This window comes from Populus nigra, chromosome 19 (assembly GCF_951802175.1).
Source record: "Populus nigra chromosome 19, ddPopNigr1.1, whole genome shotgun sequence".
Taxonomy (NCBI): domain Eukaryota; kingdom Viridiplantae; phylum Streptophyta; class Magnoliopsida; order Malpighiales; family Salicaceae; genus Populus; species Populus nigra.
The window spans coordinates 4,740,450-4,812,066 of record NC_084870.1 but is presented as its reverse complement, the minus strand read 5'-3'; the positions used below and the strand labels follow the sequence as shown (position 1 = coordinate 4,812,066).

The 71,617-nt window shown below is 32.3% G+C and overlaps 6 protein-coding genes and 1 pseudogene across 15 annotated transcripts; 4 read left to right on the top strand and 3 right to left on the bottom strand.

Annotated features, from left to right (window-relative positions):
- The first annotated feature begins 12,135 nt into the window (after window positions 1-12,135).
- LOC133680506 (uncharacterized) lies at window positions 12,136-13,891 on the top strand. Its single transcript, XM_062103493.1, has 4 exons — window positions 12,136-12,441; window positions 12,589-12,711; window positions 12,822-12,983; window positions 13,109-13,891. Exons 1-4 carry the CDS (start codon window positions 12,299-12,301, stop codon window positions 13,671-13,673), a joined length of 993 nt encoding a protein of 330 aa, XP_061959477.1. The 5' UTR covers window positions 12,136-12,298; the 3' UTR covers window positions 13,674-13,891.
- Window positions 13,892-14,025: 134 nt separating this feature from the next.
- On the bottom strand, window positions 14,026-19,611 carry LOC133680504 (U-box domain-containing protein 33-like). The gene is made up of 7 exons (XM_062103492.1): window positions 19,114-19,611; window positions 18,786-18,904; window positions 18,353-18,462; window positions 17,323-17,878; window positions 15,826-16,377; window positions 14,704-15,426; window positions 14,026-14,421 (listed from the first exon to the last, which is right to left on the bottom strand). The coding sequence occupies exons 1-7, from the start codon at window positions 19,382-19,384 to the stop codon at window positions 14,239-14,241; spliced, it is 2,514 nt and encodes an 837-aa protein (XP_061959476.1). The 5' UTR covers window positions 19,385-19,611; the 3' UTR covers window positions 14,026-14,238.
- Window positions 19,612-30,383: 10,772 nt separating this feature from the next.
- LOC133679728 (cyclin-dependent protein kinase inhibitor SMR3-like) lies at window positions 30,384-31,691 on the top strand. Its single transcript, XM_062102411.1, has one exon. It carries the CDS (start codon window positions 30,873-30,875, stop codon window positions 31,380-31,382), a length of 510 nt encoding a protein of 169 aa, XP_061958395.1. The 5' UTR covers window positions 30,384-30,872; the 3' UTR covers window positions 31,383-31,691.
- Window positions 31,692-44,129: 12,438 nt separating this feature from the next.
- On the top strand, window positions 44,130-46,182 carry LOC133679723 (uncharacterized protein At3g17950-like). 4 transcript variants are annotated; one of them, XM_062102405.1, is made up of 3 exons: window positions 44,130-44,266; window positions 44,521-44,661; window positions 45,553-46,182. In XM_062102405.1, exons 1-3 carry the CDS (start codon window positions 44,255-44,257, stop codon window positions 46,027-46,029), a joined length of 630 nt encoding a protein of 209 aa, XP_061958389.1. In that variant the 5' UTR covers window positions 44,130-44,254; the 3' UTR covers window positions 46,030-46,182. The 4 variants fall into 4 exon arrangements, 2 of the variants coding, with proteins under 2 accessions (XP_061958389.1, XP_061958390.1); XR_009836198.1 differs by lacking the exon at window positions 44,130-44,266 and adding an exon at window positions 44,274-44,391; XR_009836197.1 differs by lacking the exon at window positions 44,130-44,266 and adding an exon at window positions 44,281-44,433.
- Window positions 46,183-53,726: 7,544 nt separating this feature from the next.
- On the bottom strand, window positions 53,727-57,254 carry LOC133680393 (putative E3 ubiquitin-protein ligase XBAT31). 2 transcript variants are annotated; one of them, XM_062103312.1, is made up of 8 exons: window positions 56,847-57,249; window positions 56,619-56,678; window positions 56,432-56,503; window positions 56,196-56,317; window positions 55,934-56,074; window positions 55,742-55,849; window positions 55,168-55,462; window positions 53,727-54,494 (listed from the first exon to the last, which is right to left on the bottom strand). In XM_062103312.1, exons 1-8 carry the CDS (start codon window positions 57,021-57,023, stop codon window positions 54,105-54,107), a joined length of 1,365 nt encoding a protein of 454 aa, XP_061959296.1. In that variant the 5' UTR covers window positions 57,024-57,249; the 3' UTR covers window positions 53,727-54,104. The 2 variants fall into 2 exon arrangements, with proteins under 2 accessions (XP_061959296.1, XP_061959297.1); XM_062103313.1 differs by lacking the exon at window positions 53,727-54,494 and adding an exon at window positions 54,836-55,104 and having other exon boundaries at window positions 56,847-57,254.
- An 8,019-nt stretch (window positions 57,255-65,273) lies between these two features.
- LOC133679366 (17.8 kDa class I heat shock protein-like) lies at window positions 65,274-66,007 on the top strand (annotated as a pseudogene).
- LOC133679365 (uncharacterized) lies at window positions 65,967-70,326 on the bottom strand. 6 transcript variants are annotated; one of them, XM_062101939.1, is made up of 11 exons: window positions 70,055-70,326; window positions 69,835-69,969; window positions 68,789-68,855; window positions 68,565-68,661; window positions 67,697-67,793; window positions 67,466-67,549; window positions 67,230-67,270; window positions 67,044-67,109; window positions 66,867-66,926; window positions 66,468-66,519; window positions 65,967-66,385 (listed from the first exon to the last, which is right to left on the bottom strand). In XM_062101939.1, the coding sequence occupies exons 1-11, from the start codon at window positions 70,221-70,223 to the stop codon at window positions 66,297-66,299; spliced, it is 957 nt and encodes a 318-aa protein (XP_061957923.1). In that variant the 5' UTR covers window positions 70,224-70,326; the 3' UTR covers window positions 65,967-66,296. The 6 variants fall into 6 exon arrangements, with proteins under 6 accessions (XP_061957923.1, XP_061957924.1, XP_061957926.1 ...); XM_062101940.1 differs by having other exon boundaries at window positions 67,466-67,544; window positions 67,701-67,793; window positions 70,055-70,318; XM_062101942.1 differs by having other exon boundaries at window positions 69,835-69,957; window positions 70,055-70,318.
- Between the last annotated feature and the right edge of the window lie 1,291 nt (window positions 70,327-71,617).

The following is a 71,617-nucleotide window of genomic DNA, read 5'->3' as shown; positions in this document are numbered from 1 at the left end:
TTTGCGGTGCAATTCATGTTCTTAAAACCAAATATCAAAATAATATTTTTTATTTAAAAACACGGGTTGCACAAGTTGCAGTACAGCTCGCGCCTGCATTCTCAATCAGTTCCTATATATCAAACAAACCAAGAACGAAAATGTGGGTAATTTTGAAAAAGAAAGAAAGATATGGTTTCTAGTTTCAGCAATGAGCAGAACACGACTGTTATTTTAATCAGTATGCATCTGGGCCTGCAAAACACTTTACCTCACTCATGTCCAAGAATCAAAACACCTTATTTGTGATTTCTTCAGCCTTCTATTCTTCTGATTATTAAGCAATAAAAGTGGCGGTAATTAACACAGTAGAACTATTTTCCTTATTTTTCAATTTTAATGGTGAGAATTCCGATCTATTGCAAAGGTAAAAAACATTAGTGACTAGCCCTACTCGCAGTTGCGTTGTCTGACTGTTGATAGAGTAAAAATCTACATGGCTGTAAGAGTTTTTTTATTCATTTATGGCTATAATTTTAAAACCATCCTCCATACGAGTTTAAGTTGGATGTCCTCAGCCCAAAACTCTACCTCCCCTTTAATCTGTAAGTGCAACTTTAGTTAAAAATCAGGAGAAACCTCTTGATTAGTCCCCCAACTATTCATTGATTCTTGTTGTAGCTCCCTAAGAAAAACTTCTTTCAGTTGAGTCCCTCTTTATTTAAAACTTCTCAATTAGCCCCCTCCCCCCATCCCTTGACGTCGCTTGGCAGTAAAGAAAACACTTGAGGCGAGCTACAATTGCGTTTAAAGTAATGTAGGAAGATTCTATGTTGCATCATCTTCAACTCTTATGAGATGTAGGATTTTGGACATAAGGTCTCATCCTTCAACATTAGCGGTCAATCTAATTATAAAGTTTTGTATTGCTTTTCAACCGAACTTGATTTTGATACTCTTCCATCACCGGTCAATCTACCTGTAAAGTTTGGATCCTACATCGATTATGGATCCAGAAGGAATTCACATGTAGATCCCACGAATGGATCCCTGCATGAATGATCACTACTAAGGGAATGACTGATATAACCTGGTCGGTGAATCACTATTAGAATTTTATATTTCACTGATGAAAAATTCTATTAATAGTTAGACAATGATTTTTACCGACAGGCTCATAAGTGGTTGCTATTCAACGAAAAAAACTTGTCTAAGTGATTCATGTTTTGTTGATCAATGCATTGGCAATGCAATTGTCGATAAATTTATAGATGAAAAAACATGCCAAATAAAAAAAAAATTACCTATTTTATTCTGTTTATATTATTATTGGTAAATATGATATTTCACCAACTAAAAAAACCATTTGTAATTCCATAAATGAATTTTTTTTTTATTATTACCAATGTTATAGTTCTACTGGGGATTAAATAATGCCAGTGACATTTCTTATAAATATGGTATTTCACAGATAAAAATGACTGTTTGTAATTCTATCAATGATTTTTTTTTTATTATTACCGACAATTTGATTCCGTCAGTGATTGAACAATGGCAGTGATTGTTCTGTAATTCTTTTTCAATTCTTTGAAATATACCGACGCACTTAATTTGTCGGTAAGACCATCGGTAATTTTAGTAAAATATTTATTTTTATAAAAAATATAATAAACCGAGTAAAAAGTAATTAAAATAAATTAAAATAAAATAAAAATCAAATATTTATTACAAATTTAAAATTTATCAGTTCAAATATAAGTTTTCTAGAAGAGAGGGGCTGAAGGAGGATGAGACTGGTCTTTGCCAGGATCGGGAGGCGATAAGGGGGAGCATATGAACCACCCATCTATGATTTCAACTCCATGTACAATCATTGGAGTTCAGTCGTCTCAGCAGCAAGATGAGTCGTCCAAATTTCAACTCACTGCTTTAAAATCGCATCGAACTCTAGAGTTTGAGTGCTCAGAACCGATTGTGAGCATCCAACAATTGAAAAACTTTGGGTTCGTCTGCAAGTCCTCGGTTGTAGTGTTTGAAATACTATAAACCCAATTTCTATCGAGTTTTGGATGGATTGTCCTCGTATCTCTTATGCAATCGGGTGTTCTATGTTTCTTGAAAAACAAATCAACAAATTCAACAAAAAATAACTTAAGAGAATAAATTGTTAAAATCTAACATACCACAAAGTATTGAGCTCGGCTATTCACGAGCTGCTGCACTTTTTTCTGAAAGTTATCTTTTTGCATGTGCGTTTCTATAAAAAGTTTCATCAATCTTAGTTGTTCAAGAATCGTAGCTTGCTAGAGAAAAATGTTTTTAGTTAAACATATTCATATAAAACAGAAAATTTTAAAAAATAGATATAATAAAAAAAAGAATCTTACTAACCGCTCCGCATACAAAATGAATGAAATGGATCCACTAGTATGCGTTGTAATGGAATAATGAATCTGTCTGTTCTGGTTCCCACACCAGATCGCGACCGTCACACGAAATGCTCGGAGTCATGTGCTGAATATATTCTACCTATATAGCCTCCAAGACATGTAAAGGTATGAAATCCTTCCAAACTGCCACATCCTTCCAGCTTGGAAACTCTCTTTCTTTACCATATTTTTTTAGCTTTTTTCTGCTCCTCGTACTAAAAATCACGCAACCTATATGGTAAATGATTTATTGGTTAACAAATGAAAAATAAAATTTTAACGTTCATATAAAAATATATTTCTTGACTTCAATCTTATCTAGTTACAACATAATTCTCCAAAACTCTCATGACAACAACGTTGTCAACTCTATCCAGTAAAGTTTTTCTTTACATTTCAAATTTGTAAAAGAATAACTTCATTAATATTAATAAATTAACCAAATTAACATAATAAAAAAAATGGTTTAAGTTAATACTAACCTTAAACTTTCTAAACTATACATTAATCATGGGTTTCCATTCAAGATTTTTGGAAACCTGAATTCATTGAAGCTGTAAAACTTTCATCGATGATTTCATCGCCGATGTTATCATTCGGGAAGCTTCAATATTTTTAAACCTGAAATTGCATTTGTTAATTGAAATTAAATTTTCAAAAATGATTAACTATTCTTTATTTTTTTAGTAGTGCATGAAAGGAAAACAAACTTGCATTGAGTGGTTGTGCTTCCATTGGGCAAGGTATGTCCTAGTAAATAGATCCCATTCTGAAGGGACCTTCCCTCAGCATGGCAACATAATACTCGACGAGCCTGCATCGAGAGTGGCAGCCTATGTCTCAGGTGTTTGTTTATGGTCGGTACCTAATGACTCATGGTCTTCAGAAGTGTTACTAAAAAGAACTAGAAACTATCTTGTTCGTACAACACGCTATTGACTTTGCTCTAGACATCTACATAAATTAAAGGATTTAAAAAGGCAATAAGATTTCTATTCTAACAAAAATTTATCAGTATCTCCTCTATATAAGAGACTAACTAAAATTTTATTACCTGTATGTACAATAAAAACAAAAAATATCACAAACCAGTTGATTTTGTTAATAATTAATATTTTATCTTTAATGTTGTTATCACATAATTCCCAATACAGTAAACTACAAACTATAATGAAAAAATAATAAATTTGTTTACTTATAAACATTACCCTATACCTAAACATTCTATTTTATATGAATCATAATCATGGTTAAACATAATTTCATCAACATACCAATCCAATTTAAGCATAGTAACATTACTTAAACACTAAAATTTACACAATTCCAAAAATTTCCATACTTTTCATCATTCCAAAATATACTAACAATAATTAAAAATTCTTAGCAACCCACATTACAATATTCATAAATAATTCCTAACATCCGAACATCATTGAAACGTAATAAATCAACCTAATTAAATCAAATATCTAAATCTCCTAAAATTCCTAACTATAGCCAACCACTACAAGCTTCAATTTTCACAAAATTATTTTTAAAAATTGACTTAAATTTTTTTTTCACAAAATCTTTGGCACGCCACTCATATTTGGTATCTTTTTTTTTTTTGTCTCTCTTCTTTCAATTCCATATTTACCTAAGAAATCAAAAAGGAATTTGGCCTTCAATTAAGATCAAATCACCAAAAATAAAATTTTAACGACTAAAATGAATTAGTTAAAAATGAACATTAAGTCCATAATATTTTGTGAGTGTGTGAACAGTGCCCATTTACAATAAAAAACCCATATCTTTTAGTGTTTTCTATAATTTTTAGTTTTTGATATGTTAGAATGTTGGCGCAACATATCAAAATTTTATACATATAATAAAATCACCTTCTTTTCTTGTCAATGGTCATTTATTACCTATTTGGAACCACAAAGACACCTGCCAAACACTCACCTCTTCATCAATAGGTAGTGAGGCACCACAACTAACAACACCAACATTTCTACCACTAATAATAATCTTTTCTCCATTCTCCATGTGATACTATAACTTTATTCATTATGAGTTACCTACAATACTACTTTCCACACTCTATGAGATAAATGAAATGATCAAAATCTATAAATGCCTCGAGTCACTAAATATTAAAACAATTCAAGTTTATTAAAAAGAAACCACAAACAACAATTCTAAGAATCATAAATAACCATTCAACAATTTAAAAAGTTCAAACAAAACACAAAATATTCAAAAATATACTCTCCCATATTCTTTCCTGTCTTGTATATTATTTTCCTCTTATATTTTACTAACTTTAGCATTGGAGGGTTCATGTTTTGATAAAAAACTTGTTTTGCAAAAAAACTTGGAAAACACCTCCAGTCAACCCACTAGACCAAAGACAATTCCAGTTACTCTGGATATTGGCTAAGTCAATAATCCATCAACTCGTCAATTAGTTCAAGCCTAATCATTATACTAATCGAAGATCATAGCCCGTGAAAAGTCCAATCCATAAGTTTTCACAACTTTATCACCATAATAAAGGTGCTCTTTGCGACCCTATATCTCCAAGAATGATAAATAAAAGTACATTGTGATCTTTAAATAAAACTTAGATACAACTGCACTTTCAACTTAACTCCATTATCAAATTATTAGAACAATTTTAATTAGATTTTTTTACTGCCTCATTTTAATATTGCAAAATTGTTTAAAAAGATGAAACTAGTTGTGTGCCCATGCTATGTCGCTAGGCATTTTTTTGTATTAAAAATGATGTTTAGGTAGTGCATATGTATTTTAATGTCATGTTTGTTTCCAGGAATTCACTTTCCTGGAAACTATTTTCCCCACTTTCCCATGTTTGGCAAATACATGGAAAGTTAGTCAAAGGAAATTAAATTCTGGTAGAAGGAAAATGTTAACTTTAATAGCAGGAAAGTGTTTTCCCCTTTTTATTCTTGGAAAACACTTTCCTTTCCTTTTTCACTTACGGACAATGAAACAAATCTCTCCTTCTTTCTTATTAAAATTTTACAACTGATCTCTTCAAAAAATTACTATGCGTTAGCTGTAAATCTTCCTTCTCATATCTCATTATTGGAACAAAGGATCATCTTATTTCAGGTAATTATTTTCCTCAAATATTTCTAGATTCTGTCTTTTTTTTCCTGTTCTTTATTTGGATTTTTAATTGTGATTGTGGTATAAATCTTGTAAGCTTGTTAATTCTTGGGAAAAAATCAGAACAATTCCATGCTCTATTTTGTATAGGATCTCAGATCTTGCTTGTTTAATGTGCGTGTTGATAATCTCAGATCTTGATAATCTTTTACTTTTCATCCCATCGCCACATTTCTACTCCACCACACTTTTTCAATCTTTCTATCAATAGAATTCAAGGCCATTTACTTAGGACATCATTCTTTCTGGGTATTGGTCTGAGAAGAGAGAGCGTGCCTTCTATCTCTGTTCCATGCCCCAAGACTGTTTTGGTTGCTGTTGGTGCAGGATAACACTCAAAATCCACTACCAAAACTTAGGATCTCTTTTGCTCGACCACCCAATTCCAATAAGAACCCGTCTCTCTATTTCAGATCCACAGTCTCTGCTCTTGAGGGCAGTTTATCTATGTTACTTATAACAGGATGGGCAAGGGGGAAAATGATAAAGATGGTGGCAAAAAATTGATCTATTTTCCAGAAAAGATATGGGGGTGCCTCATCATCTTCATAACTGATATTTCTCGCTTGACTTGCTCCATCATTCCTACCTTTATCACCTTCTCTTTGCCAACTACCTTCATGGCTACACTCTTGCCACTTTGCAAATTACGCCCTGGCTTAGTAACCGACCCAGTTCATATTTCCCATGAAGCAAGGTCGGGTGGCCATCACTTGTTTTTTCTGCCATCGAAAGAAAACTTCACTAGAAAACAAAAAAGTTTAGGAAATAAAATATACAGAGAGAGATTTAAGATTTTGGAAAGTGAAAACTACAAGATTTAAGAAGGAGAAAATCGCTTGAGAAAACACTATGGACCACCCATCCTCGACGTGTTTTTGGTGGCAGTTTCTGCCGTCGATGCACTTCTTGGCACTATAATTTAGAATTTGTTAACAAAACCCCTCTCATCTCTCTGCATTCCCTAACAACAGGGCTTGTGTTTATTGGAAGAGATTTTTTAAGCTAATGGAGTAACAGCAAACGGGACTTTTTTTTGCTTCTCTTCCTTTCTTCTTCTGAGTTCAACGTATCGAGGATGTCTTTATAGCAGTTTTTGTGATCCTAATTTAACAATGTGTCCTCACTTGGTGGTCTCTATCAAGAGTTCAATCTGACGGTTATAAACATGGTGAATGGGTGGCACCTATATTAATGCTTGTGCTGTTGTGATGCTTTATCAGGTGTTTCCTGTTTTTGTGTTTTATTTTCAATGACATCTGAACTACATAATTGAATTGAACATGACATCTAGAATTACAAGTATTTCTAGCTATCCAAATATATTGAATGTGTAAGTATTTGATATGCTTTTTGAATGTTTATTTCTCCATACTTTTTAGGTTTCATTATCAGAAAACTTCACTTTCTTATCATGGATAGTAAGATTAATCATGCAACATGTATGAGAGCAGCTGTAACTGTCATAGCTGCAGGAGTAGCTATTATTGAATAAGAAAGAAGTAGAATTTATATACCAAGAGAACCACGTATAAATGCAATTGCTTAACGAGAATTCTATATTGATAGCATTTTGAATCGAGGTGATAGACATCGCGTTGAACAAATTCGTATGAAACCAATTGTGTTATATAATTTGTGTAATGTTCTCACAAGTCGTAACCTATTATGATCAACGCAAAATGTGTCTATTAGGGAGCAAGTAATTATGTTCTTATAAATTATAGGTCGAAACCAAAGATTTCATTTTATTAGTGGTATATACTATAGGTCTATTGAAACTATCCATCGTTACTTTAGAATTATATTAAAAGCAGTTCTTAAGTTATACAAACACCTTATCAAAGACCTAGGGGATACAGTTCTCGCGGAGATAATGAATAATCGCAGATTCTATCCTTATTTTAAGGTATGAGAACAATATCAATATTTTTATTAATTAATTAATTACATCTAGAAGAAAAGGTTATAAATTATTTTTTTCATGTTTATATAGGATTGTGTGGGAGCAATTGATGGTACCCATGTTCCTGCAAATGTTCATGTTAAAATTCAAGGAAAGTTTCGAGGTCGGAAAGAGGGAACAACACAAAATGTTTTAGCAGCTATAACTTTTGATTTGAAGTTTATATATGTTTTAGCTGGATGGGAAGGAAGTGCACACGATTCTCGGGTTTTAGATGATGCACTATCAAGACCTAGTGGACTAAAAATTCTAGAAGGTATAAATTAAATATTTACAATATGCAATAAACATGTAAATTTTCTAATTAGATAAAGATAATAATAGGTTTTATTTCTTATTTGTAGGGAAATATTATCTTGGTGATGCTGGTTATGGTATTCGAAAAGGAATCATTACTCCTTTTCGTGGAGTTCGATACCACTTGAATGAGTTTACAGAACATTCACTGGAGTGAGGGTTTGGTATTTTGAAGAGTCATTTTAGATCAATTGATGGAAAACCTTTTTGGTCTTATGAAACACAAGTGAATGTTGTGCTTGCATGCTGTATTATTCATAACCACATAATGGGAGTTGATCCTCATGACTTTCTTATGGAAGAAATATGTTCAGAAAGTGAACCAATTAGAAGAACAATCAGCTTAAGCCAACGGGAGGAGAGGGAAGAGAATAGGGAGTGGATAACAAAAAGAGAAATGATTGCATCAACCATGTGGAATGATTATAACACTCAAAGAAACTAGTAATTGAGTGTTAATTATATGTGTTTGTTTTTATTGTGTCTTTCTTGAGTTTGTATTGTCTTTGTTATATATTTGGATTGTTTGTTGACTTTATTATAATTTATTATGTATTTCATGTGTTCTTCTTTAAATAGTAGTTGTATTTTTTTGTATAAAATTAGTTCAATCTAAATATTGTATAATTTTATTTTGTATAAATTTGTGAATTTTTTTGTAGAAATGAATACTGCAAAGAATGAAAAATGCAAAGGTAAGCACTTCACATGGTCTAAGCCTATGTCTCACATGCTACTTGAGATATTAGTCGAGGAGGCACTTAAAGGAAACAAGCCTTCTTCCACCTTCAAAACGGAATCTTTTGTAAAGGTAGCTACAGAAATTAGTCAAAAGTTTAACGTGCAATGCGAGCCGAAGCATGTGGACAATCATCTCAAAACTGTGAAAAAAGAATGGGGAATAATAAGCCAACTTAAAAATAAAAGTGGTTTTGGTTGGGATGATTGTTTGAAGATGATTACGGTTTTGAAAGATGTATATGATGAAGAAGTAAATGTATGATAAATAGTGTATTCTATGTAATTTTTACATTGACTTTTGTTTCCAAAACTTTATACAAGGAACTGAAAATTATATATTCTGTTTTTTTATGAACAGACACATCCGAATCATGACAAGTATCTCAACAAAAAACTTGATATGTATGAAGCAATGACAATTGTTGTTGGAAAAGATATGACAACCGGAAATTATGCCAAATCATATGTTGATATCAACCTGGAAGAGAACATTGAAGTGCAGTCTATTTCAAATGAAAATGAAGGAGAATATGAAAAAACTTCAAAAGGTAAAGAGACATCTTCCTTTAATACCCAAAAAAGGCAACATAAGAAGAGATATTGAACGTATGAAGATGATAGTGTTGAAAAGTTGTCTAAAAAGATTGGAGATGTAGCGTTTGCAATTTAAAGCCTAAGCAAAAATCAACTTGATGTTAATGAGCTATATACAGAAGTGATGAAAGTTGAAGGCTTCGAGGAGATCGCTCTTGGTGATGCTTTTGATCACTTGGTCCAAAATGAAATGTTGGCAAAAGCATTTATGGCAAAAAATGCTAATTTGAGGAAAATTTAGGTTCATAATTTTGCGAACCAACACTACTACATGCCTCATTGCTAGATGATTTCACTATGATAAGAAAGTTTATGTTTGTTATTTGACAAGTATGTTTACTTGTTTAATTCGGTCTAGCATGTTTATGTTTGTTAATTTGAACTAATATGTATGAGTATTACATTAAAACTTAATATTTATGCATGACTATGTTTGATGTAAGATATTTATATTTATTTCTTAATGCTTCTTTGATATATATTAAAGGGATATTACAAGGATAATTGTCTATACCCGTAAAAAAACAAAAAGCACTCTTTATCCAACAAATTTATCAAAATATTTTTGTATTTATTTATCTTTTAAAAAAATCTTCATACCAAAAAACCCAAATATCAAACTTTTACTTGGTTAAAAAAATCTTAATACCATAAACTAATTTGGCTTTTTTCATATGAAAAAAAAACATATTTTAAGCTTTTAAAATTGAAAAATAAAATTAATAGGTTTTATTTATGAAAAATTTCACAAGGTTATATCTCTATAATATTATATGACATATATAGTTATATTTTATAAAATAAGCTATATATGAATATAAGATATAATAAAACAATTCATCATTACACTTTTTAGATTTTATTCTTTTATTGTAAGTGATTAAATATTTATATTTAATATTTCTCATATATTAGATAAATTTGAAAAAAAAAATTAATTCATTAATAAATTATTTTCCAGTTCATTTTCCATAACATAACCAAACACTGGAAAATGTTTTACAGTTCATTTTTCATTACACTACCAAACATCGAAAAATACTTTTCTGGGATTCACTTTCCTGGAATTCACTTTCCAAAAAAAAACTACTTTCCTGCAAACAAACGGAGCCTAAAGAAAGAAAGAAAAAATTATGCCTCGAATCATAGATTAAACTGGGTCATATAAGTTAGTTTTATTTTAATCAGAAGATAAAAAAATAAATAATGACAACAAATGGATAAAAAAAGTGATAACAATAACTTGAGAAAGAAATATTTTTGTAAATGGGGATAAATGATGTTAGTTCTCAGCCCATTAAATATGAAAGGATAAAATTGAGTAATAGAAAGGATGAAAAAAACATGCTCGAGTTAATCCGAGTTAACAAGACAAACATGTATTCAGGGAATAAGAAACGAGTCAATCAAAATAATGAGGACCAGAAAACATAATATATAGCAAGTTAGGATGGAAAGATGAAATTAAAACAAATAAAACTTCTACAAAAAAAAAACAAAAAATAGAAATCAAAAGAAGAATGATTGAAATTGAAATATCAATAACAAAGAGAGTCAAACTATAATATTTAAGGGGGGGGGGGAGAAAAGAAGGCAAAAAAACCCGCCAGTGACAAATCAGACCATCACCATTGACATACATCGCTTCATCAAGAAGAGGACGTGGTGTCGCTCTCAATGATACGATAAAAGAACATTTGTGAATGTTGGGAGGAGATCACCACCCAAAAGGTGTGTGTGCCTTTGACATGCTAGTTGAAATTGAAATACCAATAACAACTCGATCTGAATTATAAAGAGTCATACCAAGATTAGATTTGGAAAGAAAGAATTGGCATGAAAAATCTATCAAGTTGTGATATTGGGTTGTTGTAGGTTGTCTTCCTAGCAAGAATGACTTGTATATAATCATCTAGTAGGTGATCCAATAGTAAGAGCTTGAGATCAAGGAGTTTGCTTTTCTTGTGGTCTCAAGTTCGAGCTCTGTGGTTGCTAATATGATGGCCACTGGAGGTTTATATGGTCATTAATTTCAGGACTTATGGAATTAGTCGAGGTACGCTCAAGCTGACCCAGACACCCCATTAATATAAAAACAAAAAACTTGTATATGGAATTTGTTAAGATCTACCCACCTTTGGTAGATTTTGGAGTGTAGTCGCTTCATTTTCTTCTTTGATTGGTTCACCACCATTGTTTTGTTTCTATAAGAGAAATACAAGATATGATTATTTATTTATTTATTTTATGTTAAGTTGTGGCGTTTGTAAAGCGTGAAATATTTAATTATTATGTTTTTAAAGCAAGATAATGTAATAATTATTTTGTCATGATTTGAAAATAATAATATTTTTTAAATATCATGCAACAATGTAAAAATATAATATTTTACTAAAAAAAATTTCAAATAGTATTATTACTCTAAAATTTTTTCATTAATGTTCTATTTTTAAAAAAATCAGGAGTTTTTGGGGGGAATGGAGACTGACGAGCAGTAGTAGCCAACTGGGGTATTAGCGACTAGCGAGCAACACTTCTTTTCTTTTTGATGATATCCCTGAGGCGCATTATTTTGTTTGTTCGTTTTTAATACCAAATATATTATCTGGATAATTTATAAATTAAAATTAAATTTTCTTACACTACTCAATAAGCAAAAGACTAATTAATTATTTTTAAGACTAGAATAACCAATTAATTAATTTTGTAGAATTACAGGGACTGGTAATTTATTCAAAATAAACCTCCAAACTGTCAAAATCACCCCGCTCCTTCCAAGGAGATAATTTCTGCAGGGAGATGGAGAAGAGGACAAAAACATTTTTTACAGACACAAAGTTGAAATTCAAACTGGGAACCCTCTGTCCATAATGTTTACTGTGGACATGTTGGCATGACATCCATTATTCATATTAAAAAACCTAGACATCCTTTTCACTATTTTACTTTACCTTGAAACAATCGCTATTAACATAATTTCCGTCCCTTGAATTAAATATTATTTTGAATCTGTCCACTCTAAGAATTTTAAGTTTTTATTAGTGAGAGGACCCCTGATGTAAAAATAACTCTTACGATTTTCCTTTTCTTGGCTGATTCTGAATCCTGAATCATGTCTATCTTAAGCAAAAGCAATGGCAACAACAATATAGGGACGCTGTCATTCCATGAAGTTAAGAAGCAAACCTCTTTCTTCTTCAAGGAAAAGATCAAGAGTGCTAGATTAGCTCTCACTGATGTCACACCAGCACAACTGTAAGGCATTTGTTATTTATGGGTTAAGCTTTTAAACACCAGTAGTGATTCATTTCAACTAGGATTTGACTTGATATTGGGTGTATTATTATGTCTTTTTGATATGGGTTATATGTGTCTTGATGGTGCTTGAATAATATTTGGAAGGTTGACTGAAGAAGCTACGAATGGGAATTCATGGGCTCCAGATAGTCCTACCCTTGGATCCATTTCAAGGGCTGCTTTTGAAGTTGATGATTATTGGAGAATTGTGGAGATCCTACACAAGAGGTTTTCATTTCTGGTTCCATGGTCTTTTTCTCTTTAAAATCATTCCTTTTCTCATGAATTGCATGATCTTGATACCTACATTGTATGTTTGAATCTTTCGGCCAAATCAGATTCTTGAGATTTGAGAGAAAGAACTGGAGGCCCTCTTACAATTCCCTTATTATACTTGAACACTTGTTGACTCATGGACCAGAGAGTGTGGCAGGGGAGTTTCAGATTGACAAAGATGTTATTAGGGAGATGGCAAGCTTTCAGTGTATAGATGTGAAAGGGTCTGTGATTCTTTTTATACTTGTATTCATATATATTTCTGTTATTCTGATGATCTTTGGATTTATATAGATGCGTTATAAGCATTTTTGGCTTTGTCGTCACAAAAAATGAAAAATATGTGCAGATTCAACTGGGGTCTCGCAGTTAGAAAGAAATCAGAGAGAATCTTGAACCTGCTTGAAAAAGGACCTCTTCTCAAAGAAGAAAGAGAGCGAGCTAGAAAGGTGACTAGAGGGATTCAGGGATTTGGTAGCTTCTGCCACAGTTCTTCATCAGCGCGAGGCATTCTACAGGAATCTTCTAATGGGACATTTGCAAGAAGTATTTCTCAGAATGATTCCTGGGAAAATAAACTCTTGTCCCCGAAAGAAGAAAATTCGATCCAAACATTTCAAAAGAGCCGAAATGACGCAAATTATGAGTCTGGCCAGAAAAGGGTGAATCTGGATTCTTGGGATAGTGTCAACAATTGGCAGGTGCTCGAGAAACCTAGAACAAATCTCAAAGAAAACTTGGCTCCTAAAAAGGAAGTACATCAATGGAACGACACAAGGGAGGCTACTCCACTTTTGGCTGGTAGGAGAGATGAACCAAGGATCGTTGAGGAAGATCATCCCTTCAGTGATGCTGAGAACCAAACTACTGCTTCCCTCCTTTCAGCTAGAGATGGGATATTGCAAGGATGTTAGGATTTCAATCTAGTAAACAACACATCTGCGAATTTCTTTGTACAATTAGTCAGTGGCCCAGGTTTTTTCTTATCATACTTGATGCGGGTTTGACAATTATATCCCCACAGAAGAATCAGGCGTGCATTGAATTTCTGTTATGTTAATGTATAATGAGATAAGACGGGTTTGTTTAGCACCTTTTGAAATGCTTATCAACTGCCTTTGCTTTTGATCAAGATATTGATCCTAGCTAGAGAAATGAAATAGTTCCCGTACAGACTCCTAGCTCCATGGCTTAATATGATTGCATCAAAGTTTGCCATTTCTAGTCAAGGGCTTCATATTTCTTAGACATCTATACACACCTAGCTTGTATAACAATGGTTTTCAGGTTTAATTCACTTGGCCGGGACCAATTCTGTACAAATAATCAAACACAGCGGAATTTTATCGCAGCGTTTGAAATACTACCCGCTATTTTACATGCAGTGATTTCCATTATATACAAGGTGAAGCAAGGATAGCCTAAAATGCAATCTATACAAACATGATGAACATGCCATGTAACTGAATGCATGTAATTTTAAGTTTGGCAAAGCCAGTCTTGTATGGCAAGACGCAAAGCATGGTTGGGAGTAAGAAGCAAGTGACTTAATCTCAAATTGGTCATTGGTGATGTTTCACGGCCATTTGCCAGCCATTCACGCAAGGCTTCTCCTTCATATGTGAACCCATCAGCTGCCACCTGAGGGTCGTGCATTATTTCCTGAAAGAAAACCATTTGATATGTAAGCCAACTTGAGCAAAATATGACACCTCTGCTCTAGGGTAATCAGCATGCGGCAAAAATTGCATTTTGGAGGAATGCTTTTTCAACTTCAATACGACAATGAGCCTTTACGTGCTGATAAAGCCAAGCCTATGCATATGCATACCTAGAAAATGATGTAATTGAAGGAAAGAGGTGTGGGGAAGAGGGAGAAAGGGCGTGTCTGTAGTGTACAATCATGTGACTCTCAATTTCATTGTACACGTGTGCTATCTTTACCTGGAGAATGGGGCACAAGAAGATAGATGGTACCGTTCTCTCCTCTGAAACATGCAACTGTTCCAATTCCCTCACCAGTGTAGGAGTTAAGTCTGGTCTATCCCTGCCGCGTAATTCACAGAACTGCAGGCTCAAATCCACCATTTGCCTTGCCACAAACATCGGCCATTCTCCAGCTGATGGATCCAGAATTGAGGCTAATTTCCCACATGAGAGTGTTCTACGTACCTTACCTACTAATCCAACAGGTGGCTTCCCAGTGAGTAGCTGCAGAATGATCACTCCAAAGGCATAGATGTCAGACTTCGGTGTCAAAACTCCAATTCTTTGAAACTCTGGATCTGTATACGGAAAGGAACCTGTTGGCTCATTGCTCCTATGAATACTTGGGCAATAAAGACTGTCCTCAGTTACCAGCCTGCAAATTCCAAACTCACATATCTTGCAGCTAAGTTCAGAATTCAGGAGGATGTTTTGTGGTTTAAGATCACCATGGACAATCTTTTCAGGTTTGGAAGAGTGCAAGAAGCAAAGGGTACTTGAGATTTCAGCTATAATGCGTGTTCGGATCTTCCATGTCAAAGGGGAAATGTTGCTTTTCTGGAAAAGGCGATCTTGGAGGCTCCCATTGGGCAAGTACTCGTATACAAGAGACCATGCTTCAGGACATGCACCAAGCAAAGTCACCAGATGAGGATGCTGCAGTTTGCCCAGAACTTGGACCTGGTTAAATAAAAACTGCATGTTATTTCAGACATATGATGTGATATAAAATGTGCTGGGAAATTAAGCCAAAGCAATTCAATTTTAGCATTCTAGATTCTGAATCAGATGGTTTATGATGCGTCTCACGGATGACAACATTATTCTGAATCAGATTGCTAAATATGCCCATTGTTTTCTGATCGTCTCAAACATCATAATACTATGAAGATCATATCTAACTGTGGATTTGTCCAAATAATTGTCAAGTAACCAGGGACACCCAAGGCATGTATGTAAACAATTTAAAGGATTAATAGTGATATTTTCAAGTCATGACTACAAGAAGCTCCAGTGAAGAACTACATGTGACATCTCTCTCTATATAGATAGAAATAGAGAGGAAGGGAGATCTCTAACCTCCTTTTGAAACTCTAATTGCCCTTGCGTGTTATTTGGATGCAGCCTTTTTATAGCAACAGTTCTACCCAACATTTCACCTTTGTAAACACAACCACAACCTCCCTGACCCAGTTTGAAGCTCTCAGAGAAGTTGCATGTTGCAGTTTGCAAATCAGACAAAGAAAATTCCGCTAATTCAGGCAACTCTTCAGTAATTCCAAGAATTACGTTGCAGTTTGAAGCTCCTGCCTGCCCATGGCTTCTCCACCGCTCAAGCCAATGTACAGCTTCGATTTTCTGCTGTCGAATCCTCTGCTTTTCCTGCCTCAGAGATGAAATGGATGTTTGAATGAGTTTCAATTCTCCAGCAGCTTCCTCAGACCTGCGATTTGCTTCCTGTGCACGGCTGTCTAGAAGAGCAACATTTCTCATGGTCCTCTCTAGCTTTCTAGTTGCTTCATCTTTCTCTTCCAATAGCTTTTCTTGCTCCATTATTGTATTATTGAGTGCATCTTCAGCTTCTTTTCTAAGTTTAACTTCATGTGCATGGGCAGATTCAAAGATTTTGACCTGATGAGAAGAGAGGCATTAGATTCTCTCCAATGAAAAACAAGTACAGCATATACAAAAGTTAGCCTCAAGGAAATGATTAAGAGTAGCCTTCTTTTATTTCACATGTTTCTTAAATCTTCAAATATCTAGCACACTCCCCTAACTTAACCGTCCATATAAATATTTCAGAGAAAAACAGCGAGAATATATTTGGGACTACTTGATAGATTCCATGATGTGAATTTGTATTAGTTACCACGACTAATTTGAAAAGGCAAGCTGTCGAAATACATTAAAAACGATTAATGAAACGTTAATGTCTGTTTTTAAGCAATTTTTTCATTTGATTATTGCCCATAAACTGTTAGAGAATAATATAAATCATATCTTGAAGTCTCATCTAATAATTCAAGTTTTTGGATTGAGATGGTTTTTTGACACGGTATTGAAGCCTTGTTGATCAAGCGATCATGAATTTGAATCTCACTACCCCCATTTTATTTAATAAAATTAAACACAAGGTAGCAGGTATGCACAAGTTTCAAGCCCAAAGAGATTTCACTTGAGAAGGTGTATTAAATAATAATACACATCATATCTTAGAGTCTCAATTAATAGCTTAAGATTTTGAATTGAGATGATTATTTAACATAAGCAAAGAAAATAATTTTGAAATTTCACAAGATAAATGTGAAAAAAAGTGTCATGCCTCCCAAGTTTTCTTTTCTTGTTGACCTTTTCTCTTTACAATTGATTCAATATGCAAGTACAGACCTCTGGTGTAAGGGGCACAAAAATTTTGATATTTCTAACAAGAATATTCAGAACATGCTAGGGACAAAGTAAGTTGACCGCTAATTTATAGTCTCCTCCAAAGTATATGCTCCAAGGAGTCATAAACACAGCCACATTATCTGCAAACTAAATTCGGAAATAAACCAGGAATATTGAAGTGGCAGTTACCTTGCTGATAGCTTCCAACGTTTTGCGCTTTAAAAAATCTTCAAATGATTCATTCCCCAATGTTTCTGTTTCTAAACGCACTTCTTCGACATGAGAATGTGAGCTTTCTTCCTCCAATTTTGAATCAGAACCTGAAGAAACTCTTCTTTCAGTGGAAGTGCATCCTGGAGCACAGCTGCTACTTGAACTCTGGAGAGGATGGCAGGACCATGAACTATAAGAACTATATATAGTTGGCAACACTGATTCTGCACACACTGATTCATTCTGAACAAAACCGCTAATTCTGGCACAAGATATTCTTGCAGCAGAGTTTGATCGAAGATTATTTTTTTCGAATGGCAAGTTACTCTTGCTATATCGCAAAGATTCAGATCTTAGAGTTTCAAAACTCATATTCTCAGCATGATCGCATTTTGGTAGAGGATTTGAATTTTCAGAAGCTTCTCTCGTCCACACATGTTTCCCTTTGTTGATAAACCATATCTCACAGAACAAAGGAGCATATTTTGCTGCATAGTTTTCTTTGCTGGAGCTCTTTTTAACCTTCAAACAACTGCATCGAACCATTTCGATTGAAAACAACAAAAATATAGATGGGTGAATAAAAACAAAAGAACATATAAGGCTCCAAGTAGAGCACAACGCATCCAGTATGCAAAACAGTAACAGGAAAACAAAGTTTGTGCCGGGAAAATACAAGTCTGCTGTTGAAAATTTGCTTCAGGGGCAAGATGATAAAAGGTATTACTATCCTCCTGTTCTGAAGCTGGCTTAAACACTCAAAAAGTGAGTAGAGTCTTTGACTGAGAATGTATATTTGTCTTAAGAGATGATAACGCGTTATATTTTTACTATATAATCTATCGGTGCATAGCTTACAGGTTTGAAAAACATGAAACCATGCAGTGCACAAAGACAGGTGCTGCACCGCTAGAATCAACAAAAGCATTTTCACTTACGAGACACTTCATGGCGATCACCCCAAAACTCATATAAGTGATTGAGATAATACTGGTGATCTACTTACTTTTCTGTTACAGCCCCCATAACAAGCTTCCTCACGCCATGTTTGTTCACCAATTCTACAATCCCCTTATGGACTTGGTCGTTTTCAATTATAATAATAGTTGCTTCAACCTGCAAAGTCAGCATTTTCCCAGTGACTAGCAAAGAAAATAAATGCCTGTAATGAAGAATCATTCAACTGGTTACTCTACATGCAAATGCATTAAAGTAATACTATAATTAAATCAAGTTGCCATTAATGTTTTTTTTTAAAAAAAGTCCCTAGAGAGCTTGGCAGCAGGGTCAAAGGCAAAGTTGCATTTTTTAACAGCAGAATTAGACCAGGAAGAGTACCACCCTATCTTAAAGTCAAGTGACATGAAAATCACTTCCCAGGCAACATTAAAATATCATTCCCCTACATGTACAGAGAGATAATCTGGGAGACAACGCACCTTTGCTCTACTACAAATGATCAGATAATAATCTATAAGTTTCTTTGTCTGCTCATTCTCCTCCCTTCGAAATGCTGACACTACTTCAGCATTTGCTTGACTTGCGGGCAGTTTCCCCACTACAATAAAAATCCCAGCAACAACAAAATTAACAATAATTAAAAGAATGAAGAAAAACCCCATCTTGGATTCAAGAAACTTTCTAAGAATAACCCAACAAAGAACAAGAATCGAAGAAAAAAAGAAGATAGAAATTGAACTCGACAAGCATTTCAAGATTGAAGTACAGTATACAGACCAAAAAAATAAAGCAAGAGAGAGAATTTACAGGGAGTAGGTATCAGAGGAGAAGGACGGTGAACGTGAAGCAAACAAATTTGTCTGGTTCCTAAGATATTGAAAACCCAGTTGAGCAAGCTCAAAGCTTTCTCTAAAGAATTCCCCACAGCCACATACACTCTTTCGTTGCTAACTTCTTCAACAATGTCCAGCAACTGATCAGAGCTCAACATCCGATCAGACCCGACCACTAACCCCGAAGAATGGGATTTTGGGTTCAGGTTGTGATGGGGCGGGTGGGCGGGGTGTAGGAGCTCCATCTTGTTGGAGAAGCTAGAGAGAGAATCTGGTATTTCTTCGAATGAGTCGCAGGATTTGGTAAGAGGAGCAAATCAAAAGTGTGATTTTGTGGGATTGGAATATTATAATTCTTTATTTATTTATTTGGGGGAAGGGGGGTGTTCAGTGTTTGTCGGTTTCCAAGAAATGAGGGTAGAGTACGTTGGACATTTGTGTTGACTTTTAGTGGAGATAGAGGATGCAAGAAGGGGGGATGAGCCACTAGCAGGATTAGAGAGAGAGAGAGGGCACGTGTAGAATTCTTTTGTGTAGTAAACTGAAGAGAATGCGTGGCATGAGAGTACGTCATCACATGTTTCGGGTATTGCATCAACTATTGTAATGGAATTGAATCGTCTTTCGTTTAGCGTTTGAAATTGATTATAGTTTAAAATGTTTTTTTTATAAATATTTTTAAAAAATATTTTTTATATCAATACATTAAAATAATTTAAAAATAAAAAAAATAATTTTTAAAAAAAATTAAAAAAAAACACAATTTCAATCACGTTTTCAAATACAACCTTAAAATAATACCAAAATAAAAATCTAGAAAATAATGTTATAATCATAATAAATAAATAAATGAGGTGTTTAGGAGTTAAGTTATTACATAATTACGTAACTTGTAAACTAACTTGTTCTCATATTATCTCGAGCTTCCTTGGCTCACCCAATCTCACCTTTGAGCACTTACCATCAACTACGCTATTATATTATTTTATAATGTTTGGAAATATGATTCAAATCGTATTCCACTTAAATTTTTAAAAAAATTATTTTAAATTATTTTTTTATGTTTTTCATATCATTTTAATATGCTGATGTCAAAAATTATTTTTTTTAAGTACTATTTTAATACATTTCCAAACAAAAAACGTTTTCACCCGTAACCTCAACCACAACCGCAATCGCTATCATAATATCAAACACACCCTAAACCCGACATAATTTTAATAAGATAGAGCCTTTGATAGATTAGGCACAATGCTAACATTACATGGGCATGCTTATAAAACGAGACTCAACTTGATTGTTCAACTCAATGATTTACTGTCTCATATTAGTTGGGTCAATAAAAAGCCTCAATTGAATATTGTAATTTTAAAAGAAATAAATTAATATTATTTTAAATTTTAAAGATCAACTTACTTGACTCGCAACCTAAAATTACATCTTATAACTATATATATAAGTTAAATATGATAATTTCATCCCAAATTAATCAAGTTCTACTATATCCAATCATCCTATTATTTATATGATCAGGAAATCATTTAGTAAGATAAAATATTCTATACCTTGCCCACTCGTGGATGAATACTCGTATGTGGTTTTTTAATGGCAAGACAACCTTATCATAGTCAATCATTTAGCATGTGGTTTTTTCATTTTGAAGTTGAGAAATAAAGATGAAATATTAGACTAGCAAAATGTTAAAAGACATGTGTTTTTATTGAAAAATAAAAGGATTCTATCGATAAATTCTAAATTCTAAATATTATATGAAAAGAAAAATAAGCACAAAGTCCAATCTGCTATCTAGAACAAATAGAGGACAAGCCCAAAAGGAAGCCCTGATCTTTGCCCAAATCACAATTAGGGGAGATTAAAGCCCTAAACAACAGTCAACTCTTCCCGGCCCTAATCCCTGTACAGACCCATATGTATTCTCTGCTTGAAAAGTGATTAGACCACCCTGCTCAGAAACAGGGATGCCCTACAATAATAACATTTATCTTATAAATTATATTCTTTTTACTTGCTACTGATACTTAATTTGCTAATTTCAAGTTAATATTAAGGAAAAAGATTTTTTTTCATTCATATGTTTCATTGTACTACTTCAAGTACAAATGTATAATATAAAGTCAGGGTATTAAGAAATAATAAATTATATATGTATATATGTTTTTTATAGAAAATAAAAGAAATCATAACATAGATAAATTTAAGGAAATCATATTTCTTTCTTTTTTACAATATTTATTAATTAAAATCAGGAACATAGATAAATAAATTTTATTATTTTCCCAAAAATAAAAACTGAATAAACAAATAGTTCAGTAAACAATAAAATTAAAAAGGGAGCAGGTCAGCTCGTTCCAGGCTCGTGAGGGTGGGCTGGCATGCCAGGTCTGTGTTCCTGGGCTGGGCTACAAGCGCCTAAAATGTAAGTAAATGCCTTAAAAAATAAGTCTCGTTTATTTTTTGGAAAAATGGCGTGGTTTTGTCATCCCCGTATGCTGAAGGAGCAGGTTTACCCTGCTCTCTTTTAATGTAAACTAGGTGGATAGCTGCGCTACGGATTTATTTTTTATTTTTATAAAAAATACTGTAAAAATTTATAATATAAAAAATAATATATTTTTAATATTAGTAATACTTTTGTTTTCAAATTTATTAATTATTTTATTAATAATATTAATTATAATAAAATAATTATATTTATAACAGAAATAATTATATTAAGAATTTCAAAGATAATTGCACCACAAATAATATATATATATATATATATATATATATTGAGTTATAATAAAAATAATATTATTAAAAAATATGAACACTTTGAATTATAAAAAAATAATAATATTTATAACACACATTATTATATTAAAAAAAATTAAAGAATATTTATAACACAAACTATTTGGATCTTGGTGAGAACCCAAGCGAATTGAGTTATGAGACAGGACCCATTAGACTTGGGTCTTACGTAGGACCCATTGCCATTTGGCCCTGCGGTGGACCAACTACATTGGGTCCACCACAAGACCATTTACCATTGGGTCTTGGTGCAGGACCTAAACGAATAAAGTCCTGACAACGACTCATTACCATTGGGTCCTAGTACAAGCAGGGCAGCCCAAGCGCCAGGTCTCGTCACGTGGCGCACGGGTCTGGCTGTGCGCCCTTGGCAAGACAACCCCAACGCCACGTGGTGCTCGGGTCAAACCCAACGCAAGGGCAGACAACCCAAGCGTCAGATGTCCCCGTATGGGGGTGCGGGCCTGGCTCACGTCCAGGGTAGGGCAAGCCAGCCCCAGCATCCCATAGAGCTTAGGTCTGACATAGTGCAAGGGCAGGGCAACCCAACTGCCATAAATATTATTATTTTTATTATACTTGACGGTATTAATATTAAAAATACTATTATTTGTATTATAAATATTAATATTTATACTATAGTTCAAAGCATGAATATAAAAAATATTATTATTTGTAGTATGAATTTATTTGCGATACAAATAATTTTATTTTTATTATAATTGAAAATATTGATATTTATTTGTATTGGAGTTCAAAGTATTAATATAAAAAATATTTTTATTTGTGATACAAGATTATTATTTTTATTATCATTGAAAGTATTACTACTAAAAATAGTATTATTCGTGGTATAAATATTATTATTTGCTGTATAAATATTTTTTTTATTGTTATAATTGAAAGTATTAATATTAAAAATAGTATTATTTGTGTTATGAATATTTTGATTTTTATTATAATTCAAAGTATTAATATCAACAATACTATTTTTGGGGTATAAATATTATTATTTTTATTTCAATTGAACAAATAATATTAATAACACAAATTATAATATGTTTGATATTAATACTTTCAACTATAATAAAAATAATAATATTTATGTGGAAAATAATTATATTTAGAAACTTAAACCCAATAGCCTTGGGTCCTAACAAAGGGCCCAAGAAAATTAAGTCCTAACGCAGGATCCATTAACCCTGGGAGCGGGGCAAATACCTCAGCGCCACGTGGCGCGCGGGTCTGACCTTGCGCAAGGGCAAACAGCCCAAGCGTTACGTGTCCCCACATGGGGGAGCGGGCCTGGCTCCCATCCAGGGCAAGGAAAGCCAGCCCCAGCGCCACGTGACGCTCGGGTCTGACTCAGTGCAAGGGCAGGCAGCTCAAGCTCCAAGTCTCGACACGTGGCGCTCAATCTAACCCAGCGCAAGGATAAGCAGCCCAGACGCTAGGTGTCCCATATGGGAGCGTAGGCTGGCTACCGCCCAGGGCAAGGACACCCAGCCCCAACGTCACGTGGCGCTCAGGTCAGCCTAATCACCAGGTGTCGTCACGTGGGGGTGCCAACTTGGCTGACGCCCAGGGCAATCGCACCAAAATTTGAAGTGGCTATTTTCTTCTCATTCATCCCTTCAATGCCAAATGCATTCCAGTGAAAAGACAACATCAACCCTCTTTCACTGCCCTTGCAACTCTTTGTGGCAAGGATTGAGCTACCATTACACTGCTTCAATTCACGGTGTTTTAAGTCTAGATAAACAGTAATAGAAACACTGATTCCTTTTAATATATTGTATAATTTCTGCCACTATATGGAAGCACAAGTCGGGTAAGGTTCCTACTACTTCTTGGCATTTTTCACATATGGTTTTCAGTAATCTATACCCCAAAAAGATATATATATATATTATGAATTAAGCAGTTTATGTTCGTATGATAAAGAAGTAATCGGAGAATTAGGAGGATTAATTGTACACTTGGCTAAATAATATTTTGTGGGTCATTGTTAATTGCTTTAAGTGTTTCATATTTGTACTTAAAAATACAAATAGTCTATGTCGACACAAAAATTACCAATTTGATTGATTCATTAATTTGAAAAAATAAAATCGTTCACAAATTTCTCTTGACTTTATATATATGTCGTCATCTATGCCCTGTGGACGGAATAATATGATTATATAAGAATTAATTGATCCAAATTTCCTTCATGATCAAGCAGACAAGAGTACTCCTATAGATTTCCTATCGAAAGAAAAAGAACAAAGGTTGTCCACTCGGCATCTTATAGTCAAACAAGGGCCGGCAGGGCATGGTTCTTGGTGGAAACCAAGATAAAATGACCATGCCCTGCCGGCCCCTTGCTTGACCAGAACTATAAAAAACAAATTTGTTTGAATTGCCAAATTAAGGATTTTTGTTACTGAGGCAAATATAGATACGAAAACTCCATTAACTCCGAGCAGTTTTGCAGCTTTACATATATATAGCCAATATATGAAACTAGATTACATTGTCCACAGACACAAGGAAAAGGACACATTTTTGGATCAGTTGAATCTATTTCTCAGCAATATTCTCCACGAAATTATCAGATCAAATTAATGAACTATCAGATATAGTACTACAAGTGTGAGGAATTTTTCTTTTCGAAGGTGTTTGGCTTGGAGGTGTGGTGGCTTTTTTTTAAAGGTACAATACATTTAAGCACAAACCACACCTCCAAAAACTATAAAAACATGCTTTTTACTTAAAAAAGCACAAGCTACCTCTACTCCAAACACTCCCGAAACTTCTGTTCATCAAGAGGTTTGTAGTGACCTGATTATGTAATGAAAGGCAACCCCTCTTTTCATGATATGGGAAGACAAGATATCCGGAAAGTAGGAAGACGAAGGGTAGGAAAATGGGGAGAGATGATTGCCGGGGATGGGACATGATGATCGGAGATGGGAAGCAGAATCATTAGGCATGAGCATGAGATGCAATTATGTGCCATGAGAGTGTGTGTGTGTGTGTGTGTGTGTGTGAGGTCCCTTTTCATATGAAGTATCGTACCCCACGTTATCATAACTATTTCCACTCCTAATCACAATATGCAACATGATTAAGCCTCTAAGCATGCAGTAAACAATCTTATATGATAATAATATTTAATGAAACCAAGGTCGCTGGGCTGCCGGGAGGTTTTGTTTCTGTAGCCCTGTATTTTGGTGTATTTCCATTCCTTCCCCTTTATCTTTGCAGTTTCACTTCCAAGCTATCACCTTAGTCACTTTTTATTTATTTTTTTTCAATTTCAAAAATCAGATCAATTCAATTCTTCTACTATTTTCAGAGCACTATCGAATAACCATTATATACGAAATTATTTAAGCAATCTTCGAAGAGCTGCTGTGATTTGGATTTCTTAATGAACTTCGAGGTTAAGGGGTGCAATTAAAATCACAGAAAGAGAAGACAGAAGGGAGACATGAGGGGGCCCGCCTCAAATTAAGCAGACCCGTTATCATGTCTATGATGTGATGAAATCCAAGCAATCCAATCGGGGCCCCCACTTTCCGCTGGAGAGAGACAATTCAAGTGATCATATACCGTCAATTTATCGTTTGAGGGGATATAAATGATCCACATTTCATCCGTCGGTAGTGTTTGGTGTATTTATTTTATTTTTTTAATTTTTTTTTTGTATTAAACACATTAAGATTATCTAAAAATATAAAAAATAATTTAAAATAAAAAATTCAAGAATTATATTGTTTTTTTTTGTATTAAACACATTAAGATTATCTAAAAATCATAGCTATTAAAGATATTTAAGTTAATTCAACACATAGATGATAGAGGGTTAATTAAGTTAATAATTTTTTTTTAAAAAATTAAAATTATATTGTTTTTTTAAAAAATTAATAAAACATCTCTAAAAACTATTGTTATGAAAAACATTTAGATTAATTCGACATATACAGGATCGAGATGGAGGATTAATCAAGTTAATAATTTTTTTAAAAAAATTAAAATTATGTTATTTTTAAAAAAATTAATAAAACATCTCTAAAAATTATCATTATTAAGGATATTTAGATTAATCTGACATAGATGATATTTAAAATCAGGATAGATGGTTAATCAAGTTAATAATTTTTTTTTAGAAAATTAAAATTATGTTGTTTTAAAAAAATTAATATGGTTGAACTGACTTATAAGTTGATTTTTCAAGTAAATTAAATCAAATAAAGTTATTTCCAAGTAAACTTATTCTTACAATAAGCTTGGTCAGGAAGTGGACGAGCCAGGTCCAAAATGAACCGTTGAGTTAAGATGGGAGTTTATTGAAAGTGCTGAGAATAATCTCGTTATCTATAGCAGCAGGAAGGAATCCAAAGTCCATGAGCATGCAGGGCCTACAGCCACAAGATTGGTGGGACCTACATCATGAAATTAATTACCCTTTATTTTGGACCCACGTGAGGACCGCCGTTCTAATACCGCCGACGCCGAGGCAGCTTTCTGATGCAACGACAGTGGATACGGGTTCATTTGTTTGAAGATTTAAAGATTCTTGAAATTTCTAATTTTTTTAATATTACTACATCAAAATTTCTCAATAAAAATACTAAATTAATATATTTTTAGTTTAAATATATCTTAAAAAAACACTTTCAAAACGTCTTCGTAAAAAAACTGCATATTTGCTTTGGTATTCCCTAGGAAGATTAGCCTTCGTACTTCTCTCTGGATATGGTGCCCAAAAAGAAAATCACATGGCGATGGGACCTGGGTAATTCTCGAGCGGCGCAGAGTGCCATTTAACTCATAATCAGATTGTTAATCATAAAAACTGGTGGGTAAATCCGAATAATTAATTAAATCTCACATATTTAATCTTGTTTTCTTATTAATATGAAAATGGAAGAAGATTACAAAATACAATATCTTAAGTATTTTGACACCAAAACAAATGCTTATCAAAAGATCCTGTTGTCTCTTTCCGTGACATGACATTAATGTTGTCAAATAATTTGGGTTTCGTCGCAGGTGACCTTGTTGCTTCGCCAAGAGCTCAGATCCAACATGCTCAACGCGGATCCCATCAAACAGCGGACAATTTGTCTTTTCGCACCCAATTTGAGAGACAGCAGCATAAGCACCCACGACATTGCTTAGCTAGTGGGAAGGGAAGAAAACATCATTTTCGAGCCACAACTGACTAGTTTTCTTTTTCTACTGGGGCTGAGGAATATAAAATATAAAATATTATTTTAATATATTTTTAATTAAAAATACTTTTAAAAAACTATTATTACATTCTCAAATATCTTTTAAATTTTAAATGCCGAAACTGCAACTTCGGTGTGAAAATTAAGTTATCCTTGGCACGAGATTAATTTTTGAAATAATTATTTTCATTTTGTGAAGTCTTTAATTCTTGAGATTTTATTGGATTTATTTAGTTTAGAAATTTTAATGCTAAATACATTAAAGGAATTTATAGTTAAGACTAGTGACTTATTTTTATTATTGACACTCAGAGTTATCGAAACCCTAATTCTTTTCACTGACAGAATTATAATAGTTTCAGAGGACGCAGAGAAGGAGGCTCCGCCTCTAATCATCAGGAACAAACTTTTGAGAAAGGAAGGGCCTGGTGTTAAAGCTCCCAAACAGCCCCTTCGGTGAACGGAAGAGCCATTGCTTGGATGACATTGCTATCTTGATAGGAGGTATTTCTAATTAGAGTTGATATGGGTGATATTAAATTTAATAATACAAATAAATTTAATGAAATAAGCTATGGTGTGATGAAGTTGCTTCTGTTGTTTTATTAAAAATATGTTTTTACTTAGTCAAATTCAATTTCTGATTGTAATTAATTTGAGGACAATTTTATTTTTTTTTCCTTTCAACCAGGAGAGTTTGATGTGAAGCGTACAATATTTAATTCTTGGCATGTTATTTTTTTAATTGTTAATATTTAAAAAAAATATTAAGAATTACTTAAAAAATCAAATAAATATATTTTTAGTCCAAATGCATTTTTATAGAAATATCTATATCACATTATCGAATTATATTAATAACTAAAAAAGTTGAGGTTGGTTTAATTGTTCATATGAACAATAAATTGTTGTTCTAGAATTAAGGTAACAATAACATCTAAAAAAGGTGAATTAGATGTTTCATTAATTATATCAAATAATACAAATAAACACAACAATCACATATAACACAATAACCAACAATATAATTAAAGTGTTTAAAGTAAAGAGATAGGAAGAGAGATTGCAAACTATATTTTTAACGTGGTTCGACAAGTCTACATCCATACATTAAGTACCAACTGTAATTGAATATTGTACTTTTTTATTACTCAAAGTGAAAGATACGATACCTTTGATAAATCCACACCAAACAATTACACTACTTGAAGATGTTCCCTCCTCAAAAGAATTTTCTTAGTAACAATACCTCACTAATGCCACAAGTTTATTCAAACTCTTAAGTGTTTACAATTATGATTTGTTTACAACAAGATTGACTCTCTCAAAATATAGATTGTACAATTAAAAACTATAATATCTATAACTCACTCAATATCACTTTTGATGATTAAAGGTGTGTAAGTGTATTAAATGTGAGATTTTATACTCTTGTGTTAGAATATAAAGATTTAATTTAGCACAACTTAGAGTATATTAGGATTGATGATTTCCAGTTGATTTTTCTTTTGAAACAACCTATGTACAATGTATGTTAGAATCTCTCTTTAATTTTCATAAAAGAGAGCTATATATATGTTTCCAAAAGAAACTAATTATTTATAGCCATTAGAATGTCTCTGACGATTAAAGCGGTCGACCGGTTCAAATGACCATATCATTCGGTTGACCGGTTCCTATAAAATTCTCAAGTGTTCATCACGGGATGAACAACGGTGGACCGATTCAACTTAAAAACTATTTTTAACAGTTTCAAACCTGGTGAAACTTAAATCGATTAAATGTATATCAATCCTATTTATGCATACAATGTGAAGTGTGTAAATTCATTTTAGCTTGCTATTGAGTAAGATATGAAGATTTAACGATAAACATTAAAATGAATTCATAAGAACTAAGTCTTCACTTAATTTACATCTTGAACTTGTTGATGAATTTTTTCATTCAATTCCTTATGCTTGTTGATGTGATCTTCATATAGACCTGTTTAAAGTTAATCTCATCCAAACATATCATTAGTATATTTTCATTTAATTGTTATGATCAAAATACATAAAATATTATTACGTGACCCAAAGGTCACCAATCCTCCCTTTTTTATGATGACAATTAATAAACACTTATAGATATAAAAATATATATCACCCCTTTATTTTGCAATCTAGTCCCTTGAAAACTTAAACAACAATAAACAATCTATAAATATAAGTTTATTTCCCCCTTAACAATGTAACTATATTTCATTTTCATATCTATTCTTCAATTCCATCCTTTAATACAATATTTTTATTTAATTTTATCATGCAGTATTGATTTGATTTTTTTCTTTGAACCTACCAAGTGAACAAGGTCACGCGAGGTAACTCCCACACAACTTAATTTAATACTTGAGCTAGGAAAATAGTTAGGTTAGGATTTTTAAAATTTGTATTGTTGTACCGAGTTTCATGCATGATAATGTGAAAAAGTTTTCAACAATCTAGATATTATTTTTTTACACTAAAAAAATTGATTTCAAGCTGCAAGCGAGAGCATGCATGCTCTATAAACTAGTACATGCTAAATAATATATCCTCATCTGAAACACTATATTATAAAAAAATGAAATGAAACAAATCGGAAAAACAGACGAACCAAAATATCAAGTTGACAATCTCACAATAGTAATTTTTTAACTTATAATTAACGTAATATTATACATGAATTTATTTTTAACAAATTATAAATCTAATTTTAGAGAGTTTTCTAATCAGACTCACATTCAAAACTGAGTTTGTTTTTTTATTGTATTTTCATGCATGAGTATGTATTCAATAAGAATATATACAAAAGGAAAAATCCAATTTAATGGCTAACCAATATATCTATAAAGTAGCATCTCAAATCTATATAATTGATTAGTCAAGTTTTAAACATTTCTCAATCGAGTATTTTTATCAATGTTTTTTCTTGTAGTTTGCATATTTTATACAATAAAACAACACCAATTTGAAAAAATATCGATGGAGAGACGAGAAGTTGTTTGCAGAGTCATAAAAAGTATGGCGAGAAACGAGAGTAAGGTTGCGAGAAGAGTTAAATAAAACGGTGGTTAACACGAGATGTGTTTTTGCTGTAGTAAAGCACGTGCATAGGTGCCTCAAAGTTCGTAGAAATCAAAGAAAAAGCGATCGCTTTGCTTAAGCCACAGAGTTCATAGTAGTTAGTGAGTTGATGTCAATGCCTGGATCTATATATGTGGCTGACCCGATAAAGACTGAAAAAGACGCCATTGTCAAGCTCAGCTCCCTCATTTTTAAAGCGAGAAAGCGAGGGACTTTTTTTTTTTGATAGAGAGAGTGAGTTTATGTCAATGCCTGGATCTATATATGTGGCATCGGATCCTTCGCCCAAGTGTGTTTCTAAGTTTCCTACATTCTCTCTCTCCTCCCCCTTCAAGAACATTTCCATAGCTAAAATCCAAACAAGCTCATAGACATTAACTAAAGGTGGCCATTTTATATGGTTGTATTCTGAGCCACTACTACGTACTACTGCACTCTAGCCATAAACGTTTTGTGGTTGTCCTTGCTTGCTTGTTCTTGTTTCATTCTTTTCCCTTTCCCCTGCTAGCTTGCTAGGTTTCTCAAAATCTAGCTCTACATTTCAACTGTGTTTGTCCTTTGTTTGCTTTATTAATCAAGAGAGATCTTTTGTCATGTTCTCGGAATTGAAATCATTTTCGTTAATGGGGTTGTCCAACCCTGAGATGTTTTTCTCTGAGAAAGATCTGAATCCCATGGAATTCAATTTCCTTGTGAGATCTGCATTAGAACTTGGAGATGACTGTGAAATTGTACCCCAAGATCTTCATCAGGAAAAAGAAGTTGAAGAAGAAGAAAAGCAAGAAGACGAATGCGAGATATCGGTGCCTACTTTGAAGATAAAACTGCCGTCTGTAGAAGCATTCCAAATTGAAGATGATAAAGATGACGATGATGATGGGTTCAAGACTCCAACTTCTTTGGATCGCAAAATTCCTGTCATTTTTCAATGTCCGCCCGCACCCAGAAAACCTAAATCACTCCCATCAGCCAAACGAAAATCACCTCAACGGAGAGTCTTACTTGATCTGTCCAATGAGATCGAATCCTTGTTTCCTCCAGCTCTTGCTGGGGATCTTGGTGGCAAGATTAAGAAAGTTAGACAAGGCAATGACACCAAATAAATAAGAGGTTCTATATATAATTATGTACTTTCGTGAAGTAAAATTTATAGTTACATTTTTCTTAATCTTATCTCTCTCTTTTTTTTTTTTTACTAAATTTTCTTTGACTAGCAAAACCATATCCAGGAACCTAATATCATCAACGCTGTATCTCAGATTCATATCATTTCTTTCTTTACAAGGCAGGTTCATGTTTCATCTCTTTCAACCCCTCTTTCTTGGTTCTTGCATAGGCATGGATTCTGAAATCTGTAACTCGTTGTGTGCAAAAGATTAATGTCAAATGATCGCTTATGACCGATCTACTCATACAGCTTCTCTCGTAGGATTCTGGTGCTAATTTACTGGACCCCTCGAGTTATTTTATTTTCTTTATTTGAACAAACCCATCCAAGTAGTTTATATGTTGTTTCTTGAATATTGATTTTATATCTGTTAAGAAGAAGAAGAAGAAGAAGAAGAAGAAGAAGAAGGGTTTTGTATCCAGGAATTAGTTTAAAGAACAAAAAAAAAAGAACCTCTAAATTTCTCGGAAGCATAGATATAATAATTTCAGTGACATTTTTCTTAGGCGAAGGGTAAATGCGTTGACTTCCCCGAGGTAAACAAATATGCTCCACATTGGATGCCAGCAAGGTGAAGCAAACCCAAGGGAGATATATATTCCCTCGTGTGACAGAAGACATCAGAGATTCAGAGCAGCAATTGATTGAAGACTGTCCTGGTTTTCAAGTCATCCTGGCTTTTCATTGCTTGAGATGACATATCCATAGATCATCGGAGCTGCAAGATGGCCGAAGGCGTTGTCTAATTATATGTAATCGTGCCCAACATAAGTTCCCCTAAATCAAATAATAATGTTGGTTAATTACACCCAGTATTCTATATTTTAATTGTTTTTTTCTTGATAGTCTTAAAAGATTATACTTTACATCAATTTCACTTTTTAATAAAATATTAGTGATTGTCATTTATTTTATTTTATATTTTCATGTTTATCCTTAATTTTTAATTGTTATTTTTTATTTTGGATCTTCTTGTATAATTTTTTTTAAAATTTTATCCTTCAATATTTGATTGGTTTAATTTCACTATTCAATTTAAAAATTTTAGTTTTTTTCTTAATTTATTTTTTATTTCAATGTTGATTCTCATTTTTTTAATTTCTATTTTTAATTTTGGATTCTTTGTATATTTTTTTTGCAATTTTATTCTTTAACATTTGATTGGTTGGGGATTGGGTTTCGTGATTTTTCTAAGTGGGGTGTTTCGGGTCTAATGATCTAGGTTACATGTTTGGCAAGTTAATACAGTTTGATATTTTTTTGTTTTAATTATTTTCTTTTTCAACTTTATCATTCGATATTTTTAAAAAAAAGGGTTCCATGGTTTTTTTTGTTTGCTTTTCTACTAGGTTATTCTAATTAGGGGTGAGTAAAAAAAACTGAAAAACCGACTAAACAGAGAAAATCAGAAAAAAATAACCGAAAAAACCGAATCATGAAAAAAAACCGATTAGAAAAATTAAAAAAACAATTCGGTTCAATTCGGTTTTAAAAGACTGAAACTGAGTAAACCGGATCCAACCAAATCGATTCACATATAAATAAAAAACCCATACTCCGGTGGTACTATAAATACCTTTCTGATCTCTCATCTACTTTTTAGTTTTTTCTTTTAACTCTAGCAAGCCCCAGCCGCCCCTCTTCACAGTCGACTACTAAAGAGAAGAGCCCATGAATTAAACAACCAAACAGAAGCCCTGAAGCCCTCATCTTTAATCTTCATCTCTCATCTCTCAATCTTTTTGTCCCTTTCTCATCTCTTAATGGATTAAACATCCAAATAGTAGCCTTGGAACCCCCCCTTCAATTTTCATGGCATTTGCGGATGTGCTGCATGGTGACAAATCACCTGGGAGTACTTGAAAGCATTGATTTACTGAACTGACATATACTTGTCCCCAATGCATCATCAGAAGTGGCACACAAAATATTCTCATCGCTGAGATCTCTCTTAACAAGAGGGAGACTTATCAGATTGTCTGAAGCAACTACTAACTTTTCTTCTAATTTCTGTAGATATATTATATATTCATTTCCCATATTTAGTTACGAGGTTACTAGTTTACCATAATATGTTGCGACTATTGTCATGGATGTTGTGAGAAATGAGAATTATTTTTTCTAAATCTTCGTCTGATACTTGTCCTTTTTGACTTTTTTATTTTCAATTTCAGAAAAACCTACTCGATATGTTTGGCCACGATAAAATCAGTTTTTTTTGTTTTTCCTTTCAATTAACCGAACCGAACCGAAACTGGTCGGTTTGAATTGGTTTTGGTTTTGATTTAAACAAAAAAAATAAATTGGTTTGGTTATTTTTTTGGATGAAAACCGAACCGAACCGAAAATGCACACCCTTAATTCTAATTTTATGACCTAAATCACGAGTTTAGCTGGCTGACTCAACTATTCTTATTATGTCATTTAAAAAAAATATTTTAATCTTTTTTCAAACATAATTTTTGCAAAAAAAATAATAATTCAACCATAGGGCATGTCTACGTCTAGTTTGTTCTCTTAGTCAAAAAGACAAAACGTAAGAAATTCAATACAAGCCTTTTCTAGTAGGGGTAAAAAAAACCGACAAACCAAGAAAAACAAAAATAAGGCCAAAAAAACCAAACCATGAAAAAAAAACTGATTAAACCGACTAGAATATTTAAAAAAATATTGGGTTCGGTTTCATAAGCCTAAAATAAAAAAACCTCAATTAAACCGATAAACCGAACCAAACCGAAATCGAAACCTATAAAAAAGTCGAAAAAAATCCAAGAAAACAATATAGTTTTTGATTTTTAATATAAAATAATCGAATCGAACCAATCCAAACAGAACTGAAACCAGTCGTTTAGGTTTCGGTTTTTGATATAAAATAACCGAATCAAACCAAAACCGGTCAGTTGGAACTGTTTTCGGTTTTATTTTTTGTATTTTATAAAATTTTAGTTTGGTTGTTTTTATAAATAAAAACCAGACTGAACCGAAAATGATCACCCCTACTTTCTAGTTTTCTAATTAGAAAATCTTGAATTTAACAAAAAAAAAAAACACCCCTTTAGGAAACAATTTTTTTTTCCACTTCATATTAATTATGGTAAGTAAACTTAAAGATACCTTATTTTGAAAAATAAAATTTTTAAGATAGAAAAATTCTTGATTTGTATTTATAATCAAAACCTAATTAACACTTTCCTTTCGTTTGTTTGGCTCTGGAGAAGAAATTAGAAATTCGAACTTCACATTGATTGCAAATATATCCTCTGTGATACTAATCTGTTAGGCAGCATTCAATGGGCTGATGATACTGGAAAGGAAAATGTTCCATGCGCTAGCCTACAGGTTTTTATCACCTTATTAATATATGCATGCTAGCTAGCTTCTTTATATATCGTTCTAGTTTTATTCTGCTTTGAACACCTTTTTCTCATCTTGAAATGTCTTTAAATTAGATCTTTTTTTACTATGAAGAGTTTCATTTCATACTTAAAGAAGCTTTCTTGATCGAAGTTTTACCTTTGAATCCAGACCAGCCGTGGTCCATCTGAATTGGGCTTAACCATTTGAAATTCTCAATGGGCGAATTGTTAGCTTTAATTCTCCCATGAGCCACGAGCCACGAGCCACTCTCGGTCCTGGGGCGTTCCAAAATCGCAAAGGGCCATTTCTCTCTAGCAGGCGGCTTCTTCTTCTGGGTGATGGCTCTGAGCCATCGATTAACTTTTACCAATTCTTCTGTTTTCCCCGTTCCCCCGAAAACAAAGTTCTGATTTCCCACTACAGAAAAATAATTATACAAAAAGAATATTATTATGCTGTGGAAAAGTTGAAATCATCGCATTTGAATGCTGTCACCTTTAATGCTGAGGAGTTGCCATAGTATTATTAAAGAAATCTAGGCACCTGCCATTGCTCTTGAAAAATCATCATGATATTTCTTTGATCAATATTTTATCATGGTATGGACTTGTATATATAATAAATAATAGACAAATATATTATTATATATTTATCAACAGCATTCCTGAAAAAAATAAATTATCAATAAAGCTATGGGATCACAAAAATCTATTTTGGGCATTTCATAATCATGAAAATAACACAATGACTTAAGTCAATTAGATCAAAGCATTGCTTACTAAGTTTAGCAGAGATGGGATGCCGACTCACTTCTTACATTATTTATATGAATAGTGAAGAAAATGACTTTTTTTTTCATCTCCCTCCCTTTCTTTTTCAAATTTCCTCCTTTTCTTTTTATTTTTCAATTTCATCTTTTGATATTTGCTTGATTTTGATTTTATAAATTGTTTTAGTTTGCTTTTAATGACGTTATCACAATTTCAAACAAACATTTTGACAATTAGTTTATGCTTAGTTTTATGTGCTTCTATTTTTATTATTTATAATTAAGTAAAAAATAGTTTAAAAAACAAAGTTCTTAAACTTAGTGGAGTCAATAACTTGGATTATGGATTTAAAAGGTTAAGCTACGAAACTCGGCTAACCATGTGGTTGGTCGCATTCCCAAATGACCACAAAGTCACGATGACAATCATGAAGTAGAACTAAGAAAAAAAAGGTATGCATTATGAGAGCAAGGCTTTATAGAATGGATGTTATATATAGGCATTTTGTTAGTGTCTTAGAAAGATATGAAAGGTATTAGCAACATTCTAATTACTGTTTCAGTAGCTGTCTTGGATTTTTTTTATTTATACAAAATATTTTAATACTTACTTATTTCAGTATTATGTTTCTAAGTACTTTTATATATATATTTTTTTGTATATCCATTATCTCAAGTTTTACATAATATTTAATTACTTAACTAAATAAATATTCATATATATAATTGATGATGTTCAAAAATTCAAGGTGTTCAAGAATAAGATTTATGTGGTTGGATAATAGGCAGATCATTTAATTCTTGCAATTTGACTCATTCTCTCTAGCCAAGTTGGTTGGTAACTGATAACTTGATGTGAAAAGTCAAATACATATAAAAGGTAAATATGAGGATTCTCAAATACTTAAGTTAGCAACTCTATAGAGAAAAAATACAATGACATTTTAGAGAGATAGACTTTTAAAATATATATGCTAAAAATATTGAGAATGAAGAGATTGTGAACCTTTTACCTGAGTTATTCATGTGGTATTTATAGCCCATAAATATTGTCTTTTTGTTTATGTGGAGGGACTAAAGTGTAATTTTGTCTTGATAACATTAATAAGGAATAAATATCCCTTACATATGCATTAATGTGAGATAAATATCTCTTACATTAATGCGATGAAAAAGTGGTAGGTCATGAGAGGTTTTTATATACCTAAGGGTGTAAATAGAATAATATTCAAAATGTATTGGGTTAGTAAAAAATCTCCAGGGTTTATATGGGTCCCAAGAAATAAGGCTTAAAGGGTTGGGCTCGGGTCACGCGGTTGAGCCCGAAAGGTATTCAAAAAAAGATGCATCACCTGAGCTAAACAATGATGGCTCTATGACCGAACATATTAGGTTATTCCCTAAGGATGAGCCCATGAGGGCTGGGCTCTTCCCTAAGGTTGAGCCCATGAAGGTTGGGCTCTTTCTATAGGCTAACTCTATAGGTGTCAGGTTTTTTTCCCAAGGATGAACCCCTGAGAGTTGGACTCTTTCTCTATACAGAGTCCATGGGTGCTGGGCTCTCCAAGGTTGAGCCCATATGCGATTGGGCTCAAGCAAGTTATTTGGACCCGTGGGTTTTTAGGCCCATTAAATCCAGACTTGGGCTTTATTAAAAAATTTATTTTAAAACTACAAATAAATCTTAATCCATCAATAGCCCCCTGAATCTTTGTAATATTGATACACAAATACTTTATAAAAATGTCTGGTTATTATAATGTATTCGTTGATTTTTTCTTTGTATGAAAAGAATGGTGGAAACCTTGGGGTTATTTATTGGAGAACCCGTGTGTAGAGGTGTGCACCATGATGGAAATAATTTCTAAATATGTAGAGGGAAACCATTAAGAAAACCATAATTATAAAATTCTCTAGGAGGATAAGGGTAACCCAATGATGAGGAGCCTATACTTGAAAAACAATTCTAAAAAGTTAAGGGAACCATGGATTAAAGGAACCCATGGAGAGGAAGCTTATACTTAGAAAATTTCTAAAAGCCTGAGGGGAACCCATAAAGGGTAAGCCTTGGCGATAGCATGAGGCTTGAAATCCCTGTACCAATCCAAAATTATACTAGAAAGAGGGAGGTTCATGGCCTTCTAATCGATGATCACACTATAATGGGAGGCCTGTCAATCCAAGACTATACTGAAGAGCGGGAGATCAATATCAATCCCTGAAGATAACATGAGGCTCGGAAGCTCTACTGGAGAATTGTGTCAGTCTGAGACTGCTTTGGAGATTGAAAGTTAGGAAATGCATATCAGAGATATAATATTTTTATTTTAGAAATAACCTTACATTCCTATCAAACATAATATATCTAGAGGTGATCTAAGTGACAAGTGCGAGAGAGATTTTTTCCTTCTTTATCTTAGAGATGGTAGGTGTTTATCTTGACTGTTTTGATAACTTCAAATAATTCATGCCACTTTAACTCAAGGGAGTAGCAAACCTTTAGGATACATCAAGCGCCCATAAACTGGTCCCTCTTGGTTTTTCCTTGAGATTTCATTCCCATCAGGATAATGATTTTGCTTCAAAGGTCCTTTATATTGGCTATCGCTGTAAAAAAAAAAAACGAAGGCTTATGCAATAACACTTTTGCTTTTTCCACCCGTATATAATTTTTCATTACTTGTTTCACCTTGAATAAGCTTTTATCTGGTATAACATAAAGCTTTCTCCATAGAGCATGTTTTCTTACCTCACTTATCAAGGCCTTTGAGGCCATTGTTTCAATCAACTATTTCACCTTGTGTATCTCCTTGTTAAACCTCTTTAAGTATGCCCTCGTGGAATCACCCTCTAACTGGGTAATACTAAATAGCTTTATGAAGCTTTTTTTAGCGGGTATTCTCATGCTAAAATACATTACTATCTTGGCGTAGAGGTCACTAAACCCTCCAATAAAGTCTACCTCTAAATTGTTGTACCAGGAACGCATAAACCTCTGAAGATTGCAGAAAAGATCTTACACATTGAGTCACTACCTTGGATGACCAGCTTCAAGCTACTACATATATTTTACATATGCCCCCTCGGGTCGGCGAGACCATCATAATTGTTCAAGCTTATTTTTTTGGAATATAGTCCTAGGGGATTCAAGTTTTCAAAACTCATCAGGACAAAGAAGAGCCTCACACTTGATAGGGGTTGTAGACATTTCGTTAGGGGTGTTCAAATACATATCGTCTCTCAATCCTTTGTTTGTTGAGCTTTAGGTAGCCCAAGAAGTTTGGTGTGGAATGACAAGTTTAATAATTAATGTCTAGTAAGAGTGAGAGTGTGTCTAGAATGCCTACTTTGAGGGATTTGGGAAACACCGAGGCAAAATACTTTTCTGGATGTTATTTTGCCCAGACACCTTTAAATAGTGCAATTATTTACGGGCGCTAAGAGCGGTCAATGATGATGGCATTAGGCATTGTACGTTGTTGAGAGTGCTAAGACTTGTTAGGATGATAAGTCCTGGTTTTGAACTTGAGTTGCCAACACGATCCTAGTAAGGACTTGCACCTGATTGATGAGTTGTTAAAAATCCAATTTGGGTAGAAGTGCCCCTGGTGATCGATAAATCCGACAGGTGTTCTGACCCAGATGTGTCTTGGTTGTTTATTATAGGATGACCTAAAAATATCATAAATAAGTTCTAAGAAGAAATTGATGGTTTTTTAATTATTTTTCTACAAACGACGCCAATTGATAATATTAAAAAAACTAAGGTGCTTAAGAATAAGGTTTATATGGTTGGATAATAAATTGATCATTTAGTTTCTGCAATGACTCATTCTTCCAGGCCTGGTTGGTGGCTGATAGCTTAATATGAAAAGCCAATATGGTTGGTAATTAGTAGCTTAATGTGGGAACCCAAATACCTACAAAAGATCCTTTTTAATACATGTGAGGACTTTTAGATGCTTTAGTTAGTAACTTTGTAGAGAGAGAAAATATAATGATATTTTAGAGAGATAGGTATATATATATATATATATATATATGCTAAAAATATTAAGAATGAATAGATTGGGAACATTTTACCTGGGTGATTCATAGGATATTTATAGCTCATGAATTTTGTCCTTTCATTTGAATGGAAGGGCTAGAATGTAATTTTATCCTAATAGTATTAATGAGGGATAAATAACCTTTTAATAAGTGGTTAACCATGATAAATAATCATACACGTATGAAAGGAGCTAAAATTGTTTATACCCCTGTCAACAAGTGTCAAATTGCATCTTGCATATTGGTCTCCTCCTGTTGACTGCACTAAATTTTACAAAGTGATTGGTGTCTTGCACTATCCTTCATTTACAAGACTTGAAATAAATTTTTCAACGAATAAATTGATGAAGTCATACATAACCCAAATTCCACTCACTACAGGTCACTAAACGACTTATACATTACTTAAAGCACACCATTCACCATAGTACCTTTCTTTATCGTTGATCATACCCTATACATTTTCTTGCCTTTTTAGACATTGACTGGGCTGGTAACCATGGTGATCAGATGTCAACTACTACTTATCTTATTTTTCTTGGTTTAAAAGAGGGTGTTTAGGAGTGTAGTAACAGTTGTTTTTTAAAGTGTTTTTTTGCTCGAAAATGCATTAAAATAATATTTGTTTTATTTTTAAAAAATTATTTTTGACATCAGCAGATCAAAATGATTTGAAAACACAAAAAAAATTCAATTTGAAGCAAATAAAAAAATAAAAAATTTTCAATTTTTTTTAAAATATTTTAAAATACAAAAACAAATTAATCACATGGTCAAATCACTTTTGCTTATGATACGTGAGTGCCACCCATCTCATTCTTAACCTCGTCATGCATTCGTGCATGAATCACATTGTAGTTGATCTCTATTTTGTAAGGGATGATGCGCCTTGATAGTTGCTCATGTCCCTTAAAAAGAATTTTGAAAATAGAATTACATAAAACACTAGCATCTTTTGTATGTATAATTGAAAGAAACAAGGGAGAAATTATGATCAAAACTATATTTTATATTATATAAATTAAAACATACTCTAAATGGTATGAGGGAACCACTGTCCCACCCCAACACATTTCACTGTGGATTACAACAGTAATCCACAGTGATTCTTCTCCCTGTTTTTTTTTTTGGCTAACTTTTCCCTTTTTTATTTTTTATTTTTCGTTTTTTTCCTTTTTTTCAATTTTTTTAACTTTTCAATTTTTGTTTTTTTTATTTATTTTTTTTCCAAATTTTTTTTGTTGATTTTACCTTTTAAATATTGACCTGGTTAAAATTTTTGCTTCGTAATTTTTTTCTTTAAAATACTGTGAATTACTGCGATGTTTTTCCACATAGTTTTTCTATTTTATTTCTTTATTTTTCAAAATTATATTTGTTGATTTTTTTTTAATATTGAGCTGATTGAGAATTTGGTTTTGTAATTTTTTTTCTTTAAAACATTGTTGATTGCTACAGTTTCTCCACATAGTTTGTTTTTTTCAAAAATTATATTTTTTTATTTTATTTTTTAATATTGAGCTAGTTAAAAATTACAGTTACAATATGTTAGGAAAGCACTGTAAATTTTTTTGGAAATTACTGTTGATTGCTACAATGTTTTTTTCCACATGGTTTTTTTTCTGTTTTTATAATGTTTTTTCCTAAAATTATCTTTGTCAATTTTATTTTTTAAATGTTAAGATGGTTAAGAATTGCAATTACAAGTAAATACAAGTTTTTCCTCACAAAACACTATGGATTGATACAGTTTTTCCTCACATGGTTTTCTTCCAGTTTCTTTTGTGTTTTCTTTTTTTGTGATATTTTTTTCAAAATTATCTTCTTTGATTTTATTTTTTTTAATATTGAGTTGGTTAGAATTTAACTTTGTAATAAAACTTAATTATGTAGGGAAAATATTGTAGCTTTGTTCATAAAATATTGTGGATTGCTACAGTGTCTCTCCGTATGGTTTTTTGTTATAACTTTTTTCAAATTATATTTTTTAATTATATTTTTTTAATATTGAGTTGTTTGTAAATTATAATTATAAGTCATTACAAATAAGGCTAAATCATATAGGGAAGCATTGTAGCTTTCATCACAAAACACTGTGAATTGCTACAGTGTTTCCAACATGATTTTTTTTCTTTTTTTGGTGTTTGTTTTGTTATTTTTTTCTAAAATTTTCTCTGTCAATGTTTTTTTAATATTGAGCTGATTAAGAATTTAGCTTTGTAATTTTTTTCTTTAAAACACTATGAATTGTTGCAGTGTTTTTCCATGTGATTTTTTTATGATTTTTTTCAAAATTATATTTGTCGATTTTTTTTTAATATTGAGTTGGTTAAGAATTATAATTACAGTAAAACTAAATCATATGAGGAAAGCGTTGTAGTTTTTCTCACAAAACACTGTGGATTGCTATAATATTTCTCTAAATGGTTTTTTATTTTATTTTATTGGGAAAAACGCTATAGTTTTCATCACAAAACATTGTCAATTGCTACAATATTTTTTCTCATGGGTTTTTTTCCTTCCAAAATTATCTTTGTTGGTTTTTTTTAATATTAAGTTGGTAGAGAATTTAGCTTTGTAATTTTTTCTTTTTATTAACTGAAAAGTTAAATCATGTGGCGAAAGCACTGTATTTTTCCTCACAAAATACAGTAAATTGCTACAAATCATTTTGTTCAGTTTCTAAGTTTTTGATCACCAACACAATTTTTTTTTTGTCATGAAATATTTGCTCCATCATATTTTTATTTTTTATTACTTATCTAGCATTGATTCACAATTATAATACTATTAAATATATTTGTTTTATAAACCCGCAGCAACACACGGACATGTCATCTCGTAATCAATTAAACCATGACTATCTGATTGCATGTCAACACACTCAATTCACGTAAACAAAGATGGTTTTTTTTTTTCCTATAGAAAACCAAAAGTAACACAGTTGTCACCACGTTATACATGTCGTCCACCAAATCCTAAGGGAGTGTCGTCCTTTTTACCGCAGTGATCTTCATTGGATCCTCCTTAGATAACAGGTCTCATGATGAAATGAATAGCCATGGAATCTTTGTGGATGTCTATATTTTCCGAGTCCTTTTTCCCAGATGGCCATGATGTCTTTTCAGTACATATGTCCCCCTCCCTCCCATTTTGATAGGAGAATATATGAAGGCAACGCTTGGTTTGGATGCTCCAATTATTACGAAAGGGTTGTGAGGTTCTCTCTCAAAACACCAATACGTTGTCGTTATAAGGACATGAAGGGGAAAAAAACTAATAAATTGAAAGACTACATTATAAAAATATGTGAAAATTAACACAGGGATTTACTATGGGGTATTTTAAACCAAGAGGGTTATAATTAATTATTTCACCTAAAACAGTACTTGGAACAAAGTTAATTGAAGATATCGACATTCAATCTTGCCATGGACATCGAATGTAGGGCTCGTTCTGTGATTTTCCCGTGCACAAAATCTAATCTTGCAATGAACGTCAGCCAAATTGTGGGTTCTCTTTAATCTTTTTTATTGGTACAATATGATTTTGTTTCCTCTTTCTAGTCAACAAAATTTCATTAAAGCAAAGAAAAGAAATCATACAAATGAGAAGTCATTTTTCCTTTTGACCCTCTTGTACTTGTTTTTTACTCTCCCACACATAACCAATTCACTGTTACGAAAACCGGCCCGAGCCTTGGAATTGAGTGATCCAGGATCTTGGTCGAGTTTTAAATAAACAAAACTCGAGCTTATAATTGGTCCTAGAAAATCCATTACCTGAGTGAGACTCAATTTTTTTAATATTATTTTTAAATAAAAAGTTAAAAAATATAAAATTAATCTATAAATATTTAACCTCACTTCTTTTTATAACCTATATCCACAAAATGTTTCTTAACTTTTTTTACATGAGGTAGTTATATATAGCTTATAACCACATGAAATATTTTTCTAATTTTTTGATATGGGATAACTATATATATAATCTATATCCACATGAATTGTTTTTTTTTTTTAACATGTGGGATAACTCTATATAATCTATATAGGATAACAATATTGCACTTAATACCTCACATTTCATTTTTTATAGCTTATATCCATATGCATTATTTTTTAATTTTTTTTATGTGAGAAAACTATATATAGCTACACTGTTTCTTTCATTGTTCTTTGGGAAATTTTATTACACTTCACATTTCTTTTTTATAGTCATCGTATACACGAATTATTTCTTAACTTTTAGATATATAATAACTATATTACACTGCATGACTTATATTTTTTTAATAGTTTATATTCACATGTATTATTTAAAAAAATGATATGAAATATTAAAATCTTAAATATTTTTTTTAATTTTTTTGGGTTAAACCGAGCTAATCTATTTAACCCGAAACCCGACCAGGTTAATAATTATTAACCATTGGTTCTTGCACTACTGTATAAGTGAAGTACATCTATTTTGAATTTACTTTCTAAACTTCTCATAATCAATCACACCTCGTTAGTTGTCTTATCTTGTCTTGGAGGGTAGAAAACACAAAGGAAATGACCTCCTCACTGTGACTTTCTTTTACTTCGATCCCCATATTTATACAATTATCACAATTACTCTCGGCAGATATGGCTCAGCAGGTATAGCTTTGTCTTCCTTTTCACTTCTTGGATGATCCCACATGGATTGTCTCTTAGATTTTCATGTTTCTCTGATTTTCCGATGAGGGCGTGTGTTCTTTTCCTATCATTTACCTGATTAAAGGGTCTACCTTTTCTTTGTCAAGTTGTTCTTGTTTCTGATTAAAGTACAATTATCTTCTTTATTTTTTTTTGTGTACATGATGTTGAGGTTGAACGGTTTCGAATAATTTCACTGGCTGATTTGATTGCAGGAAGAAGGTTGGCCTCTGGGTTTGCACCCCCTGAATGTGAGAGTTGGGATAGCTAGAAATGGTGATTTTTCTGGATCAATATCATTCAACACGTTACTCACTGGCTCCTCAACAGATTCCTCATCAGATTTAGACACCGAGGTCGGTAAAATGACAAGACTTTACTGTGAAATTTTTCTTCAGTACGTTTTTTCATTAGTCTTTTCTATAAAAATATACCTATTTTTTTCCCCTTTTCTTTTCAGTTTGGTTTGTTCACATACCTTAATTTTCTTGGTAATTATGGGGTTTGACAAGGAGATTTTGGTTTCCTGATTTTTCTTCTCCATTTTGAAATATAGCAAGTGACCTTAATGAACAATGTCATTGATTTGAATGAAGACTGGTTAGTGTTTCCTTCGACATTTTCTTTGAATGAGTAATAATGCAGCATTGAAAATCTCTTTCCTCCATACCAGAAAGTATGGTAGTGGTTAGGGTTGGTGACCTTGTTCATCAATCTTGTTTGTTAATTCGCTCTCTAAGTGCCTTTTCCTTTCTTTTTTAGGGTGCAATGACTAACAATTAGGTACCTTTCATAATCAGTGGTCAGTTCAATGCACCAGCACTTCATAATTGTCATATCAGGCATCCCTTGTGATATATATTACAGAAGAGGGCACAAATCAACGCCTGCCAATTGATTTCGGTTGTCCTATTTGTGTTAACATCAATTTCAGATCCTATGTAGTATTCCATTTTTAGGATCAAAGCTTGAATTTTTTGCTATTAGGAGAAATAAAGTGCAGAAAATACAGTATAAAAAATAGAATAAGAGACTCCTAAGAAAGGATTCAATCACCTTGTACATGTCCATCTGAACCAAAAACCCAGCTGCATAGCTTTGCAGTCCTTAATGGACCTCTTCTGTAGAAGCTGCTACCTGGTTTGCAGTTTTTCAATCTTTTGACTTGGCCGTGTAATTAAATAGATAAACTGAATGTCTTGTCAATCTAGAGTTAATATTGCTCATCTATTCATGATTGATTCCAGTCTACAGGATCTTTCTTCCATGACAAGAGCATTACACTGGGGAGTCTTATAGGTGTTTCCAACATACTAGAGCTCTCTAGAAAATCAACAAGGGCAAGGAAAGTTGAAGTAGTTGAAGACAAGAAGAGCTGCAAATCCAAAACATGGATTTTCTCTTTATGTTCAAGAGACACTACTGATGCCGAAGTTGTGAATAATACTCCATCTCTTGGCCATTTTCTTGCTGTGGAGAGAAGAGCATCTAGTGAATATAGAAGGAATCACGACCTTATTCATGGACCTCATGATGAGCTTGAACTTGCTCAGCCTGTTACGGAACCCAACTCACTATTTGTTAATGGCCATGTTGCTCCTCCTAGACCAAGTCAAAGCTGCAGTGCCGAAGCTGAAAGGAGAGGAAATGAAGAACTAGAGCACTGTGGTGAATATACAGTACCAGTTCTATTTTCATGCATGTGTGGACAACCCTCTCTTTGAATCACCTTCTACACACCAAAAAAAAAAAAAACAAAAAAAATCCTTCTCCTGTTGTCACTATTGATGATTGAATTTCATGTCCTATGTAGAAAACTAAAAAGGAGCTTGTAATTTTTATTGGTTTCAGGCTAAAAGAAATCAATTTCACGTCTATGCACTTGATCTCTCTCTATTGGGTGGTCTCTTGCTTGGTGTTGAACAACAAATACAGAGATTTCACGAGATTATGAATATGTCAATCTCCTCGTGACCATGATAGTTCTGCCACCATTAATGCAATCTAAGACCTTGTTAAGGTGTGTTTTTCTATTTTTATATCAAGACCAACCGATTAGTGGATGAATCTAGAGGCCTTGACCTGCGCTACTGCTATCTTATGATACGTTTACAAGAGCATGATAACTAGAGTGAGGCTCCCAATTTGCGGGACTACAAGGCAGGATTGAGAGTGTCAAGGAGATTGCTGTGCAATGGTCCTGGATTGGAGATGCATCCGTATCTCCGGTTTCTGCCTTGTCCGTACATGGACAGTAGTTGGTTCTCTGATCCCACGAATTAAGCAGCCCAACTTGTCCTCCGGCTGAAGCCATGGGCCATGTGCTTATCGTCATAAACTACATGATTGGCAGCGTGCTCCATTGCGAGTTATTAAAAAAATATTTAGATAATGCTAAATTTTTTTTCAGTCAAAAAAATCATGCTTGTATTAACCCACTGTAATTTTATCAACTTGGTGGACATAAATACATTCCAGATTACTGATAAAAATATAATTTTATTAAAAAATTAAGATATTTATTTAAAAAAGAAATATTTAGATTACAACATATTAGGTCATCTCGACTTAACTTATCAAATCTGCAATTATGATCATAAGACAATGATACACCAACAAGAAGCAAATCAAAATAAATTATGAAGTATAATTTCTAATTAATTAAATGTTGAAGAATAAAATTGAAAAAAAAATCAATTAAAAAGGATGAGAAAAATAACATGATTTAACTCGAGTTAACTTAACAAACCCGCGACTCGGGTCATGTGATTAAGATAACCTCATAAAAAGAAAATTGAGACAAATTACGAAACTCAATTCCTTATCAACTAAATGTTAAAGGATGAAATTTTAAAAAAAATCAATTAAAAAAAAGAAAAAAAAATACTCGAGTTAACATGTGTTAACACACCAAACCTGTGACCTGGATCTTGAGACCAAGATAGCCTTATAGAAAGCAAACCTGAGTCAACCCGAGATTAACCTATCAAACCCACGATCTTGATCATGAGATTAAGATAACCTCGTAGAAAATAAATTAAAACAAGTTATGAAACACAATTCTCAATCAACTTAATGTTGAAGGAAAAAATTGAAAATAAAATTTTAAAAGGACTAAAAATTATTCGAGTCAATTTGGATTGACCCGTTAAACCCCTTGACTTGAGTCATGAGATCAGAATAACCCTGAAAAAAATAATTCAAAATAAATCATGAAACCTAATTCACATTCAATAAAAATATTAAATAATAGAATTGAAAAAATAAATTAATAAAAAAATTGAGTCAATCAGGCTAACCCTGTGACCTAGATCATTAGATTGGTATAACTCAATAAAAACTAAATTGAAAAAAATATAAAATTTAATCCTTAATAAATCATAAGTTAGAGGATGAAGTTGAAATTGAAAAAAAAATATAGATTGAAAAAAAAAACATTATTGAAATGAATAGTTTTTTGTGGGGGAATGAACAATATAATTACCATCTCTTTTAGTGTTTTATTAACGGTTTAGAAATCACTAGATAGTATGACAATATAATGCAGGGGTTATTTTGTAAAATAATTTCTATTTTATTTTATGATAATTAAAATAAATATTTATAAGAATTTTTATAGTTTAAATTTAAGAGAGAAAAAATGTATTTGTTTATCCAAAATAATTTCATGGTTATTAAAGTTAAAACTCATAAGAATTTAATAATTTAAATTCATTAGAAAAAATGTATTGTTATCCAAAACTTCTTTTTTATTATCTATTTTTTTTATTTTGAAAAAAATATATCTTTTTTATTAGTAGTGTGATTTTAAAATAAAAACATATCAAGATTTGTCAATCAAAAATAAAAATAATATCTCGGTAATTCTTATGTGACACGTATGAAAAAAAATAGTTTGAGAAAATTATTTTTTAAAAAATAAATATTTTATTCTCATTAAATATATGAGAAATATTTTAAAAAACTTTGCATATTTGGTTCATATATAATTATTTATAAGTTAGTTAATAATATTACCTAAAAACTCTAATCTTATGTGAAAAATATGACGTTATTGATTTTTAAAATATCATTGTAAATATTTTTTTTATTAAAGAGTTTTTTTAATTTTTTTTTTAAAAAAAACATTGAAAGGCCAAAAAAGAAAAAAAAAAGAAAAAAAAGAGGCAGTGGACGACACTTTGTGTGCTTGACCAAATAATGTGTCATCCATTACAACAATTTCCGATCACCATGAATAACTGGAAATTCTAGTTTTGAGTTTTCTGGCAACTCAAATTTCAATATGTTTTCATCTAAAACCATCAAAATATTCTATGAGCTTTAACCACATTTTTAATTTTGATACACAATTTAATTAGTCTAAAAAATTAAATTTAAAACAAAACAAGCTTTTTGGATTCTGATTTATTTTTTCTCTCATGATTAAAGATCCAAGTCACCTCCATTGTACTTTTATATTCAATAAAAACTCATTGATATTAAGATTAGTTTATGAACTAAAATATAAAAAATAAAGTTTCATGACCGAAATGCAAATATTGAAAACTACAAGGACTAAGGTGTAAAGAAATCTCGTCTAATATTCAATGAATAGTATGATGAATAATGAATTGTAAGTGTGTGAACTGTGAACAATACTAACACATGAAAGAAATAAAATTTCATAATCGAATAATAAATGATGGAAACAACATAGACCATAGTGTAAAAAACGTTTATTCACTATCCTATGAATTGTGTGTTATGAAAGGTGACTACAAGTGTGTACACAAAGTATTTGAACAATGAAATGTTGTTTTGTTTTAGATTATTGTACTCAAGATTGTTAATTATGTTATATTTTATTTGAAATGGCTTATATATCTCGTATTATTTTAAAAAACGAAACAACCTAGAATAAATTTTATCTTACCTTGAATTTCATTTCATTCTAAAATTTTTAGCCAAATTCCAATTGAGATGTTCCAGTTTTATTAGGTCAATAATGTTCCATGAATACTGTCTTTTTGCTTTTTTTAAAAAAAAAATCTATGTTTCTTTCTAATTTCATCTTTCAACACTTTGTTTATTAGAGATTGGATTTTATAATTTGTTTTGATTTATTTTTTTTTATGGTTGTCTCTGTCTCATGATTCATGTCACGAGTTTGATAGGTTAATCTAGTTGACTTGAGTTTTTTTATTGACATTTGTTTTTTCAATTTTATCATTCAACTTTTTCAATATTTGATTGATTATGATTATACTATCATTTTTTTGGTTTGTTTTCTATAATTTTATCCCAATTTTATGACTTGGGTTATGAGTTTTACATGTTAACTAAAGTAGACTTAGATCGTTTTATTGTGTTTTTTTTAGATTATTTTTTTTCCAAATTTCATCATTTAAGAATGAATTTATTGGAAATTAAGCATAATAATTTATTTTGATTTGATTTATTTAGGGTTATCATGATTTCATAACCGGAATCATGAATTTAAAAGGTTAACCCGATTCGATCCATTATGTTATCTTCTCAATATTTTATTTTAAATGTCATCTTAATTTTTTTTAGTCAAACTATGATATTATCAATTATTCAGATTATCTTTAGATCTGTTGAATTAATCAGGTCAGATTAGCTAGAAAGCAAATTAGCTACTAGAAAATAAGCTCAAAATGATCAACTCACAAGGTTTAAATTTCTTTTTCTATTAGAAAAAACATTAGCTATGCTTGGATTTTTTTTTATGATAAAAAATATAATCCAACCCGCAGTGTAGCACAAGTCAACCATTTAGTAGTTACTAATAAGAATATTTAGATTTTGAAATTATATTTAGATATTTGACATTGTGTTTAAAATTTGAATTATATAATTTTAAGTTAATTCATCTTTGAATTTGAATTGAAACTATATTGAATTAATATTTTGAATTATATATATATATATATAACCTCGAAATGACACGATGAAATACTTTAAAATCAAAATATATCATTAATCAGAATAAATTGATAACCTTGAGTTCATATGGATAATAATAAAGAATCCTATCGGGAAATTAGCTAATTTCTAATTTCATGCATCTAACAATATTTCTATTTAAAAAATTCAAAAACATTAAGAAAAAAATATACACGAGCTATGATCTTATAATATCTTATAGGTAAAATACATTTGCTATGAAATGGTTAATTTCCACCTTCGAAGTATTCATGGCCAAAGATACGATAACCATAGCTAATGTACTCATCTTGTGCACCGAGCCTTTCGGCCCAGCGGCAGAGACAATGTTTCCTTGCTTCTGTCATTTGGGTTTGAGACTCAGCGTGCATGCCTGTCATCCCCGTGGTGTCTTACCTGCTTATTGGGCTTGCAGGGTGTTCAGTGGATCCAGGAATTAGTTGTGGTGCGCGTAAACTGGTCCGGACATCCCGGGTTACCAAAAAAAAAAAATGTACTCATCTTGTGTGTAAGTGACCTTCCATATATATACCAAGATTTATGCAGTAACATAATAAATACCACAATACAAACATGAAAGTAATAAATAAATAAAAGTTGCAAGAAGACCAAACAAAAGTCAAGCCAGCATTAATCAACATGGGTCTTCGGGGGGATACTATAATATTCCATTGTTGACCCAAAATAATTTAATCAAGGTCCTACCAAAAGCATGGCCATAAAGCATAGTCATAGAGGAACTATTTCTGTGATGAAAATTTTACAAAATTATTTTAATACAAAAACTTATATATTTGTATAAGTTTATATTATTTTATACTTAATTTTTATTAATTAGAATGAAAATAATAAAATTTAAACTTATAATTCTCTTATATCATGTAAAAAAATTATTTTAAATAAAAATTTAAATTATTAGGTGAGTGGTTGAGAATAGTTTTATATTATTTTAAATTTATTTATTTATTTTATCAGTGGCATGAATGCCTGCAGCCTGCGTGAGAAAAGAACGTCTTTTCTTTTCTACGACGGCACCGAGTATTTTTTAAGTTTGTGGAAGAATTGATAAACGGAAATTAACTGGTCTAATTCTTGATGGCCGCCTGCCGAGATTAATCTGATTGCGGATTCCACCAGTAACTGGCTGCTATTTCTTTCTTATTGTGCGTAAACAACACGTTCCCAGAACCATGTGAACATAACTTTCAGCTACTTTGATTGGAAACTTCGGTCTCCAATTTACTCTGTTCTTCTTTTACTAATCAAATGGAGCTCCCAATTTCTTTGCTAATCTTGCTCAAAGGTCATAAGATAATACTTGTTAGCGAAAAGACAGATATTAATTAGTGGATCTTTTTGACTGATTGACAGCAAACAAGAACATCCTCTTACGCTTAAAGAGAACCAATGAAGATATTGCGTGTTTGGTGAGAAAAACGACAAGACAAAACAACATTTGCCGGGTAAAAGAAGCACTGCTTTATAATGATAATTTTGAGAATTATCGTCTCCATCGGCAGCTAGCTAGGGTTAGGGCAAACTAGCTATATCAATGCCTGCTTATCCTTCCCAAGCTTGGAAAATATGCAAGGAAGGAAAGTCGACGCTGTACCTTTTACGGCTGGAGGAAAGTCTACAAGCTAGAATACCATGATTTATCGGTTATATTATAATTAAAAGAATATCATTAAGTGTACAAGCTTCGATACTATAATGGAAGTCCACATGCAAACCTTGAGGGGCATGTTTTCTCCTTAGGGCCATATCAATTATCCTGATTAAAATTAACGTACCTTTGTGATCTAATTAAAGGCAGCTCATATATGTAAATATTGCTCATTGGTAAAAGGAGTGTAAACCGGGGCATTTACTCATTTAACAATCCCAAAAGTTTTTGGGACCAAAGGAAAAAGAAAGAATTAGGGACCCGGAGGGCAAGTCGGTAGCGGAGTTTTTTGGGATTTTAGCACAATAAAAAATAATTGATAGAGTAACATAATAAAGAAAATATTTGAGGATATAACACAATTTCATTAGTTGAGTTTGTTATTTGTGATATGCGAGTCGTAGATACCATCTGCGACACTTATTTCACAATTGTCATCTACGACACGCGAATCACAAATGACATCTACAATTTTATTTGAAATTAATACCCAAAGCCAAGTTAGATTTAATGTTGAATAATAAAATTTATAAAAAATTTAATTAAAAAAATGACAAAAATTAAACCAAGTCAACCTGAGTTAACCCGTTAAACAATATTCTCGGGTCATAAGGCCAGGATAACCTAATAAAAAGCAAATCAAAATAAATCATGAAACTTAATTCTCAATCAAACATAATATTAAATGATGAAATTAAAAGATAAAAAGTCAATTAAAAAAAAGCTTAATCAATTAGGTTAACTCGTCAAACTACAACTCGGGTCATGAGACGAGAATAACCCATTAAAAAAAAATCCAATGTTAAATGACTTATGACTTGAGTCATCAAGATAACCTCTTAGAAAAAAAATAAAAAATGACCCGATTTAATCGTGGTTAAAATACCAAAACCAGTGATCTCGATCATAAGACCAAGATATCCCAATAGAAAATAAATCAAAATAATTTATTACCCATTAAAAAGAAAATCCAATGTTAAATGACTTATGATCTAAGTCATGAGATCAAGATAACCTCTTAGAAAGAAAATAAAAAATGATCCGATTTAATCATAGTTAAAATACTAAAACCAGCAATCTCGATCATGAGACCAAGATATCCCAATAGAAAGTAAATCAAAATAATTTATAAAACTTAATTTTTAATTAATCTAGTATAGAATAATAAAATAAAATATAAAATATAAAAAATAATCTAAATCTACCTAGTTAACCTTTTAAACTTCTATTTTTGTTATTAAAAAAAAATAGAAGCAATACACTGTGCTAATTAAGAGTGCTTTTGTCAGGAGGGGTAAAAAACTACTCCTCTTAGTTTATAGTTAATGCTTCTGCAGAAATGAGGTACTTCGTAGTGTGTACATGTCTGAAGAGTCATCATCACATATATATACCAAGTAGAATATAATTAATTAAACATATACCAAGTTAGCTGTGTGTGAATTTCTTGTGGCTTTTCTCACACTCATAGGCCCAGAATCCTATCCACATACCTATACTCATGTCAAATCATGTTCATCGGTCCCTACCCTTTTGCCCCACCACCCTCACTTGCTTGAATTTTTTTTTTGTATTTATCTTTATATCATTGGAGTTTTCTCCTGCCAAGAGTGTTTGACCAATGGGGACATTATCACAGATTCACACAGAACCATCAAGTTTCACCAACCAAACATCATTTTTTTATTACGACTGCTACCATTAGCCCTAGTTTACAGAGTTTTTCTATAATATTTCCTCGGTTTACAGAGCCCATAATTGAGGCTTCACTTGGATTTTTGTTCAGAACACGTAAAGGAGCAGTAATTCAAGAAAATGGAGGTTTTATTTTCCAGGAAGAAAGGAAATCTTTCTTTTATCAATTCAGATATTGAACAGACCGACCCTCAAAATAATAACGAATGCTACTTCAATCTCAAGTAAAACAAAGACTACAACAATATGACCCACGGCAATCACATTACCAAACTTACCAATCCAAACCTGAAACTCACGTCTTCGCTTAGTTTTTACATCTACATTGCCAAAGGGGCCCTCTCTCTCTCTCTCTCTCTCTCAATATATATACCCCGATTATGTCCTGCACCGACACTGATTCCTTGATATTTTTGCCCTTGTTTGGGATTACAAGGAATCCTTGATTGCCAAATGGAATCTTCGATTACCAAATGCTACCAAGTTTCGTCAAGGCTTATCCATCCACTCATTTTCTGCAGCAATCCTTCCTGAGCCACGGCCACCCATTTTTCCAAATGTTGCCGATAACCCCTTGAAACTGCTGCTTCCCTCGCTGAAGTTCCGTGACTTCCTGGACTTTCTCAGCTTTGGTGAACCAATTTCCCCAATGTCTTGATCAGCATCATTGCAGTTCTTGATTTTAGCAACCACTAGACGGACAATGGTGCTTCGACAGAATGGACAAACTGGAGGTTTAAGGCATGCGGTTGTAGGGTTGGGTTTGTTATGGCAGCAGAGAGCTAGTGTGCATTGTGCACACATCTGATGGCCACAGTCTTGAACTTCAATTGTACAAACCTGCTCAAAGCATATGCAGCACACCTCTGTATCGCTTGCCTGCATTATATATGTTACCAAATAGACACGTCAGTTACAATGTCAAGCCATCTGCTACCCTTGTTCCAAGTAGTTTGGCCAACGCAGGGCTTAATAAAGAAATTGCAGGGAAAAACAAAAAAAAAAGAGGACTTCGGCAGCTAAAACAGGAAACAATTTAACAGCCAGAAACTTTAGAGAAAGTTTTAGGCTCAGCAAGACAGCACATTTTTACATGTTTTGCTTTCATCTAATAATACTTAAGAATGCAAAGCTCCAATCTCAGATGAAGAATCAACTAGGAGAACCATATTCATACCTGTGCTTAAGCATAAATTGGTATATCACGATCTATGGCAGAATAACAAATAAGCTGTCACGTTTTTTATTCAGTTTTGAGCACATAACTGGTTATTACACGTTAAAGACTCATCAAGAGGTGGAATCAATGTTATTTGTGTCTTAAATAGTTCAGAAACTAAAACATGAGTTCGCATGAAAACTTGAGACTTTCGAAGTTTAAGCTTTCAAAACTAGTTTCAGTTTTGAAACACTGGCCCGTTTTCTGTGTAAAACTTTCCAGCTCTCAACAAATCCATAACTGCAGTATCTGGTTGTTTACATTTGTTTCCTGTTGATTGAAAGGAATAAAATTAAACATGATCCCATAAGCACAGATAAGCATCGAAATTACCTCAGATATATTGTAATCTGTCCCATCAGCAGAATGTGATGGAGATGGAAGTGAATGCCCAGATCCCTTCAATATGTTCTTTTCCCTCTCCCTGTTGGCCTCCATCAATATATTCTTTTCCCTCTCCCTGTTGGCCTCCATCAAGGCACACTCTAGTAGAGCTTTTGCCTCTTGATTCAGCTCACTGATGAACTTCAATGGAGATGGCCAGACAAGAGGCTCTGCTGATGAAGGATTAAGAAGGGCTGCACACATTCCATTTTTGTGCTTCAAAGCAACTACATAGGGTATTCTCCTGCATTTGGATGACCATATAAAAATAAGAAAACATTCAGGCTATAAAAAAGACCTGAGATCAAGAAATATGATGGCTATCCCAGCTCTTAATTAAAAATAAAGCAACAGCTGTTATAACATTAAGGTCCCCAATGCTATGTGCCTATTTGAAATCATTGGAAAACATTTTCTAGAATACATCAAAGAACATGAAAACCACATGCTTTGTTACCCAATATTATTACATTATGAATGTGCTATAGCTTCTAAACTAACGAAGGATAGAATCAAGTAATACCCAGATGCATCTCTTTGAAGACGATCTGCCCCCCACGCCAGCAATGCACGGATACAATCAAGAGATCCCCCTCTGGCTGCCAAATGAAGAGGAGTGCTCCCCGGGGAACTGTAAGCAGCAATACGTCAACAAAAATTAAAACAAATCATATCAAAGGCAAGAAATGAGTGAGAAAATCAATATAATTATTACCCATATCCTCCTGTCGAAGAACAAACAAGAGCACCATTGCCTAACAAGATATGTACACATCCAGGCCGTCTTTGACGAGCTGCTAAATGCAATGGTGTTGCTCCTCTACCATCTCTGATATTGACAAACCGTGCATATCCCCTAGATTTCAATTTCCACAGAAGCTATTATCATAAAAACTAAAAGGCAAAATCATCAACGAGAAGAAAAGAGAAGAACAATAAAAAACCAAATAAATCTTCAGAATGAAAGACGTAGTTACCAAGAAACAGCAACAGGGCTTGATTGAGCAGCAGAAATAATAGCTTGAAGGCAATCCGAATGGCCATAGTAAGCAGCATAGTGCAAGCAAGTTCTGCCATTAAGTGAATCAAACTTCAAAATCTGATAAAAAACAAACAGAAAACCTTATCAGTATATGCTAAATTCACAGTTTCAAATAAGAACAAGCTAATCTCTAAAATAAAAAGGAGACGGAGATTTTGAACTTTGACATACATTTGCCCCTGCTTCGATGAGCTTTTTCAAACATGAGATTTTGCCATGCATTGCAGCCAACATAAGCGGAGTCTATCACCATTCACAATCAACAAATCAAGATCACTATAAAGCAAAAGGCGCTAGCTATACCACAAGATCAAGAAAAAAGAGAATTCCCATTCACACAAGATTACCAAAATATTACCTGCTTGTGACGATTCACCATATCAGGATCCACAGATCGCTCCAGAAGCATTGTTAAAATCTACAACAGATGTCACAAAATCCATTCTTATCAGCATTCAGCAAAACGAAAAGACTTTCACCAAGAGAAATGTTAAAAGTTCAGACCGCAAAATAAAAAACCCAGAAGAGTAGTAACCAGTATCAAAAAACCAAAATCAATGGTTAAGAAGAAAAGCAAGAAAGGGACCTCGATCTGGCCATTGGCAGCAGCAATATGTAGCGGATACTGGCGATCATAAGTAGTTTGATGAAGGAGAGATGGATCTCTCTCAAGCATAGCATTTACGGTGTCGAATTCACCCAACTGCACAGCAGTGAAGAACGCATGCTCTTGACTCGCTGCACAACTCAGTCCCTGACCCATGATGATATATATCTCTCTCTATATATATAAAAAAAAAAAGGCGCGCACTTCACCCTCCGCTCACCGGAGAGCAGCTGCACCACTACCTCACCGCCACCTTCTCTGACGAGAAGCAGCTCTGTCTCCCCCTCTCCGCTCTATCTCAGTTTTGCTTAAAAGTAGTTATTGGGCAACAAAACAAAAGTTGGACTCTTTAAGCAAGTCTAGAGAGAGAAAGAAAGTGAGGTGTAGTCGTACGAATAGTATTTTTATTATATTTGTTTCTAGAGAGAGAGAGTCCTTGTATTGGAGTTTGGAGCTGCCCGGAAGCTGACCGTGTCAGAGAGAGAGAGATAGTGTAAGGGAGAGTGTGGGCAGCAGTTAGATATTTGTTTGGGCAGTTTGATTGATAGATTCCATAAACAGTAAATTTTGGCTCCCTGGTCCTTCTCTCCTTTGAAAGAGTCTTTTTCTTGACTTTAACATCTTAGTCTCGGACTCATCTCAGCCATTCAGTCCCGCTGTGGTTTCCTTTTGTCCGTTGGATTGTTAGCAGGCAGCCAGAAAAGCAGTTGTTTAGTATTGGTGGCCAATAAATAAGCTCCCATCATTTTTATTATATTTCCGAACGGTTATTTTTTAAGTAATTTTTATTTAAAATAATATTTTTATGTTAAAATTAAAATATATTTTTAAAAAATAATATATAATATATTATTAAATATATTTAGAGTTCATTAATTTTTGTTTCGTGTTTCAAAAATATTTTAAAAAATATTAATATTTTTATTTTTTTCTTTATTTTAAATTATTTATTTTTAAATTGTTTTGATATGTTGATATTAAAAATAATTTTTTTAAATAATTTTAATATATTTTTAAATAAAAAAACAATTATTACTACATTCTTGAATACGCTAACATGCAAAGTCATTTAAAAACCTTTTTTTAAAATGTACTCGAAACAAAGTTTTAGTAATAAAGAGATTTACTTTTTTTTTTTTATCATTCAATTTTTTAAATCAATTCTGAAAATAAAGTTATTCATTCAATAAATATATCTAAAGTAAGAAAAAAATAATCTCATATCATTCTTTACCAAAGACAATGAATGATAACACAGTAGATGATCCCGCCAATGCTGCATGAGGATGGCGACATATTTCTTAGAAGAAATGCCAAAAACTTTATTCTAGAAATGATGATGATGTTTTTATACATACATACATACATGCATACATACAAATAACAAAGGATTCCTGGGGTAGTAGAAGTAGTATCTTTGGGCTAGATTTCTGCACAAGACCTCATTGGTCGGATATATATGTGTGTGTAATAAAATGACCACTCGAAGTGTTTTTTTTTTTAATCCTTGCCAGTTGCCTGATACTTTTCTAACATGTAAAGATTTCTTTGTTTTTGGACGGCGTGAGTGATTTTTTTTTAATTTTTGTGTTGTTAGATTTTATTTTTGTTAAGATAATTCTTATGATATTATAGTATTATTATTGGAGTTTGGTGGATTTTTGATGTCATGTTCTTTTTTTCTCTCTCTTTTCTATGTATCCATTTATTTTAATTATTTTTTTCAAAAATATAATTGTTTTCAACCATGACTTTTTTAAATATATTATTCTTAATCATGATATTTATCAAAAAAAATCTTCTTCGAGTTGTTTTATCTTTTTTTTTTCAAACAATGCTAGATTTTTTTTATTAAAAAAATCAATGTTTACAATAATAGAGATATGCACTTGCATGTTAGATCTTATATTCTTTTTTATTTTTTATTTATTAATATGGAGTGTCCGGATCAGATTACGTGCTCCTCGACTAATTTCACGGGTCCTGAAGTTAACGACTATGTAAGCCTCCAATAACTATCATATTAGCAATAATAAGACTCGAACTTAAAAACACACGAAAACAAATATTTTATTTTCAAACTCTTACCACTAACTACGGGACGGGATTGTAAATATAAAAGGAGCTAGCAGGGAGAAAGAAGTTCATATGCTCGTATGTATGGATTTTATTCCTTTTCTTTTCACCGAAAGCAATGGAGGTATTTAAGAAAAAATTGTCAAAAAAAGGGGATGTCAAATATTGAATTTTTATCTCGTAAATCGTAAGGAAAGTGCTCATGGAAAACCATTCATGTGAATCTTGAAAGCAACAGTTTGTAGGAGAGCAAATCAGTTCCCAGACAAAAGCATCTCTCTTTAGAATCACTTCATCGACACCTTGACTTTTAAATCAACAAACAATCGGAACCTACTTTTAAAGCTCCGGTTTCCAAATCAAAGCAAAGAATAAGTTTTTGTTGGAGGAGATTAAGTTTCAAAGTATTTTGTATTTGAAAATGTATTTAAATCATATTTTTTTTAAATTTATCTTTAATAATAATATATCAAAACAGTAAAAAAACATATAAAAAAATTAATTTAAATCTTAAAAAAATCATAATTTTTTAAAAATACGGTTAGATTGCAATAACAAACATCACTGATACAGAATTTGCAACATTGGCCTACCATTTATATATACAATCACCATGGAAGCATAGCACTTCTTCTTGTGATTGTGGAGACTTCGTTTAATTATCACCAAATCATCTTCTTATCGGGTCTTCGATATACACTGAATTCTTAAACAATAGGCAAACCCTAGAGATGGAATGGGACATCAAAACAGAAGTGAACTACAAGAAAAAAACCGTTGAATTTTGGAATACAAGCAAAAAGTTTCATAACAAAGGGGTTTCCCCTACAAGCATTAATTAAAAGAACTAATTACCAAAAAATAAAGACGTGCCAATATATATTAATTCAGTAGAAGAAAAGAAAAATCAACCAGAAAAAGAAATGGCTTTAATTATTACGAATTTGTCCAACCATTTTTTCTACAAATGATAAGTATATATATAACCATACGTGCACAGAAAGTACTGAAGAAGACAGTATCATACTTTTTGGAAAGCTTCTTCTCAGTTTACTTGTACATGAAACACAAGAATAAAACGCCATAATATTGTTATATAAGTTTAGTTTTTAGCATAATGGAACTTCTATAAAGTGATTTGGTAATTAATATTAATTAGCGCATCAAGTTTATGTTAGTCTCTCAAGTTAAGTATTGCTTTTATCATTGAGGATGAGGATTAGCTGAGTTGGTTTAATTAGTTTCTTTTGGATTTAGGTCTTGTTTAGGGTTGCGATTTAAGCGTACGAGGGTGGTTGTAGCTTGAACGTTATTAGCAAGCTTCTGCTTCAACTTTGAAGATTCCAAGATGGATTCCATCAAGAGCTAGCCCACATATATAAATAAAACTTCATTAATTGGACAGCAATTTATTGGTAGATTACAGATATTTATGCCTTAGCTTTCACAGGAAAATAAAGTGATGAAACGACCAAGTCCAATTTTACGAATACAATAAGTATGTTTGTAGAAGAAATGGTTTGTACGCCAATATTTCCATGGACCCATGGATATTGTTAATGACGCCTGGAATCAGACGTGTGTCGATCAATTTATTACTCTCGAGAGACAACTTGCCTCCTTTGTCTTGTTAATTGCAGAGAGCATAATGTCTAGCAGCATACTTCACCTAATTAAGAATTCGACAAGCTTGGCATTCATGCATGGGTCCTTCCTGAGCGATCATCACTCCTTCGTGAAGGGTTTGGCTTCTGCAGTTTGGCCGGGGGTTAAAGCGACGTGATGTTCTTTTTAATTATTCTTTGACGTGTCTTAATTTTTCTTTGATTATTGTGAATTAGATCATAAACTAGGGACGTTACTATATTTCTCTTTTTATTTTTTATTTTTTTAATTAATGGGTACTCGGTTTTTACTATTAAACCGGTAGAAAACATCTTTTCTTTAATAAAAAAAAAAAAAAACTCTCCATTGCGCGTATTTAGGATGAGGTTTTGACAAAAAAAAATTACATGAAAAGTAAAAAAGAAAAAATAATAATTTGGTGCATGTACTCTTTGAGTTGTTTTAATTGAAGCCTAATACTCTTTTTTTTGTATCGATTAGGTCCCGTATATGACATGTGTCACACACTCAAGAGTACATATACCATGTCATCTCATAAACTAATTTCTTACAATGGAAGGATGTATTGTGAATAGCCTAATTCATAAAATGGCATTTTGATAAATAATATAAATATAATTTTTATTTTTATATATATTCTAACGAGAAAAAGTTGTTTGAAAAGTTAATTGTATTGAAGTCAAAAAAAATAAATGCTTTTTTTTTCAAAGAGTTTGATGTTATTTTTTTTTCACATGGTTGTATTTAATTGGTTTATATCTTTTGTTGGTTTCTTTTTATTGGTTTTAATTTTTTTTAAAGATATGTAAGAATACTATATTTAAAAAAAAAAAGTATTTTGACATTTTGTTTAGTAGCATGTAAAACAAGCATGAAGAGCTAAAAATAATATATTTTAACTTTTAGCTTTTCATTCTTTTACACCCCTTGATTTGCTCAAACAAAACAAAATAAAAGGTAAAGAGACTCAGTCAAAATATATATATATTGCAAAACTTCAGTTAAAACATTCAAAGAGTACAGAGATTGAATAATGAGAAAAACTCAAACCTAATAGATCATAACATTAAACCAAAAAAGTATTGTTATTTTTACAATTTAAATTCTAAAAACACATCATTATATATCTAAAAAATGCAAAGATTTATCATGTTAAAGTTAGCATAGTGAATGGTTATTACATAGGAGAATGAGCATTATTAGAAAATTAACAAATATAAACAAAAATACTGACGAAATTTTTATCATCAATAAATTACAGTGACATTTACCAACATAATAATTTCTTGTTATGTCTCTTGATATATATCGATAGAAAATTTCTATTAGTGCATACCAAAGAATTACAATTGGAAATGATGGAATGAAAAAAAAATGATATGTTATTATTACCGAGAAATTGAACCCATAGCTAATATTCATCGATAAATCCATCAAAAGTTTTTTAAGTTATAACCTGGAAATCGACCCCCTCTATCTCCCTTCCTCATTTCTTCTTCTTCTTCTTTTATTTTTTCTGCAAAAAAACAATAAACCCCCCCCTCTCTATTTTATCACAAATAAAGCTCTCATCATATCAAATTCAGCCACCTTGATATTCATTCTGTTAGTATCCCTCTTCTAGATCAAATTCTTTTAAAGATTACCCATATCATATAGGCAAAATTATTCATTTTTTTTTGTAAATCATTTTTAAAATGTTAATTTTCTTGGCATTTTGATGCAGTGTATGTAGTTTGTTTGTGTTTATTTATTTTATAGCCTTTTCCAATAGAAATGTGTTGTATAAATGGATAATTTGTACATGTTAGAGTTTGTTTGAAGTTTTGAAAAATTATGTTTTTAATTTGATGAAATTGAGTTTGATTTTGTGACTTAGATGTTTTTTAATAAAATAGATAATGACTTATTTAATAGGTACGTTTTATATTTTATCAATTTTATTGTTAAGTTGAAAATTTTAGTAAATATGGAGAAATTTAAATTTTTGTATAAAATCGATAGTGATTTAAAGGTACTAATAAAATAGATTAAATAAATTTGAGTTAAACCAATGATAATTAATTAGTTGAGTATCGATAATCTGTTTAGTTCACATAATTAATGAATACTTGTTATCATCAATATTTTGTATAGGTTTCATATAAGTAATAGATAATCGTTCTAGAATGTATTAAATTTCACTCAAAGAGTTACACGAGATGAATTATTGTAATGGTATTAAATTTCACTCCAAAAGTGACGTGGGATGAATTATTATAATAATATTGAGGATTTTATTAATTATTCATTGCTTAATTCAAAAACTATTAATGGAGGCGGTTATAGATATCATGTTAACGGTGTAAAAAAGGAGAGTTAGAGTTTAAATATATCATAACTGTTGAATGATATGCAGTTGATTTATTTATTTTATAATAAATTCTTGTTATAATTTCTTTTTTTTCCTTGAGATCCTTTAGTTGATATTTTTCTTTGAAAAAGTCTTATTACTAAACAACGAAGTAATGAGAATTGATTCTATGGTGATAGTGAACAGTAACAAAAGATATGAAGTTAATTTAAGTTGAATATCTTCAGAATTAACAAAAGATGCAATGAATACAAAATGATGCTTCTCTGAATTTTTAGGGATCTCTTTTCTGGAAGGGTTTTTTTTTTTAGGGGGGGTGGTAAATATTCTAGTAATCGAACACTATAATACAATTATACTATAAGGCTAGACAAAAAAGAAAAAAAAATCACAAGAAAACCCTATATAGGATATCATTGTATTTATATTATAAGTGATGATGTCATATATCACTTGCAATATTAATTGGTACAAAATTTATGTTTTTCATGTAAGTTTTATTTGGCTATAAGAAGTTTATTTTCTTATAAATGTATTAATTTAGATATAAATAATATAGTCAAAGTTATTAAATTTGGTTAAACCCATGATCCTGTCCAAGGATCGGATCACGGGTTGAACGAGTTGACCAGGATTTAAAACAATGTTGTATAAAGATTAAAAAAATAAAAATAACTTTATTTTTATTTTTTTAAAAAAAAGTCAAACCAAGTTGAAAAACAATTACAAGAAAACCCTGCGTAGGATATTATTTTATTTATATAATAAGTGATGATGTCATATATCACTTTCAATATTAATTGGTATAAAATTTATGTTTTTCATGTAAGTTTTATTTGGCTATAAGTGTATTTTCTTATAAATATATTAATTTGGATATGAATAATATAGTCAAAGTTATTAAATTTGGTTAAACCCATAACCCGACCCAAGGATCGGAACACGGGTTGACCAGGATTTAAAACAATGTTGTATAAAGATTAAAAAAAAGTTAAAATAACTTTATTTTGATTTTTTTCTTAAAAAAAGTCAAACTGAGTTTTAATCAGGCCAACCATGATGCATATTGACGCACCAAGTTGACCAAGTTTGATCGTTTTAACTCTCATTGGGTTTAATTTAAAACTCATTCCGGACTAGGTTCTAGGTCGGGAATCACCAAGTTGATCTATCAGCTCGACGGTGATTAATAATACACCAACTTTCTTGGCCTTTTTATATACCAAAGTAGTTTCAATCACTAGTTTCTTCAGAGAAAAAAAAATACATAGAAAAATATTGATTTTTCCTGACTGATGAGATTTGGATCATAGTTGTACTTGTAAAACAAGTTTTTCATGGACTAAGAAATACTCTTATGCTTAAGTTAGTATTTGATTTTCTACTATGAAGTGACAAGGAGGTAAATATTTAAGAGTAAAGAAGGGATGTGTGTTCTTTATGCAGTGAAAAGATGGTAAGTGTAGTGTTTTTGGATGAATAATCTTTTGGATCCACCCCCGTCTCAAAATCAAAAAATATATATAGCTTTGAAAATATCTAGAAAACATATTGAAAATACATTACGCATGATAGTAATTAATAGTACCATACATGAATAGCACCATGTAAATATTACTATTCATCAGATACTATTTATGAATATTAAAACAACACCAAGGAAAAAGAGAGAAGGGAAGGGGAGGGAGGAATCTGGAATCTACCTTGTAACTCGAATGAGTTGAAAAGTATTACTCGTTTGTAATGAATAGCTAGTTTCACCACTTTTTATCTGTTCTACTAAAGAGAAAAGTGGGAAACAGAGAAGGGGTGAAGCACAATTTGATCGTGTCTGAGGATTCGGTATCCATTTTAAATGAACTTTGCATAATAAACACTATTCATGAATAATAAACGAGATTATATCAAGCTAAGGGATGATAGAAAAAATGAGGAGAGAGAGAGAGAGGGAGGTGGAACTCAGTCTGAATTATCATAAATAGTACGATCAAGCCAGAGATTTATTCTGAATGAATTTTGTACAGTAAATACTACTTATAAATAATAAATGAGACTATACTAACCTAAGAAATGAGAAAGAAAAGGAGAGGATGGAGTCGTGGCACAACCAGGTGTGTTGGACTCGGTTGGGTCGAGGGCCCAATCAAGCTGCTTCTTGCTTTTCTTGTTTTTCTTTTTTTTGGTGGTTGCATTATCAGGTAGCTACACCTGAGAAATTAGTAGACTGGAGAATAAAAATAAGGGACCGTCTATTACTATAGATGTAGATTATAATATTTATAGCTCATGTGATTATTCAAGGATAGAGCAACGAAGTACAGGTATGTTCTTTCTTTTTCTTGATTTGTTAATATAGCTAGAAGCCTCGTCTCACCCCCTACATGTAGCTTGTTCTAACCAATCATTCTCGTCGTGAACAGATCGAAGCAAAGCATACAATTTCTCACTAGTTCAAGCATGGCATCCCTCTTTCCTAGCTTCTTCGGCAGCCAAAGGACCAATGTGTTCGATCCGTTTTCTTTAGACATTTGGGATCCTTTCGAGGGCCACATTGGCCAATGTTCCTGCCTCAACACAAGAAACATCAGCTTTTGTCAATGCAAGAATCGATTGGAAAGAGACTCCAGAAGCTCTCATTTTCAAAGCTGACCCTTCCAGGGTTAAAGAACGAGGAGGTGAAAGAAGGTAGAATCCTGCAAATCGGTGGAGAGAGGAGCAAAGAACAGGAGGAAGGAAAGGAATGATAATTGGCATCGAATTGAGAGGAGAGCGGCAAGTTTTCAGGGAGGTTCAGGTTGCCTGAGAAAGTAAAGATGGATCAGGTGAAAGCCAGCATGGAGATTGGTGTGCTTACTGTGACCATTCCTAAGGAGGAAAAGCAGCCGGAGGTCAAGGCCATTGAAATTTCTAGCTAAAGGCCACATTGGCTTCAAGAATTCAAGGAAAATAATTCCCGAGGAAGACTTATAAAAGATTGGCATGGGTAGCATCCCCTAAGCTGTGTCATCAATTTTAAAGCAAAAATTTAATCATAGAACATATGATAAAAAGAAATATGAGCTTTTATAACATTATACTTTAGCAATATAGGGTTTGTCAAGACATCGTTCTGTTAATTCTCTCAAGGAACATATAGTGTTACATCAGTCTGTGCATTGGTTGAAGGATATTGAGTCATCAACTCAATATGTAAGCAAACTGATCTCCCCTTAGCAGCCAAGAACTTTAATTAGTGAAACTCCAATCCGTATCTCCTCCAGTCTCACAACTAGTTTATGCATGAATACTAGAGTTCAAAACCTCAGGATCTCAGTTAAGAACAATTGGAGGAGGTGGGCACCCCTCCACATTGAAAAACACGCATCAATGCACTATCAGCCATTTACTGATAAAAACTCCTTCACATTTTGAAGATAGCCATTATCATATGGATTTTTGAACATAACCCTAGTAAAGCTTTCCCCTGGATCAGGAAGATAAAACTCAAATTACACACGAGGCTATGGATATTAATCACCAGTAACAATATTGAGAAATATATATACCTGGTTGGGATTGAATGACAAATTGAAACTCTGGGTATTTCTTCCAGTTTATCTGAAGAAGGATGCATTAATCATAAATATCTATATTGCAAAATGAACAGTGTACTTTAGAAAGCATTTCCATACATCAGTCAGAAAATTGCGAAGCTTCAACAGAACATGTTTAACTAACAATTTACTCTCAAGTTATTTTTTCTATTTCAAACTATATGTTAGTCAGAGCAGTGGGCAACTCAATTAGAACTTGTTTATGTAGAAACCTACAGAGTATAGAGCTGAATACTCAATCCCTATTCTTTCCTTCACACACATATACACAACTCTGACACAATTTGCAGTCCTATTGTTGCACTTTTAAATCAGGAACTTTCTCTTTTATAGCATCACAGATGAACTTACCCATTCGTCAGTCCTGATGTTGAAGCATATACAATACAGATGCCATGTGAAGAACACCCCCTACATTTACAAGACAAAAAATATTATTTATAAATGTGAAGCGGCTCTTTTCATTTTCTGTTACTAAAGCTTTAGGAAAATAACAGAATGAAAAATTAGATGAAACATGTAGGAAACCTGCCATATCACTTGGAGAAGAGAGAATAACATTGTGCTAACAACCAAGCTGCCAGCTAGATCAGTCTACCAAGGATCACATACATAAATGCATAAACAGCAGAGGCACTAGTGGCTTCCTTAAAAGAACTTTAGAATCAAAGGACAATAAACAGTAAAAGTAACATCTGCTGTACGATGACTTACCTCAAACCAAGTTCCACCTAGAATCTGGGATCCTCTGGAAACTGAATAAGGGATACGGAAATAAGCAGATTAGATGAGTTTACACCCTAAACCCAGCATGCTCATCTATCTGAATTATTGACCCATGATCTATCCTTAGGGATGGTCAAAAAACTGTAATCATCATAATTTGAGAGATAAAATGTAAAGGAAATACAAGTACAATTCCATACAAGATCAAGGAGGCATGAGCTTACACTGGGACGAGCAAACGATGTAAGAAGCTTCGGTGGTAAGGAATCCAGCTAGAAGAATCATGAAGAGGACATAATTATTCTGTCCTGCACAGTGTAGTGACATTAAGGATTAAAAAGTTCCAAAGTGTATAAACTAACAGATCTTTGACAAGAGAGACACAGTATTCTCATCAATTTAACAAAATGATGGATAAGTTACATTGGAAATTGCGTAGATCAGATAAGAATTACCTACACAGTTACCAAAAGCAGGACAATGGTGATCAAATCCTTTTATATATGCTTTGCAACTCTTACAATACCTCACCCTCTTGAGGAGAGCAGAACCCTGTGATAGAAAAGGCACCATCCCATTACAAAGCAACAGTAAAGCATGAATTGAGCTGGAAACATGAAGTAGTTTGAAAGTGGTGACTGAATATCAAAGTTTGAAATAAGTTAAGAGTTAGGGAGAAAAGAAGAAGGGGAGAAGGGGAGAAAAGAAGAAGGGGAGAAGAGAAGGACCAAATAAGAGCCAGGGGTCAGAAAAGCCAAAGAACAATAACAGCCCAAAGAATATACTGGCATGTAAATGTGAAGGAATATACTTTAAAAGCTCAAACAAAGAAAAGCCCACCAGCTTAATCTAGTTGAGTAATGCGTGATTGGATGTTAATGGAGAAACTGAGAGCTCCAGATTTATATAAAGCAACACTAGTATGGAGCCAAAAGAAACATTAAATTGTTGATGATCAAGATACATTATATTGAAAGCATTTTGCCCAGCTTTGTGCTACTTGGACCTATCAAACCATTACATTTCCTTGAAAGCATGTTTCTGTCTGCATTGAGAGGCAAATATAAATAAATAAACACAAAGCCATCACATCTCCTTTTGAGTTATTGAAACTAAAAAATAAAAATAAACGGGAAAGGAGTAGCTAAGACAGACATGGTAACAGAAATCTTGACGAATTCAAGATTATAAAATAAAATGAAATTGCAAGTAGCCCATACAATATACCCCTTGGTTAAGTCTCTAGCTCCTCCTAAGTTAAAAAAAAATGATCTCCTCTCAGGTGAAGTTCCTTTCATTTGTAGTTCAGTTAAAATTTATAACCTCATTATGAGCTTCAACTCCGAAAGCTTTAGTTTCAATGAGCTTGTTCGCATCTGAAGATCCATGAGTTACCAAACCAGGATCACTTGATAGGATACTGCGATTAAGAACACACGGCTTGATGATCAGATGACCAGAAAAACTTCAGATAGAAAATTTCTTCCCCTGTCCCAGATAAATATAAGAGGTGAAACTATGCGGGGGATAGAGAGAGAGAAAACAACCTACATACACCAAGAATGAGCAGGGTAACCTCTATGTTGAACACAATACTGATGAAATACGGAATGGCTGCGAAACAACGAAAACAAGGAAGTCATAAACTTCCAAGAATCAGCTAACAATTTTAAGAGTTAGTTTCAGTAAATATAAAATTGGATTTATTCCCACACAATCACCACTATTAGTTCATATACATCAATTATCCCATTTGTAGCACTTCATATGGCAGGCTTAGTCATGAGCATGAACCTGAACCCCGCATCCCTGCCTTCTCCCTAAATTCTTTGCATTTTTTTCCCTAAACACACCAGATAGTCAGGTGGTCAAACTTTGGAATACAAATCTTTATAGTGTCAAGATTGTTTAGAACATTCATGTAGGCTTATAAAGCCTCCTTCGATGAAGTGAAGTTAAAAAAAGAAAGTCTGAAGCTTTTGGCTTAAATTGGGATTTTCGGTGCAATCCTAACTCCAGCCATGATGCCAATGGAACATTCAGCTATCCTTCACTGTGAAACCTAACGGGTTTCCTTTTTTCCCCCAAAAACGGGTTTCCTTTTTTCCCCCAAAACTTGAATTCATTCCTGTTAGAATTTATATTACATTTTCTATCCTAAAAACTCTAGAAAAGTTTCCTTTAAAAACCCTAAACTTGCTACTAACATTACCAAAGTTGCTGCTGTGAACCGCCCCTGAACTTGATGGTTCTGATATTACACCTATTCCAACTTTAGCTCATATAAACCCCAGTCCCTTACACATTCCAACACCATTTAGCTTTTTTTTTTAAATCCATCCTTCAGCTCTCTACATTAATTTTTGACATAAAATCAATTTCTCCAAGTTGTCCAAAACCCGAAAACTAAGTAATGAAACTCGTTAAATTTAATAACAATTGTGCCTGTGCAGATATGAATTCTTTCACTATAAAGATAGAAGGGATATAGCCCACAAAAACGACAAAAATTTTGCTTCAACAATTCAAAACCCAAAACCCCAGAAGATTATGAACTAGTAATGAAACAAAGAAAAGGTAAAAATGCAATCACCTTGTCTAACAATGAAGATATAGACAGCCCAAATAAAGATTAGATTAAAGAAAACGAGAGCTGGAGCGGACGCATACACTCCAACAATCCGCCTGCACCATCTCCCTAATCCCAAAACAAACACTAGCACCACAACTGTCAAAAACCAAACAAGGTTTCAAGTCTTCAAGTAAAATAAAATAAAAAATTCATGCAATACCAAATATGTGAAGAGAGAGACCTGAGAGTGTCAGTTGGACGAGTAGAGAGGAAGCAGGGAAGAAGTGGGGGACTAAAGTCAGAGCAAATTGAGTTAACAAAACCAATATGCACGAAACTGTACATCGCCCAATTTGTTTGAAGCAACTTACTAACACATTCTTCTTTCTTTGATCCTGAATTTGTTGCATTTCTGCTTTGCTTGATTTATTTTACCTTCTATTTTTCCCCCCTAGCTCTTTGATTCTTTTTGCTGCTGGTTTCATTGAAGCTGCGGGGCTGTGGCTGCCCATATGATCAGAGGCCATGGAGTATAAAACCATATTTATTTTTTAAAAAAAATTATTTATTTTTTATAAAATTATTTTGATGTTTTTAAAAAAAATTAAATAAAAAATATTTTAAAAAATAAATTCACAACATTCAAACATGAAAAACTCACTTTGTCTAATGAATTTGATTCAAGGTAGTTGTATTTATTCTAGTTTTATTAAAAGCGGTACCCGCAGATACAATTCAAAATTAATTCGCTTGTAATAAAAAATGTTTTGATATTGTAAATTTATTTAGAAATTTTATGTTTCTTTAAATTCAAAAAGAAAAACATGTTGTTCACACAAAATGCTATTTTCATTGCAAATAGGATTTCAAGTAAATTTTTTAACATGAAAAAAATATATATTATGGAGTAATTAAAAAACAAATATTATTTATTTTTTATAAATAAACTAATAAATATATTAACGGATAAGTCCAAAAAAAGTTATTAACACTTATTAAATATTAAAGTAAAAGGTTGATTTTTATAGTAGAAATAAAAAAAAAGTTGTGTATTCAAATGTTTTACATCAACTATTATTTTATTTTAAACATTTTTATTTAATTTATTTTAGCAGCTAAATATTGTTGTTAATAACAAATGATTTTTTATATATATATAAAATTCATGTAAATACAATTAATTCTTATAAAATATAAGAGGAAAGAAATTAATACAAATTAAATTGACTCTTTGAAATATCATACGACTTAAAAACAAATATAAGAAAAATAATATTTAAATAGAAACTGTTAATGAAAATGAGTAAAAATATATTAAAAAAACAAAATAATAAAAGAGGTTAAGCATTGATTCAGACCCAAATGTCTAAACTTGATAAAAAAAAAAAAAAAACCTAGGTTAATGCTTTGTTTTATTTCCATTAAAAGTGAACAACATGCCGTCATTTTCTATATTTTTTTAAGAAATGTTACTTGCCACCGCAAGTAACCTCTTGCCTACTTGTTTTTTTTTTCAGTCACATTTAGTAATTGAAACATCAAGATTCATGTTTTTAGACTCTAAAACTCAATTTTAGTTTGTTTTTACTTAAAGAAAAACTACTTAACATCTCCGTAATATAAAAAAATAACTTTTAAAAACTAAAATAAACCAAACAAAACAGTTCAACTTTTCTCATCATTGATACAAAGATCTTTTTATTTGGTGGTCAACTAATAACTTTCTCTTTCATTTATCTTTTCCCGACAAGTTTCTCTCTCTTCTCTCGAACCACTAAAAAATAAATAAAATAATTTTTTGGAT

Excerpts from the sequence above, each read along its gene's own strand:
- LOC133679728 (XM_062102411.1), top strand. The coding sequence starts at position 30,873 with ATGTTCTCGGAATTGAAATCATTTTCGTTAATGGGGTTGTCCAACCCT.
- LOC133679365 (XM_062101939.1), bottom strand. The coding sequence starts at position 70,223 with ATGCAACAAATTCAGGATCAAAGAAAGAAGAATGTGTTAGTAAGTTGC. Across the intron at positions 66,927-67,043 it reads TTCTCCAAGTGATATGGCAG|GGGGTGTTCTTCACATGGCA; the intron begins GTTTCCTACATG and ends TTGTAAATGTAG. Across the intron at positions 66,386-66,467 it reads TGTCATTCAATCCCAACCAG|GGGAAAGCTTTACTAGGGTT; the intron begins GTATATATATTT and ends TTCCTGATCCAG.
- LOC133680504 (XM_062103492.1), bottom strand. The coding sequence starts at position 19,384 with ATGGAGCTCCTACACCCCGCCCACCCGCCCCATCACAACCTGAACCCA. Across the intron at positions 18,905-19,113 it reads TCCTCTGATACCTACTCCCT|TGGGGAAACTGCCCGCAAGT; the intron begins GTAAATTCTCTC and ends TTTTTATTGTAG. Across the intron at positions 16,378-17,322 it reads CGTTGGAAGCTATCAGCAAG|GTCAAAATCTTTGAATCTGC; the intron begins GTAACTGCCACT and ends TCTTCTCATCAG.
- LOC133680393 (XM_062103312.1), bottom strand. The coding sequence starts at position 57,023 with ATGGGTCAGGGACTGAGTTGTGCAGCGAGTCAAGAGCATGCGTTCTTC. Across the intron at positions 56,679-56,846 it reads CTGCCAATGGCCAGATCGAG|ATTTTAACAATGCTTCTGGA; the intron begins GTCCCTTTCTTG and ends CATCTGTTGTAG. Across the intron at positions 54,495-55,167 it reads CAGATTACAATATATCTGAG|GCAAGCGATACAGAGGTGTG; the intron begins GTAATTTCGATG and ends TATATAATGCAG.
- LOC133680506 (XM_062103493.1), top strand. The coding sequence starts at position 12,299 with ATGTCTATCTTAAGCAAAAGCAATGGCAACAACAATATAGGGACGCTG. Across the intron at positions 12,442-12,588 it reads GATGTCACACCAGCACAACT|GTTGACTGAAGAAGCTACGA; the intron begins GTAAGGCATTTG and ends AATATTTGGAAG. Across the intron at positions 12,712-12,821 it reads GTGGAGATCCTACACAAGAG|ATTCTTGAGATTTGAGAGAA; the intron begins GTTTTCATTTCT and ends CGGCCAAATCAG.
- LOC133679723 (XM_062102405.1), top strand. Across the intron at positions 44,662-45,552 it reads CATCAGATTTAGACACCGAG|TCTACAGGATCTTTCTTCCA; the intron begins GTCGGTAAAATG and ends GATTGATTCCAG.